Source organism: Pinus tabuliformis, chromosome Q (assembly GCF_031772625.1).
Source record: "Pinus tabuliformis cultivar Carrire ecotype Pingquan chromosome Q, CPIR1, whole genome shotgun sequence".
NCBI lineage: Eukaryota > Viridiplantae > Streptophyta > Pinopsida > Pinales > Pinaceae > Pinus > Pinus tabuliformis.
The window spans coordinates 594936568-595008656 of NC_142296.1; positions in this window are offsets into that span (position 1 = coordinate 594936568).

Sequence of the window (72089 nt, forward strand, 5' to 3'; positions counted from 1 at the left end):
ATATATATATATATATATATTTTTTTTTTTTTTTTTTTTTTTTTATTTTCTTTTGATATATATATATATTTGTTTCTTTTAATTATTAGTTTATATATATATATATATATATATATATATTATTTCTTTTAATTATTAATTTTAATATATATATATATATATTTTGTTTTTTTCCATTATTAGTTTTAATATATATATATATATATATATATATATATTTATTTTGTTTCTTTTAATTATTAGTTTTAATATATATATATATATATATATATATATATATATATATATATATATATATTTATTTATTTTAATTATTAGTTTTAATCTTTTAATGTCTTTTTTTAATTTGTTTTCTCACATATATATAAGTTATTTATTTTTAATGGGTTTTTAGGGTTAATTTATATATATTTTTAAAATTGTTTTGATATTTTTTCTTTTAATTTTTGTTATTATTATTTTATTTTTTTCAAAAAAATTTAATTTAATTGTATTTTAATTTTTATTTTTTTAACTTTTCATGTCTCTGATTTTTATTTTTAAGGTTTTTTTCCTAATTGATTTGTTTTTCTAAATTGTATGTTTTATTTTTTAACATTTTTTTTTTTAAATTAAATATTTTTTGAATCATTTTCTTTAGAAAAAAAATACTTTAAATTTCATTATCTCTGAATATAAAATTCATAAAATTTGTTATTTTTTGAATTTTTTTACTCAAATTTCTCATTAAAATATTTTATTTAATATGTCTTTTCTAGAAAAAATAAAAATAAAAAGTCTTAAAATACATATCTATTTTTAATTATATCTATATGAAAAATGTGTATTTTTTGTTGAATTTAGGCTTCTGTGATCCATATCAATATTTTTTAGAAGAGTTTTTGGCAGAAATCACATCATAATTCATTTGTCGACGCGTTTTGAACCAACTAGTGTGGTTCATCATCAGGACAAGTTGAACAACTAGACCATGACTAATGTATAAATAGAGAGAGAAAACTAGTGTGGTTCATCGTCAAGACAAGTTGAACAACTAGACCATGACTAATGTATAAATAGAGAGAAAGTTATCTAACGACTATGTTTGACTAGGAGCAGCTATATTTGATGAGGAAATGGCTATAATTAGACAAGGTAATTAAGTTAATAATTAATTAGTTAGTTTTAATTCTTTTGCGATTAAATGTATTCAACTAAGAATTAACTAATGAACTTTTTTATTTAAATCTTCAAATACTTATATTAATATTATGGTATGAAACAATAGGAAGAAATAATAAACAAGCAATAATCAAATAACCTAATTAGTTTGCTAGTTCTTCGACTTAATTCCTAGTTTAATAAAACAAAAAATTTCACTATATTTATGGACCTATAATTAGTTAATTAAATAATTATTTAGTTAGTTTTAATTCTTTTGCGATTAAATGAAATTAGTTAATTAAATAATTAATTATTTAGTTTTAATCCTTTTGCGATTAAATGAAATTAGTTAATTAAATAATTTATTAGTTAGTTTTAATCCTTTTGCGATTAAATGAAAATTGCTTGCATTCAATTAAGAATTAACTAATGGACCTTTTTAATTTAAATATTCAAAGACTTATATTAATAATATTATATGAAATAATTGGAAGAAATAATAAATGAGTAACAATCAAATAACCTAATTAGTTAGTTCTTAGACCTAATTCTTATTTTAATAATAATTTTATTTTTATTTTTTTATTTTTTTTTATTTTTATTTTTTTTAACTATATTGTGAATGTAGCAATTTCTAATAGAATATAAATAAAAGACAATGGAAAAATATAACAATTTTCAATTAATTTGTGTTTAGTATTTTTTATCGAGTGTTTAAAATTGTTATTTTTGTGACAATTATTTTATTTGTATTGAAGTATTAATTAATGATATATAAATATACAAAAAATCATAACCTCAAATATTAATTTTATTAATTTTTTTAAACTTTGCAAAATAAATTAAAATTTTCATTATAAAAAATCATTGCAAAGAAAAGAAAAAAGCACATGTTTGGAAAACCTTTAAAAAATAATCTTAGGACGAAAAACAAGAAGATGAATAAGACAAAAATGGTAAAATAATCAGCATTTAAAAAAAATTATTCACACTTAATACATTAGAAAATTTAAAGTGTCAAAAATGAGCCCTGTAAAAAAAGGGGATCGATGCAGCAATAACACTTTTCAAAATCAACATGAAAATCACCAACATTTAAAAAAAATGTTCATACTTGATACATAAGAAAATTTAAAGTGCCAAAAATATGCTAAAAAAGTGTATTATGAATGACCACTTTTCAAAATCCAGTGATTTTTTTGCTACTTTAAAAAAATGTTTAATCAATAGTTTTCTCGTTTGATCATTAACTATGTTATGGATGTTCTTGTTGCGTACATTACTGATACGTTGCTTTTATATGAGTAGATTGAGCCTGCAGAAGAGAACGAAGAAAATGTTGTAGCCAAAGAAACTGTGAATGTCAGACACGCAGTAAACACTCTCAGTTGTGTATTCGCCACTGAGAAGAAGAGTGTCGAAGAACAACCACTGAGTGAGGTCCCGAATCAACAAGAGAACACTCGATACAACATGAGAATCCAAGGGTCAACCTCCGCACAAGAGTTGACGAAGCAAAAATTGGAAGAACATTTGCTGAGGAAGATCACAACATCCATCAACTCATCCTAGAACACTCAGACATTAGAGGAAATTTCAGCCTAAAATTAGTCTCCTAAAGAAAAATAATAAAAAAATAGTTTAAATAATAAAATAAGTATTATGTGTTTTGGAGGGAAAAGAAGAAAACTATTTTTTTTAATTGTAGTTTTGGCTTATCTCCTTATTGGTTTACTCCAATATCGAGTGTAGACACTCGTTGGATGCAAAATTAATATTTGCATCCAACGAGTATCCATTATGCATACTTTTGAGAAGAACCACATTGCTAAAAAAATAAAAATACATTAAAAAAAGTATTAAACACGTTTTTTAATGTATCTTCAATTTTTAACAATGTGTGTCTTCTTAAAAGTATACATAATGTGTACTCGTTGGATGCATAATTTAATTCCACATCCAACGATTGTCTACACTTGAAATTTGAGTAAACCTACGAGGAGATAAGCCAAAAATACAATTAAAAAATAGTTGTTCTTCTTTTCCCTCCAAAATATTTACATGTACCTCTTTCTAAATTTAAAGAATTTTGATTGTTTTACATATTATGACATGGAAATTACATGAAAATTTCATGGGCACTTTTAGGCTAAAATTTCGAATGACAAGTCTGGCAATGTGGTTACAACAAAAATTAGTTTTGCGAGCATCAAAAGTAAGCCCATCATTTTGGAAGTAGAAGATAAAGTAACTTAATCAGACACTTCAACAATGTCTCTAGCAATGGATTACAACATATTTGATGAGATGAATAAAGCTTGCGCGAATGTTTCACTCTTTGAGCTAACAAAGATCGAGATCCAACATGAACTATTTGTTTGTGTATTCGAGCATTTTGCTTTAGGTAATGGTGCTTCTTCATAGAAGCTTTGTAGTACGTCCTATGGTTCCCTCGAATATCTACTTAATGCTTGAACGTTAGATGCAAACACACTCTGCTCTCCATTTCTTTTAACGTTCAAAATTTTTAATTATAATGTGCAAAATTGCTTAGTTGATTCTGATTCATCTGTAAACATAATGCCTTTATTAGTAGCAAATAAAATAAATGAAAAATGGGATAAAAAAATATGCACAAATCATTAAGCTAAACAAGACTCTTGTCCATGCAATTGGTAAACTCAGAATTTTTCTTATCCGCTTATCATCTGACCAATGAGTTCACCAATTTATAAATATAGTAATTGTGGACATTCCAAAAGAATATAGTGTATTGTTGAGCAGAGACTGGTCTAATAAGTTATAGGGGTATTTTTCTATGGACTGGCCACATTTGTGCATTTTGTACAAGGGAAGAAACAATCAAATCCGGGTGAGCTTAGAGCAATACATGTAACACACGGTCACTACCTTAAAAGGAAAAAAATGAGCCAATGGATTTCGTAAATCTTATCTTTGGAAATTTCTTCCTTGAAAGTGATCTGGGGTATTATCTTGCTCAGTCATGCCCAGTCGAACCTGACACACAGTTGGAACTCCTTCCTAGTCCAACTTGAAAAAATGATATTTGTATAGTTAGTAGTAGTAGTAGTAATAGTAGTACTATTGGAGTACATAATCCTTGTGCATATGATGCTTGGACACTATATCTTGATGGTTCTAAGACGTAGGAGGGATCTGGAGCTGGTTTTGTTTTAATAGACCCCCGACAAAGAAAACATCTGATCTCTAGCCGCATGGAATTTGAGTGCATGAGTAACACCATAGAATATGAAGCACTCTTCTTGGGTTTGCAAAGTGCCATTCCCCTCAATATTGTAGTCCTCAAAGGAGTAGGTGACTTAGAAATTGGCGTACGATAGGTACGTAATACTATACATTGTGTGTCACATCATATAAAAGGGTATCAACAATAGGTATGGCATTCAATTTCGCATTTTCAAGCTTTCAATATTATTTTTGTTCCTAGAATGCGTAACACAACTATGGATGCATTCACAAATGTTGTTGCTAGGTTGTCACTGCCTAGGGATGGTTTTTCTATAGACATTCTTTATAAACTATCGGTCCCTCTCAAGATAACTAGCTTATGTGTTTTTAATGATGACCAACAAATACTATCCTTTATGGTGAATGCTAATGTATTCAACGATGCAACTATCAATGAAGACGAGCATGAGAAAGCATTGTAGGATTCATCCTGTGCAAATAAGGAAAACCCATGCCAAGAGAAGTGGTATCACTTGAGAAGTTGTATGACCTACAAAATTGCTTCTAAGGGCTAGTGAACACAAAAAAACATAGCTCAACTTTGTCGAACGAGCAAATAAATATTGGAACAAAGAAACATCCAAAATTTGTCAATCTCGGTACTTTATGTACACCACATAAGTGGCAAGATTTCATTTGCCTATTCAAGAAATACCGAGATATTTTCGCGTCAATGTATGACAAGCTCAAAACCTATGACACACGAATAATCCAACATGTTGTTCCAATCAAAGAAGGGGCCAAGTCGTTCCAACACCCAATGCTTGAATTTTTGATTCAAAAGGGGTTGAGGAAGTCGTTGAATGCTCAAATCATATATAAAGTATGACATTCTACCTAGGTATCAAATATGGTCCCAATAAGAAAGAAGTACGGGGAAATTCACTTGTGTTTAGATTTATGCAGCTTCAATCGCATTGCGGACAAGGATAACTGCCTTGTGCCATCTATGGAGTAGATATTACAGACAGTGTCAAGCTCAAAGATGTTTCTTTGTTAGACAGATATTCAGGTTACAACCAAGTTCTGGTCTCAATGTGTAACAGACTTTAAACTACATTGAACATGAAGTGGTGCATGTTCACATTTAGAAGAATGACATTTGGGTTGGTTAATGTCGGTGCGACATTTAAATGCACCATGGACATCGTATTCCATGGACTCATAAGGAAAAGCGTAGTGGTTTATCTTGACAATGCGTTGTTTGCCAAGAATAGATTTGACCACTTGTGCCATTTGAAGAAAATTTTCGAGTCATGTCGCAAATATGGGATATCCCTTAATCCCAAAAAGTGCTTTTTTGTAGTGTCCAAGGGTAATCGCTTGGGACATATTATCTTAAAGACTGGGATTAGAATAGACTTGGAAAGGCTCAAAGCCATCACATAGATTCCCTTCCTAGTGAACAAGAAATCTATGCAGTCCTTCTTGGGAAACATCAATTTCCTCTACAAGTTTATCTTCGATTATGCTCAAATTGTTAAACCCATACAGGAGATGGTGACGAAGGACGTGATATACAAATGGGATAAGAGGGAAAAGTACGTGTTCTCTCATATTAAGCAAGTCATCGCATAGGTAGCTGCTTTATATAACCCATATTTTAGCAAAGATTTTCTACTCTAGACCTTCACTTATGATACTTCTCTTGCCGTAGTGCTTACTCAAAAGGATGATCATAATAATGAGCAACCAATATCTTTCATGAGTGCAAGCCTTCAAGGACCCTAACTAAACTATCTCGCCATTGCTAAGCAAGCATACACAATTTATAAAGTAGTAAAGAGCTTATGTTCCTATCTCTTAAAGAACCATTGCATTATCTTTGTGCTGAGCAGTTAGATCACTTTATTAATTTTCACTTATTCTTTTTATTTTACTTTTATTACTTTATATTTTTTATTACCTTTTCTATTGAGTAAATATTATATTTTATTATTGATATTAATCTTACTATTTTATTATTATTTGTGTGATACCTTATGACAACATTTCATCTCATAAATCATTACAAAATCTCTTGTTGCTAAATTGTGCAACCTAAAACTAATAAACAAGTACCAGATAAATTAAACAATATATATATATATATATATATATATATACCCAAGCCAACCTTGGGAAAAAAGCTATCTAATAAAACCTATAAATCATCTACTTACCTTTTTTTAGCAATCTACTTACTTTTTAGCAACCTCAAACTTTATTGATAACATTGTAGAAAAATTACATTTCATTATTTATGCCGAATAAATGAATTGTTTATGATATGCAACATATCTAAATCTTTATCTTTGCTAGGATGTTAAAAATATATATATTAATAACATTCTCATTTATGTTATATTATATTTTCTCTTACAAAATGATATTGAATTTCAATGATTTGTATAATAAATTTAATTATTTAATAATTTCATTGAACTCTGATAATTGTAAGTAACTCTCACACGTCTCCTATATTTCCAAGAATCCATTTTCTCTAAATTAGATAACCTGAAGCAATGTAAAATATTTCATAATCAACATATAGGTTATCGGTTTTGTAATATTTGCTGAAACTGCAAGAGAAATGAGTATCACTTGTCCTACACATCTAGCCGGTGATGCCATTAAAGGAAAACACTTTCGTGCGTGGTTTTTATGTGACAGTAAATGTAGAGGTGGACAATATTAATATATACTAGCACAACCATATTTACCAAGGTAAAGATGGTTGATATACGTCTATAGATGTTTCATTCCAATGTGGTTGATATACGCCAATAAACTTATATCAACCACATTAATAATTATTATGGGTATTTAGGATTATTAATAATTATATAAATAACTATATAGAATTATTAATAACTACTCCAATATATTAACAACCAGATTATTTATATATATTACTGTATAAATATTATGTTAATATTATTATAATAGTTATATAAACTCCTAATATATATTAATTAATAATAAGAATAGCTCATAATAATATTAGATTATCATTATATTATCTAAAAAAATCTAATAAAAAAATAATAACAATTATATTGTAATATTATTGTAATAAGAAATATAATAATAATAATAATAATTGATTATCATATAATAATAACATTATAATAATATTATATTCATTGTTTCATTCAAAATCATTCGAAAAATATTTTGAAAAAAAGATAAGGCAAGTTTATCGGAAATGAAAATATAAAAGAAATGGAGAAATATATCGGATTTTACAAAGGAAAACAAAGGAACAAGTCTTAAAACATTAACAACAGATCTGATAATATATATGCCATATTTTATAATGACAGCGGGTCTGAAACAATGTAAACCGCTTATATTACATGTATACGATTCCGCCGATTGCGATATGGGTGGGACGGACCCAAAATAATATATACAATGTCTTTAAAAGTTTGGCGGGTCCGCTATATTGAAAGCATTTTATACGCATTCATATGGGTTCCACCGATCGTGATTTGCGATGACGGACCCGAAACAATATGTATTATTGTTTTATAATTGTGGCGGGTCTGTAAGACAACATATATATATATATATATATATATATATATATATATATATATATATATATATATATATATATGAAAGCGCCAATTGCGATGAGCGATTGGGTTCCGGACCCGATAGTTCATACGTTATATTTTATATGACTCAGTGCATCCGTCTTATAATAATAATATATTCATTGTTTCATTTAAAATCATTTGAAAAATATTTTGAAAGAAAGATAAGGCAAGTATATCGGAAATGAAAATATAAAAGAAATGGAGAAATATATCAGATTTTGCAAAGGAAAACAAAGGAACCAGTCTTAAAACATTAACACCGAACCCGATAATATATATGCTATATTTTATAATGACGGCAAGTCTGAAACAATGTAAACCACTTATATTACATGTATAGGACTCCGCCGATTGCAATATGGGTGGGCCGGACCCGAGATAATATATACAACGTCTTTAAAAGTTCAGCTGGTCCGTTGTATTGAAAGCTCATTATATGCATACATATGGGTTCCGTCGATCGCAATTTGCGATGACGGACCCAAAATGATAAAATTGTTTTATAAGTGCGACAAGTCCGTAAGACAACATATTATATATATATATATATATATATATATATATATATATATATATATATATATATATATATATATATATGAAAGTGTCAATTGCGATGAGCGATCGAGTTTCGGACCCGATAGTTCATATGCTATATTTGATATGACTCAGTGCGTTCGTCTTATCGCGTAGATCAACGAAAGGGATGAATTGGCAGGAAGTATACCTTGGGAATTGTGTTGAGCCCGTATTGGAAGCGGAAAAGCATGTTTTATTATATATTTTCTTTATAAAAGATATTTGCATAATTCCAAATATTTTCATAGTTATTGTGGCTGCGTGGATAAGTTAAGATTTACATGGGTGTTAAGGCTTAAAGGCCTATATGTAATGCTTCTGATAGTATAAAAGCCCCAATAAACTTATATGGCTCCAATTTATTGTAAGTCCATGGTTGAAAGGCTCAAGGCTTAAAGAAATACTTCTGATAGGCTTAGTGGGCCATAACCCACAGGCCTCAAGATCGATATTTTTTTAAGGAAAGGGATTTTGGGTAACCCCCATGATCTCTTTCATCAATAACCTAAGATAAGCAAAAGGGACTAATATTAGAAACCCGATGAACTAATAAACCCAATGCTTTAATATTATAAACCCAAGGAATTATTGAACCCAGCGGATAAATATTAAAAACCTAAGGGATCAAGAAGTGCAAGAGATTGATATTACAAATACAAGAGATTAACAAAGATGACCATGATTGATATTATAAAACCCAAGTTAATAATAAACCCAAAGGATTAATACTAAAATCCAAAGGGATTATGAACCTAAGGAAATAATATTAAACCCAAAAGACTAATATTATAAACCCAACATTGGTAAACCCTAATATAAATATTAGAAAGACTAAAATAAACATGGTTTATTTTCATGGTGAGAGAATCCTTGTCACGATGTGACATTCAGCCATGGTTGTCTATCATTGACAACTGTTGACAACGATCGATATTATATACCCATGGTTGTCTATCATTGACAATTGTTGACCATGATCAATATTATAAACCTAAGGGAATAATAAACCCACGAGATTGATATTATAAACCTAAAGGATTAATAAACAAAGGGAAAATACTAAAACCCCAAAGGTTTATGAACTGAAAGAAATAATATTAAACCCATGGTACTAATATTAAATGTGGACAATATTATGTGACAGTAAATGTACATGTGGATAATATTAGTATATAAAATGAATATATCATTGAATAGGTGCACGACGAAATTATGTGGCCTTTTGCAAGTGTAAACAAATCGACGTGGGGCGTCACCAACCTACCTTCCTTTGTCTTTATTATTCGCCTTTCTTCTGCCATTGAATTTGGCCGGCTAGTTTTATTGTTTAAGACCACCACCACATTGCAATTAAAACATTTTATTTTCCTCCTCCATGCTATAAATTGCATCTGTAAGGCATTCTTCCACGCCTTCGTCCCAGATTTGCGCTTGGCTTTTGCGTGTCATTGAAACTCGTATTGCGTTCGTTTTAATTTCGAATATGTCAAATGTCCTTGATCTCTACGCAAGGCTAACTGTCTGAAATTTAATTTATAAAAGTTGAGCAGTACAAGCCATTGAGGCAGTGCAGTACTGCACATGGGAGACAGCATGCAGAAATCTGATCAAGGCAACGACAAGCACCACGTTCATCTGCATCATTTGAGAATTCCACATTCATTGTACTTTCCTCCTCGTAATCACTACGATGGACATGGCACCTCAAATGTCACGCCCCCAAGCTGGCGGTAGTCTTTCAACTGCTCTTAGCGAGGTGCGGTACCACCGAACACTTCCTTTTCACCAATACTTATGTTCGTGGACTACGACTACCACTTACTCCTACTTAGTTTGTGTTTCGCAACCAAGTATTATTAGGTTATCCTTTATACCAATGAACACCCATACACATTCATTATCAACAGGAATTATAAATGATGAACACAATTGCACAGTATAAAGGGAGGGGCAACTCCCTGAACAATGAGTCTTCCCGAATCAATATATTATACAATAGTTTACAATGCTTTACAAGTATACTTGGAAACCCCAAGTTTCATACTTAGCCAAATTTACAATCCAAGGCAAAACTCGGTTGCCTAGCTCGTCGGCGTCTCCGCACGGTCACCGCACGACTTACCAATGCTTCGTTCACCTTGTCACATAATCGTGTTGTTTGCCCAACTCGGGCACACCTCCAAGTCGCCACACACGGGCACCTCTACCCGAGACACACCTCAATTCTCAATCTCAACACTTCAACAAGTCACCGTGCACACTTGCACGCCGGGCGGGTGCTCACTCAAGTCGCCAAGACACCTGTGCCAAGTCGTCACACAAACCGGGCGCCACACACCCATGCATGCCCTTACCCAACCACTGGACACTCCTGCCCACACGCTTCACCCATAACCGAGTCAAACGCATCTTCCTCGTGCAGCCCTGCCCAAGAACGGGCGTATTACTCCATCTACACCTTCTCCTTAGACTTGCACACCAAAACCTGTGCCTTTACTCCATTGAGCGAAGAGTGAATGATGTTGAGCAATATGAGATTGCCAAATGCCATCCATGCACTTACAACTTATACCAAGCATAGGGTGAAGTTTGGCTGCCCAACCGACTCGCCCAACACTCCACACGCCATCGCAAAGTCTCCAAATATCATCTCGGCCCCTCCTACGCATGCTCTCAACCTCCGTCGGCTTCACACATCGTTGGTCGGCCTCCATGACTGTATCTCCATGCCACAACGCATATATACATGCTCACCCATCCTTATATGCACCTAACTCCTCATCTCATATGTGATCTCAGCTCGCACTTTCAAACCACAGTCGCACTTCATCCAAAACGCGCGCCCAAGGGATGAACCACTCATCACACGAAACAGGAGAACGCGGGTCGTTACATCCTCCTCCACCTGAAATCGTTGTCATCCTCAACAACATACCATCTTGGTAGTCATCCACCAAAATTAAAATATTCGAACAGTCTTATCCATGATATCAACTCCTCCACATACTACAAACATCCCTGCAACATATGTACAACCACCATCTCCATCATGCCTCATCCCTCGGTAGGCTGCCTGTCAAGATACTCCACCTGATACAAACACATCTCTACACATTGGTACCCCTCATGACTCAAGCTAGTCGGGTGATTAGTCCAACCATACGCCCAAATCATAAGAATGCACATCCTTATGCCTCCATCAGTCTTTTCCCGACTTCTGCTACATCTCAAACTCATCAAGAATTTGTCTAATTCCCATGCTCAGGTCCATGGAATCTCCATCCCATCTGCAACATGTCCAAGCCATGGCCTTGTTGCAAAAGAGTGTACAACCTCTCCACTAGCTCATATATCTCCATGTCACAATAGCATCTGCATAACATCCTTTGCTTCGGCAATCCCCATAGAATGTCCATGAACGACACCTCTACACATGCTCCTGCATAATGTCCCTGCATCGTTGTCATGCTCCATGTCTCCAACCTGATGTCCATGAATGTATTTGTCCATGATGTCCAACCCATGTAGACTCCATCCCAACATCTGGCCATCTGCATCCAAGTCTGCAATCTGTCATAAAGAAGCCTCGTCCCAAGGCCTCTTGCAAAGTTGGTGTAGCCCCTCCCAAACAAGGTCTCTACACCAACCCTTCTCCAAGGTTGTCTATAGAGAAAGGAGGGCCAGGAAGTTTCCTCCCTGACTCTCATCCACCAATGTATCAGATTGATGTTGTGTCCTCAAGTATCTGTGCACAGCCTCAATCTCCTCACATGTACACCCAAGCTCACCTAGCTCGACTTTCGTCAATTGAAAGTCATATATGCCCATAGCATACCCGCAAAAATCCACTATGCCAGCAGGATCTCTACCTCCATAATCCTCATTAACCAATGCCTCTGAAGTAGTACTCGGACTCCCTTCTTTTGCAACTCCATTATGAAGATCATTAATAGAACATGTCTCTGTCAAGTGCCTCAAGGTTCGTGAGATTTGCTTCTCACTTGCTTCATTCTTCCTCGCTCTTGCAACAAATTCAATCAGCTTCCCTTCCTTCATTGTTTGAGTCATACTCCCAAGTCCTCTTTTCTCCACATCCTCATGCTTCACATTCAGATCTTTGGGACACAAAGTCATAGAATTCATCCTTGGCCTATACCCCAAGCAACTCCTTCTATTCATCAGAACCATCATGGTTCTTCCCTCAGCTATGATCAAGAGAATTTCCTGCTCCACCATTGGTATGGCTTGTGCAAGTATCATGAAATCTTGCCCCAGCACCATAGAATGATCATCCATGTCCATGATCCTCAAGTCCAAATTTCCAAACCACGATCCCACTCTCACCTGAGTGTTTTCCATCACACCAATAACAGCTTTCATGGTAGAGTTGACTGCTTTGAAAGCACTCCATTCCCTCTCCATTTCAGCTTTATTCCAAAAAGAATTTGCTGCTTTCCTACTTAAGAAGCTATGAGTAGCCCCCGTATCCACCAAGGCTGCAAATCTCCTGCCCTTCACGGTCACATGCATAAAACTCAGCTTCAAGGCATCACCTCCTTCTGTCTTCTTTATCTTGTGTCTCACATCAGCAACCTTCTTCAAGAATTCGGCCTAAGAAGTGTCAATTGGCTTGTGCTCCAACTTGACATCCCTCCTAAGGTACTTCACTTCCTTGCTTGGCTCTTCTAAGCAACTCGATCCTGGCCTAGCTTGATTCCCTTCACGCTTGTCCTCCATCGCATTCTGCTCAAGTGCACCAACCAAGTGTCCATTGACTACTTCCATAGAACTAAGCTTCCGAACATCCTCTGGATTGTTTGAGTAGTGAGTTCCCAGCCTGTCAATGTAGTCGAGCTCTTCCTGCTCAATTACAACGATCTTCTTACCAAGAAGCTTCTTCTTTATCTCTTCCTCAATTCGCTTGATTTCGGCTTCAACAATGGCACTTTTCTTCCTTAATAGGGCTCTCTCATCCAAGAGCTCTTGAAGACTGCGACAACTTTGTTCCTTGAGTTCAACATCTGTCGTACTTCTGCATTGGCTTTTGAGTTCTTTAAGTTCCCTCCTTAGTTCCGAACAACTTTCCTGAATCTTCATGTTCTCAGCCTTCATCGAAACCCAGTTAGAACTCCATCGACCCATTTGTTCCAACACTTTGTATGGGAAGACTTCACCTGCATCATGGTTAGATTCACCTGCCATAGGTTCATCCACCATCTTTTCCTTTTAGTCTTCTCCAAGTTTCCTGCAAACATGGACCAACTCTTCTTCCACTTGTATGTGAAATTAGCTTCCTTCACCTGCAAGTACTTGTCACGAGCAACCCTGCTCAATCACCAACTGTCAAGTGTATGTACACCTGCTTCACCCAGCTTCCTACAAGACTTCTCCAAGTCTTCAGACTAGCTCTGATACCACCTGTCACGCCCCCAAGCTGGCGGTAGTCTTTCAAACGCTCTTAGCGAGGTGCGGCACCATCAAACACTTTCTTTTCACCAATACTTATGTTCGTGGACTACGCCTACCACTTACTCCTACTTAGTTTGTGTTTTGAAGCCAAGTATTATTAGGTTATCCTTTATATCAATGAACACCCATACACATTCATTATCAACAGCAATTATAAATGATGAACACAATTTCACAGTATAAAGGGAGGGGTAACTCCCTGAACAATGAGTCAACCCGAATCAATATATTATACAACAATTTACAATGCTTTACAAGTATACTTGGAAACCCCAAGTTTCATACTTAGCCAAATTTACAATCCACGGAAAAAACTCAGTTGCCTAGCTTGTCGGCATCTCCCAACGGTCGCCGCACGACTTGCCAACGCTTCGTTCACCTCGTCGCACAATCGTGTTGTTTTCCCAAATCGGGCGCGCCTCCAAGTCGCCACACACGGGCACCTCTACCCGAGACACACCTCCATTCTCAATCTCAACACTTCACCAAGTCATCGTGCACACTTGCACGCCGGGCGGGTGCTCACTCGAGTCGCCAAGACACCTGCGCCAAGTCGTCGCACAAACTGGGCGCCACACACCCGTGCATGCCCTTACCCAACCATTGGGCGCTCCTGCCCATGCCCTTCACCCATAACCGAGTCAAACGCGTCTTCCTCATGAAGCCCTGCCCAAGAACGGGCGCATTACTCCATCTGCGCCTTCTCCTTAGACTTGCGCACCAAGACCTGCGCCTTTACTCCCTTGAGTGAAGAGTGAATGATGTTGAGCGATGTGAGATTTCCAAATTCCATCCACGCACTTGCAACTTATACCAAGCGTAGGGCGAAGTCTGGTTGCCCAGCCGACTCACCCAACACTCCACACGCCATCACAAAGTCTCCAAATATCATGTCGGCCCCTCCTACGTATGCTCTCAACCTTCGTCGTCTTCACACATCATTGGTCGGCCTCCATGACTATATCTCCATGCCACAACGCATATATACATGCCCGCCTATCCTTATATGTGCCTAACTCCTCATCGCATATCTGATCTCAGCCCGCACTTTCAAACCGCAGTCGCACTTCGTCCAAAACGCGCGCCCGAGAGATGAACTGCTCATCGCACGAACTGGGAGAATGGAAGTCATTACATCAAAGGAGGAGGCGTATGATTCTCACAACAACATTTCCAAGGGATGCGTATCCAAGGCAAGGAAAGGAGAACAAGCACAACTACAACTAGGATAATTGTTTAGAGACTCAGCTCACTATAAAGGGGATGTGTAAGTTTATATGTTAGTTTATCAATTTTTAAAATAAATTAAAAATTAGATTCTAAACAGAAAAATAATGTATATCACTTTATTAAAGAAAATTAAAAATTATGTTCAAAGAAGAAAAATAATATAAATTATAACAATAAAAAATAAATAAAAGTAAAAAATATATAAGATGTTTAAATTTTATATTTTTCAAAAATATTTTCACAAAAATGTAAATAAACTATTTGATGATTAATGTTAACTAAGTGGATGTCAACTTCATATATGTTTATGTATAGAAAAAGAATTGTTAAAATAAAACATTTTAATGTTGTATATAAAGAAATATTCAATGTGTGCTAAAAAACCATTTTAATTTGTGTGCTAAAATGTCTCGATATACATACAATATAAAATATTTTAATGTAAATTAAGTATATATTATATATCATTTTTAAAAAGTTGTTATATATCATGAAAAAACTAGGTTTTTATGGTTAAAACGTTTATTTTGTCTTATATATACTTTATTTAGCATTTAAAAATGCAATTTAAAGAATGAAAAATAACAAATTGTATTTTGCACTCTAAAAAAGTTTGCACGTGAAGAAATTTCATATTTCTCTCGGCTCATGTTAGATCTGTACTTAAGATGGATCTATGCTAGTATTAGTTGGTAATACAGGCAATGCATATAAACCATTGTCTCTTCCAAAAACTCCTCAAGGAAGCCCAAGAGGAATTTAGATTTGAGCAAAAGGCCACCATAAAAATTCCTTGTCATGTCTCTGATTTTGAGTGTGTGGAGGATCTTTGAGCCGAGAGACTCATTCTACAACCCAGTATTAGAGATGTGTAAGTTGTGTAGGTTTATCCATCCTCTGTTCTCTTTAAAATAAAAATAAATAAACAAATTATGTTCAAAATAGAAAAATAATGCCGACTATAATAAAAAAGATGGACATGTTGTAATAAAAAAAAAAGTGTCTCTAATATATTTAAATCTTATACTTTTCAAAAATCTTTCAACAAGAGATTTAAATAAACTATTTGAAAATCTATGTTAACTAATTTATGTCGATATCAACTTCATATATATCTATATTTCGAAAAAAATGTTAAAATAAAATATTTTAATGTTGTGTATAAAGAAATATTCAATGTGGGGTATCACTAAAATGTTTTAATACGAATTCATATTGGCATATACTTACAAATATATTAATTATAAAAAATCATATTAATCTGGATGTACATGTTATGTCAAATATTTTAATGTTAATTATGTATATACTATATATCATTTAAAAAAATTATGTATATATCAATATATATATATATATATATATATATATATATATATATATATATATATATATATATATATATATATATATATATATATATATATATATATATATATATATATATATATATATATATATATATATAAAACATTTAAAAATACAATTTAAATAATGAAATTTTGCACTTTAAAGAAGTTTATACGTGAATAAATTTGATTATACTCGGCTCATGTTAGATCTGTACTTAAGATAGATCTATGCTGGTATTAATGAAGAACACCCCAGTATCACAGTGACAACAACTTCTTTTTACGGTAATAATCATAGTTACCAACTTCAAATTCGAATTAAAATTAGAATTTAATTAAGAATAGAAAAAAATATATCACTTAAAATTCAATACCGAAAAAATTTAGAAATATACTTATTACAATAATTTTCCTCAAAATAAATTCTACTGAACAAAAATTATGAAATTTCTGACTTAAGTTTTTCTCGTTTTAATTCGAGAAAACTAAAAATTATAAATTACATATAAAACATGTATTATTACTTTATTTTACAAATCCGCATTGTACAACGTATTCTATATTAGTGTATACATCAAAAGTTGGTGATTGTTACAAATTTCATTAAAGTCTTGCTAACAAATTTCATGTACAAATTCTTATTAGTCCCTGCCTTTAGGCATGGACTATAGTAATCGGAAACGAAGAATATAGCATTATTTGAGCTGCTTTTTTCCCTGCTCATTAGCTATAAAAAAAGTTTTGAGAGAGATGTTGATTTTTCATGTTATTTGGCCTCTTCCCAAAAAGTTGAAGCTAGAGGCCAAAAGCCAAAGCTAATCTGAAGTGAAAACAATAGGTTATATTTTTGTTTGTTTCATATTTTCAAATTTTTAGTCCCTACAACCTAAACTAATGTTAGCATTATTGGAGAGCATTAAATGTTATCTCAACATTTAGGAACACCCTGGTATATACCAACTTATAAGAACAGCAGGGACCTGCTGCAACACATGGCTATTTCACCCCACATCTGGCGATTTCACCCCTCATCTATATTGCATGCGAGTGCATGTTTGTCCAGTGGAAAAGGCAGGTTTCGGTGTGACAGTGAATCACAGGCAGTGCACATAGCCTGCAAAAAACACAGCTTACAACAACCCTGGGGCACATTAAGGTCAGTTCACCAAATTGACATAGCGAATCGACATAGTCACAATGTTGTTGTTGGCGAGCTGCAAGTTTCCCTACGAGTTTCCCTATTTGCAGCCTCCATCATAACTTCCAACTGTCCAGGCAGAAGCGTAACTTGCATCTGTCTAGGTAGAAGAGGAGGTTTCTATCGCCTTTTTTACTGAAGACATGTCTGGTAGCATGCTGAATTACATTTCAGAATGGCATGGCTCCCCTTCCATCCATATATGCCTGGGTTTATTCAGTTAAAGATCTCTTGATTTATTGAGCTACTTGATTTATGGAACTGCCAGCCTTGCCATACTCGCAACAATATTTCATAGGCAAATAAAGGAAGGAAATACTTACTAGCGCAGAAGGCCATGAGGTTGAACCGCAAGGAAAATCTTTAAGGCTACTCAATCCTGATGTCAAGGCACAACTTCTTCCTCATTCATTGGGATTAGGTAGTATGCTCCTTTTTCTTCCTTGCTCTACTTATCCTCACTTTGCCTTTGTTCATGTAAGCGGAGTGTGTATAGAGATCTTCTTTGTAGAGAGCATAATGGATTCAGGGTGGTATTTACTGCTGTCTCCGATCCCTTCTGCCATTTTTTCACTTTTGTTTCCTGTCCCTGTAGCTTCGAACCTTAATGCATGTCTCTCTTTTTCCCGAGGGAAACTTGTTTCATTGAGGATCGGTCCAAGTGGAAGCCCACCTCCGTTGCCTGACTAGCGTTCATAGGAGAACCTATCTCATATATAATATGGTGTCTTCGTTCCACATCTTTCTATATTAGGAAAAATACATAAGCAAGGTTTGGTAGTGTTCGGTAGCAAGGTTTGGTTCTCTCTATCACGTCTACTAGAGACGAGACGAATGACTGGTTCCTGGGATTCTGAAAACGAGACGAATGAATAGTTCTGGTCCCTGTATAACAGGATAACTCACAAGGGTGATCAGGTACCGACCTACAAGCACATTCATGTCATTCAAGGAAGCTCAGAGAAAAGTACCGCCCTCATCAGTTTTTTCATTATTTTCATGTTAAACAATAGCAATAGCATGGTCTCCCCAGTACTCATTTTCTTCATATTCTTCTTGATGATGTCTCTTCCTTTGAATGTGCAGGGGTTCCTTTAAACCTATATTTGAATTCTCCATCCCATTCGCTTCAGGCAAGTGTTCGAATGAGCTACACAATCTTTATGTGGGCCGCAGGCTTCTTCCTGCCACTAGTTGATTATAATGTTGTAGCCATTGTTGTTGCTCATTAATGGAGACAAAGAGGGAACTTCTTGAAGCAAATCTCTGCACATCCCTGCCATAAAACAAAGCAAAATAAGTGTGCATCCAAAATGTATGAAAGAAATTAAATCTAGCCATATTAGGCACATAATCATACATTACCTTGCAGTGGCTCCAACGTTCAGACCTACCGATGAAGCTACCAAACCAGAACACAACTGCACACTATCAAAATCCTTAGCGCGTGCACAACTTTAACAGAGCGTATCAATGTGCACAAAAATGGATTATTCATGGTGGCTTGTTGTTCTACCCCATAAGTGTAATGATTCGAATGCCCGCCCCTTCCTCAACTTGCCCGACTTCCTCATTCTGATTGTTACATCAACGCATGTAATACATGTAGGTGGGTCCATAGTAGTTGAGTGCACGTGGGTCCTCCGAATGGTCACCATGGGTGCCAAGTGATATTCATTTTTCTCTTGGGCATGGTTTAAGCACTGCATGCTACGATATGGAGGAGGTGAGGCATGTGGTGCTCATGGGAGGGCCCACATGGTCCATGGACGTCTTTTTATTTTTATTTTTTTAAAGCACTTTACAGACCTTCCTCACGGAACTGTAATAGTGTTGCTGGTTTGCATTTTCGTATCATCCTTTGCCTGGTCATGGGGACCACTAGGATGGCTGATTCCTAGTGAAACCTTTCCCCTGGAAACAAGGTCTGCTGAATAGAGTGTGACTGTCTGTGTGAATCTCCTGTTCACTCTTGTGATTGCACAGCCCTTCTTGTCAATGCTTTTCCATTTAAAATACAACATCTTTTTGTTATTTTCCTGTTGGGTGTTGGTTATGTCTGTATTTGTGTTGTTTCTTCTTACGGAGATGAAGAATATCCCAATTGAAGAGATGATGGATAGAGTCTGGAAGAAACATTGGCTATGGAAGAGATTTGTCACAGATGCTCACCTCATTGACGATGATGACGAATATTTTTATTCCAAGAAAGAAAATGGTAAAGGCGATGCCAAAGCCTATGATAATTCCCAGTTGTGATCTTTCTGAATCCCATTTCATCGCAGCGAGAATCATAGATCCATCCACCCACACCACACAGTTAACCGTCAGGTCACCTCTGGCGCAGCTTCATAGGCATGTAACAAAATTTTAATTACTGCTTATTACTTGCAATATTAATGTAAAGTAATTAGTTACAGTCTCACACTCCACGTATCACATGTATTGTATCTTTTTGATGATTTCATCTATCATCCTCTTTAAATTTTTCCTAAAATTTTAGGCTGAATTGGCACTTAAAGAGTAGTTGATACTTAGACTACTATTGGACTTAAATTCCTACCAGTGAAGTTATAAAATCTGGACATAGTTTTTTCCTCTTTCCTGTTCCAATGGAAACTGTATGAAATGTTTTCTACTAGTTTTCCAATTATTGGCTTACCCAATTCAAATGATTGTATGGTGCCAACCGCAGGAAATGGCACTGGAATGATGTGTGGACTTGGCAGAGGAATGGAATAACCAAGGCCAGGATTTATAACTACACTTTCTGATGGGCACAATGTTGTTACCATTTAGCTATAACTTAAGCAGATAATACCTTTAAAGTTAAAGTGGAATCTGTAAGTGTTGCTCTCTTTGATATCTCTAGAACTTGCCTTCCATTTCTGTAGGTTGAAGTTTAATATTGTAGGCAGACTTGTGATGATTCACAATTGTTGTTTTGTATGCTTGGGTTTATAGACTAGTCAAGAGCAGTGGCAGATGCTTATGCAAAAGCTTCCACTTCAGGCCAGCCAGAATAATGGTCAGATAGCCTCTTCATTCAATGGCGTGAACACTGCCTACTCTAATCAAATGGTTTCTTCAACAAATCAGAGTTTTTCTAGTCAACATCATCTTTAGAAGCCTCAGCTGCAGCAAGGGCATAGTAACCAGTAGTATCCTCAACCTCAAAGTCAAAACCATAATCAAGCCTATGTGCATGTAGTTCGCCAACTGCACTAGCAGCACCACCAACAACATCAACAGCAGCAACAACAACAGAACCGGTATCTTCAATCACAACAGCAATTTCCTGCAAGCAGTTCTCAGTTATCTCCATTGATAGAGTCACAACCATATCCTTTTTCAACTACGTATTAAGCATTACTCCTCGAATATTTATCATGTTATAGATTATAATTTATGCCCCATCTTGCATATCTGAGGCTATCTGAAATGCATTTCTATTTGTTGCATGTATATGAATGGGTCCCAGACGTGAAGTACTACAATCGATTGTAGTGCAGGGAATAGGCCACAAAGCCAAAATCAATATCTATCTACTATTACATAAACAACCTCTTGTACTCCAGTCAATGTTTTGGCATTGACTAGGAAAGGCATGTACAAATTTATATAAACAAAGTCAAGGATTCACTGAATATCTTGGACATATTATAAGACTAGACCAAGGTAGGAGATATATTTGCCAAAATGAATTCGGTGTGGAAGACAAGGATTCTATGGGTATTGGTTAGCCGATAATAGAATAGCAGCTAAATAAGAACAAATCATGGTTGCTGGTAATTTCCAAACAACTCAAAAGAGAAATATTTGTTTGATACCATAGAACCGCAAGCTTGAGATTAAAAAAAAATAAAAAATTTATGTGTTTGACACAAGTCAGTTGTGATTATGCGGCGAAACATAACCGATTTGACCCAACTTCTACAACATTCAGTAGCCATATTTTATCAACAAGTTACTGAAATGCATAATTTCATGAATGGTCCAGTATTTATATTTAATGGGAATTAGGTTCCTATGTGGGTATTGAAAAAACACAGATGAAAATTATCTGAACTCTCACATCAGTTTGAAAACCATTCCAATCAAAATGCAGAATGCTACAACTAGAAGTTACCCTTCTAAGTCCAATAAAAGTTGGCAAATGTTTTCTTGCAAACAAAATATTAAACTGCAATGAAAAGAAAACTGTAAAGTTTAAACATTCTATGATCCTTACTCAAAACCATTATTTTGTAAAGCAGATGCTATCTACCACATATGCTTTTGAACAGTGCTCCCATCCCAATACATATGCAGTAAGGAAATGCTTGTTCAGATCTATGCTGCAAGTGTAGTATACATTGCCCTTCTTTTTTAATTCAACTTTTTTTCACCCCTTACTTTTCCTGTTAACTTTAAAACTTACCTTCTAAACATTGGCTTTTTACTTCTTTTCATTTAATTTCTATTTGGTTTCCCATCCACTTTATTTTCTTTTCTACTTTATTACTCAACCTCTTATTTTTAGGTTTCAATAATGAGCCTTTCTTTTTCTATAACTTGAATGTTTTTTTTAAACAGATTTCTAATCTTTAGCTAACCCTTTAACCCTCATATTCACACTTTTACCTATGAAACCCATAAATCTAAGCTGATATTTCCATTTATTTGATTGTACCTGTTCCTCTGCATATTTTGATATTTTTAACTGTATTGTATCGACACACAAGTTTATTCCTAGTTTTATGATGATGGATGATGGGTTACACCTGAAACATTAGTGTTCATGATTACACACTATTTCTTCCTTAAAATCTATTCATGTTATACTGTATAGTATAAATGTGAAGTACACTTGATAAATATCAAATGTAGTCTATCTTATTACAGGGATGGTGGATTAAATGTGGAGAAATACTAAGCTAATGTACCAAATAACTGTCAAACACAACCTTTGTTATTAGAATGACTGTAGTTTAGATGGGAACTTGGACAGTAATTTTTTCACATTGTAGTAATCTCTCGATTTTTATAAGATCTTATTTCAAAAGTTCCATGGACACTTTCTTCTGCTAAGATTTGTCTTTATATGAAGTTTTTTCATGTTAGCATTTCAAACCTCTGCAAAAATGATTTTGGCTTTGGCGTATTGTCTTTTGATAAATATGGAGTCTCTTTATTCTTTGTAAGACTAATTTCTCCATATTTTAATATTGACTTTCCATTTTGTTTTCCAATACTGGATTCTTCTTTGCAGTTAAGGAGGTTTCTCTTGTAGAACAAGGTCTTGGCGCAAAACAATGCATTTCTCAGCTGGAACAGGTAAGGCACAACTATGTAATTGAACATAATAAAGGAAGCCAATATTGATATTAATTTCCTAATTGATTCAAGAGAGGAAGCTTCTTGTGATTATGTATGTCATGGAATCCTTTATTCATGTACGATGGCATACATTTCCAGTTTTGGCTAATCAATATCCACTTTTACATTATTTAGGCAACATGAGTTTTCTTAGTGGAAGTTTCCAATGGCAAGGCCATCTAAGTTGCAAATACTATATATTCTGAAGTCTGTCTATGCTTAATCATTATCGAAGTAGTTCCTAGGATTATCTGACAATGCTTTTTTGGGTTGTGCTTGATGATCTGCTTTGTCTATCTCAAAATTCAAGGTTTAAGATGCTTTAAATATTGCAGGCAGTGGGGATCTTTGATGAGTATTCACATGCACACTTCATTGTGTTTCATGCAGGAATCTGGTGTTACATTGATATTGTCCTTCATTTTGGAGTTTGCATATCCTGTGCTGGGATAGGAGCATCTTCAGGGATACTGCCTATGTCAGCCAAACTTACTCTATTGCAGGGGAAGAACAGTGTGCAGTTTGGTTCTGGTTTGGTAGCTTCATCAGTAGGTCTCAACGTTGGAGCCACTGCAAGGTAATGTATCATTATGTGCCTAATATGGCTAGATTTAATTTCTTTCATACATTCTGGATGCACACTTATTTTTGCTTTGTTTTGTGGCAGGGATGTGCAGATATTTGCTTTAGGAAGGTCCCTCTCTGTCTCCATTGATGAGCAATAACAACGGTTGCAACATTATAATCGACTGGTGGCAGGAAGAAGCCTGTAGCCATCTGCAATTGATCCAGATCTCACAGAGGAAAAGACCCTAGCTTCTTCCCTGGTACTCTATTACTAATGGAAAGACTTTCTCTTTGGACTAATGCGAGGAAGGAACTAGTCTCGAATTTCTTACCATAGCTTTGTGTTTCATCTTTATTTTTTTTTGAAGTAGATTATATTGGACATGGTTCTTGAAAGGAGAAATGTCTGCTTTAGGTTTGCATTCTTTTGAACTTTTGAAAATGATCCTCAAGATTTTTTCCTGTTTGCTTTGTGGTTCCTGTTTCTTATGTGTCAGTGGATTCTCAAATTGAGACACTATGCACCATCTCTGCCTATCATTTTGGTGGGGAAAAATTAGGTGGGGATAGGCTCATCCCCAATTAACTATCTTTAGTTGGACTGTTTTCTTAAATTGAGTTCTAATTTGTTTCCTGGTTTTCTCTGACGATTCATTTTATATGGCTACAGATTTATGAGAAGAAAAACAGTTTTTTGTTGATCATCCCGGAGTAGCCCCAATCTCCACAGCTCAAGTGTGTTCTTTCTTCAGGAACCTGTGATTTCAATAAAGTATCTTATAAGTATAAGTTATCAATAACTAATGTTTATGTTCACAAGTCTCAAAAACAATACAACAATATTCATAGGCACAAAACTGTTACAACAATAATTATCAATGCATTATAGCTCAGTCACTTGCAGGGACTTGAACCTAAGCTTGGAAGATAACAACCATTCCACCCAACTATCCAAGATAACCCCAATTGACTATCTCTCATTTTACATAAATGTTCCTCATGTTTTCATCCCTGGCAAGCTTATGTTCCTCATGTTTTCATCCCTGGTAAGCTTGTCTTGTTATTGCATCAACTTTGTTCAAGTTTGCCAGTAAGAAAAGTGAGTTACATGGGTTCTAGCATTATTTTTTCCTATGTAGAATATGGCCATGTTGATTTTTTTGTGCATATATCATTCATTATACTATTGTCATACTTTATCCAATTACTTCCCTATAAGTTTTGATATTCTAGGAGCCTAGTGAGAACAATCACATTGGCATTTGACTATAGGATTTACATTTTCTGTACCTTATTATTTCCGAGGAATAACTTACACCAATATACATCTCTGTCTTGGCAGGGTGAAGATTTGAAGAAGCAAATCGGGGCTGCAGCATACATTGAATGTAGTTCTGAAACACAACAGGTATGCCCATGGAGAGAGATTTTGTAGGTATATCAAGGGGAAAATGCATTAATTTTAAATGACAAATACATATAAACTTGCAACATCATTACAAAGAATGGGAATAGTGGTATTTTTCCTAAGCTAATTGACCTCATATGTCTCAAATCTTGAGGTACTAAGTTGGTCAGAGGGGAAGTTATAGTTTCTTTTGTAGAACTTTTTTGATAGTTCATTTAGTGGGAATCACAACCTTCTTGGCATAGATTAGACAAACCAAATAGTTGTGTCAATCTAACAGTACCAAAAAGAACTCAAATCATGCTCTGTGTTTGTTGTGGGCCTAGTGGGTTATCTTTATGTGCATGTAATCATTATCTACAGGCCTATTTTGAAATCAAGCCCTAGGATTGTATTGAAGTGCATGCAACTACTCGCTAAATGCAATGTAGAAAATTGCTATTCTCTCCCTTTCTGTTACAGATTAACTTGGGCTGTTTAGTTGAATGCCATTTTCTATGGCTGTCTCAAAGTTGTTCCTTTCCTGTAATATAATTACATGTGCCTTGCTATTTGTATTAAATTCTCACTGACAACCTTTTTATCAGTTTCCGTCCATTCGAGTACACTCCTAGATCAGATTGACATTGGTTTCTATTTTCAAATCTTCTGAAGATATTCTAGTTTTACCTTTATTGCATAATGTTAAGGATATTTTTGATGTCGTAATTAAGGTGGTTCTTCAACCACCAAAGCAAAAGAAACGCAGAAAGAAGCAAAGAACATGCTTTATTCTTTAAGGGCTTTATCTATCTTTGGCATCTGCAGAACTTTAAAGTGCATTATTTAATCAAAGTTTGGCATAATATTTCCCACGCACTTATGATTTGTTACTCTATGTTCAATATATTGAATTTATTGTAAAGCTAGATGCTCTGGCAAAAGGTCCTAGTTTTTTTCATTTTATATCATTGCCTGCTGTGGTAATGGAGGACTATTTTGAAATGTAATGAAAGTTGGGTTTACATGCATAGGATACTATGATGAGAGCGGTCAAATATTATTTTGACCATGTAAGGTCTCAATTGTAGTTGAAGTCATACTGGTAAGAATCATGTTCAAGGCATGGAGGTGATGTGCTCTTTGCCCTATTAGAAAGACATGTAATTTTTTATTACTGAGTTTATCTGTATTGTCTTAATGTGCAAGATTTACTTTAGAATGAAAGGCACGAGTGCCCAAAATGTTTGTTTATTTTTTAAACAAGTGCTCCTAGATTTGCATGTATTCATCTAAAATACAACACACAATTTCAAAATATTAGCCAACTGAAAGCTTAAAAGGTAAGATTTTACAACACAAAAATTCAAAATGTTAGCCAACTGATGCTTGTGTTCATTGACACCGTAAAATACATTTTACTGCTTTTATCTAAGCCTTCATAGTTTCTGTGAATTTTTTTTATAGTTTTAAAATTATATATTATTAAAAAAAGGGATGGAAAGTGTTACCCTACAAGTTGATGGGGAAGATGACCAGGGAGCAGAAGAATAAGTCTAAATAAAAACTTGCTATAACCAGTCTCCTTGGTATAAAGACATAGCCCATTTGCTCATTGCAAGCCTTTTCCCACAAGGGATTTACAAATGCCAGAGAATCTCTTTGAAGCTCCAGGCTGCTACGTATTGCTCTGTAGGGATTGAGCACGCTATGGGGACTGAGCTTCACTGGTATTGCCATGATGACTTTCCCATGTTGTATGCCATTAGACATACAATTTTTCAAGCACCATATATTCCCGGAGAGCATTCGCAGGTGTGCAAGCTGTTATAATTTCATCTAGTACAAGTGCAATCTAGTGCCATGGGCTCTACCCAATACATTGAAGGTTTTATTTATACATTTTTTGCTTTGAGTCACATTTAAGTCCTTTGCATATATTTTGATTTGTTTTCACATAACTCTGGGTGAAAAGAAATCTCTCTGTGCACTCCTACTGGCTCCGTCATGCCAAGGCAGAAAAGAATCCTACCCCACTCAATGCAAGGACTTGCTGCCTCGCAACTTCCCTTGTTTAATAAATAAATCAACCAACGTTATCATTTATCAGCAGTAAATATGCAGTTTCCTGAATCACTAAGGGGTTTCTTTAAGAGTAAATGCTTAAATGAGTTTCTTAAGGGTAAATGGAACTTTATAATTTTGTTTACAAAACAACGTCAATTTTCCTATAATCCATGAACCGAATATTACTGTGCATTATATTGAACATTAGATCCATGTATTAATTTCTATAATCCATGAACCGAATATTACTGTCATTCTATTGGACATTAGATCCATGTATTAATTCACGAATCATATCGAACCATCAAATTTTTAATTTCTTTTTGGCAATACAATCAAATTCGGTAACTATGGTAACAATGTTGATGCTCAACTCAATTTTCAGGCCATTCTTATAAGCGCCTTGGAGGAATTTCCAAGATTCAAGATTCTCTTTAGGAGCTTGGTTCTAGTTTAAACTTTGTTCTAATTGCTTGTATTTTTCAATTACTTGTCATAAACGCAACCTAACAAAACTAATTGCTTGGCATAAAATGGTCTGCGTGCACTAGTAGTTCGATGCGTGTTTAGATATATATAAATATCGGAAGCATCTATGGAAGTTTTGGGTGGGAGTGTACAATTTTATATGTGAGCTACCTTCGAGATATATGAAATATTAATAATAACTCACTTAGTGGGAAACTAGTTTATTGTATTGCCATTTGAAATCTTATATTTAAGCATGAGAATAGCGGTATACCTCTCTAATGTGTTTTTTGCATACATAAAAAAGTGATAACTCAAAGAATGACATTATTAACTTGGAAGAATACATGATGGGGTCCTCATATTATTTTAGGATTTTGTTATATACATATTTACAACATCGAACTTAATTTGCTAATTCTTGGAAATGGACATGGGTAAATTTAATTTTTGACATCACCCATATAATGTTTTGGGAATCCTCAATCGTGTTAAGGATTCCCTCTACAATATAATGAAGACATCATCTTGAGTTTAACCATTGCTTTTATTTCTATAATATTTAATTATCTCCTTGATCTATGTATATCTCTAGAATTTTTTAATTATCATTATAGATCCATCATAAATCCATCTTAAATCCAGATCTATCAAGTGCTTAGAGGGATCAAATATCTCAAGGTGAAAATCTATTTTTCAGTGAAAACTTGAGGAAAGATTTGCACCTCCAAAGATTTGATCCCTCTTGGCACTTGATAGATCCAGATTTAAGATGGATGTATGTTGGTTTATATATATCTCTATATAAAGTGGCACAACAAAAAATTACAAAGGATTCTTCATACCTTTAAATAGACTATATTACATAAGAATACTAGTGGCAAAACCATGGCTTATCAAAACCTAGTGCCCCAAAACCATCAACGGTAATTTGACTCCATGAACTAGAATTTACCTCTACGACCATAAACATTACCTAATATTTTATCTTATGAATATAGCATAAATCCATCTTAACTTCAAATCTATCATAATATATTTCATGTAAGCATCACTCGAGCTCGAACTGCAATAAGTAGCTCAAGTTCCATTTCTTCCTCGTCTATTTCCATGTAGTTGTTTTTTTACTTTTGTAGCAACACTAGATGGAATTGAACAATTTAGATTTCTTAAACAAAGTTTATTATGATTGTGTACATCATCATTTGTTGTAAACAAGTGTATTTCCTTATCGAATGAATACATTGTGGAAGGATCCTTGTAAGTATTTGTATGAGTCATAAGTCATTTTTAGTCTTCCATGGTTGCTATTGTATCTCTTACATTCATCAACAAATGACAAAATTGTGTTTGTTGATTGTTTTGTCCATCTTGTCGAAACACAATATCAAGCATCACAACCTTTATGAAAGAGTTCCATAATTCTATTCTAACATCATCACATGCATATATAGTTTTATCAATAATGGGTGGAAATTGTCCCAAATCACTGACTAATATAATAGACTTCCCACCAAAAGGAATGTTACCATTTTCTAGGAAAGCTTGTTGAAGTATTGAATCAATGTTTTAAAATGATTTCTTCAAATGAAACTCATTTCACCTATCATAATATATTTCACATGCCTCATATCTTCTTGTAATGTAATTAGACATGATCCTTGTAGAGGTTTTATGCCTTTTAATGGTAACTGAAGTGCATAATGAATTGTTGTTGTAGATATGTTGAAAGTTGAAACCCATGTAGGAGCTAAAAGAAGTAATGGACTCTTCTCAAGAAAGGACATGGTTTAAAGTGCATTTTTAATAGTTGTAATCGAATAAGACTGTCAGTGGATCAACCCCTGAAATGTAATGTTTAAGAATAATATTAAATGTTTTTCTCTGTTGAACCCTAAGAATTTGGAACAAATAAGACTTTCCATGCTGGTTAGTGTGAATGGAAGTCAACTTTCACTTTTTAGATATGAAATTAATAACATGATTGGAAGTTACTACATCAACAAAATTTGTGTTCCAATTATGCTCACGATCATGATATTTGTGTCCCAACATATCATTCTCATTGTAATTTATATATTTCTTCTTATATAATACGTAAATGATCTCCCACTCATTCTCCCTAGAATCTGCAGGTGGATTTTGAACTTCTTCTTCTTCATCGGATTCAATAGGATCAATTGGAGGCATTGTATTACAATCAACATGCCATGGTTGACATCGTATATTCTCCCAATTGTGCACAATCTCATCATATGTTTAACAAACATCTCTTCAAAAATGACAAAGGGACTTGTATAATACCAACTCATACCAACAAAATTCAACAAACTTAATTCATATGTTCGATTGGGAAATGAGCAAAATTGAGGGAACACACATACAATAGTTGCATTCTTTCACAGTAACCAATTTTCCCCACGCTGAATTTTGTCATATGACCATGATTTTTCCATATCTATCAATGCAAGGTGGTCAATGTGGGCAGGTCGTTTGGTATATGCATCAATAAGTGAATTTTCATTGTTAGCATTGTATGTCTCAACTCGTACTTGTTTGAAAACCTTCATACTAACATTTATGACCTAAAATCAAGGACTACATTCAAAAAGAGGGAGTTCCAGAAGTAAATGACTCGTCTCTTGTGCACCTACATCTCTATCAACAATGGTTTCACACAACAAAATCTAGTATGCATGTGTTGTTAGTTCATCTAGATTTTGAATAAAAGAGGGATACATCAACATATCATGAAATGCTTTTGATCCTTTTTCAGACTTCACTGCATATTTAGCTATGTAATTAATAATGAAATTCTTCGAAAGAACAAGTTGTCAATCTATGTTGGACCTCCACATCATCAAAGTTTCATGATTTTGTGTATTCAATCTATCATCATTTTGTCTTGGTTCATACTTCTTTACTCCATTTTCATTAACATAAAGTTTTGACTCATCACATAGATCCCATAGGGATTTATATCAACATACCAATCTTCCTACCTTCTTTCAAAGGTGTAACTCCCTCCTCCCACATCTACCTAAGTAACCGGCCAACTAGGGTAAACATGTGACTCAAGACTAGTATGATTGGATTCAACTTCCTAAGTGACCTTAAGGAACTGGAATCGATCAAAACACATCATAGATACCTTCCACATCACCAACAGGACTCCGAACCATCCCAACCTTCCTGGTAACCAACCCCTAGGTCCAACTGAGATTGTAGACCACTTGACCACTAGACGCTCCCATGATATGGGTTTAATAGCGTCGAGGAGTCTCTAGACGCTCTCGTGTCAAGTCATGCTACCATCTAGGGGCTATTTTACTCAATTTTATGCCATCGTCCCCATGATTTGAGCCATTTTTTCAGGCACAAAGCCTAAGTCACTTCCTAGAATTGAATGCCACCTTCAGAACAAAGAGATAACAAGGAAATGGTGATGAAAATAAAAATACTTGAACAAGCACTTAATTGGACCCCTACTAGCCACGACAAGAATTTCATCAAAAAAATATCATAAATATGTAATCTACAAGTGTAAACAACATATTTAAGCATAGAGGCCTCATACTTATCCGAGAATTTCTTAGAAGCATTGTTCCCTTATAACATTTTCTACAATATCATCTATTAGGTCATAGATACATTTTTCATTCATTTACAAGTAAAAACATAATGAGATCCATACATAGCCACTGTCATAAAACATATACATAACCAACATAATAGCAACATAAATATCAAGGAAATCATTGCTATATGATCCACATATAAATCAATATAATACTCATAGAAATACAAGGAGAAATAACCTCATATTGATGATGCAAAATGTAAACCCGAGATGGGACTACCACATTCCACCCGACCATAGAATGTTTGACCCAAATGTCTCTTCAGTAATTCACCCCTATGCCATATTCCAAGAATGAATGTGGGACTCAAACCAAAAGGACAAATGAGGGCATCCTGAGGGTAAACCACCTCTGCACCCTCATTAATAGAGACCAGGCTTTACCGTAATCCATCCCAGATCACTAGGCCAATACAATGAACATGTAATAATAGGATTTACCATGATCTCCACCAAATCACTAGGCCAAACAAGCATGGATGCCACTGTATTTCTCCACCTACACCATGAAGAATTTTCCTGTTTCCAAGTCTCTCAAGATTTACTGCAATCGACACCGGATCAATAGGCCCTAAATCGAGAGCCACTTTTGAGGATTTACCGCATATCCCAACTCAGGATTACTAGGCCCAACAGAGAGCAATCCACCTCTTGGATTTACCTTATATCCCACTAATTACCAACAAGGATTCCTAAGCCCACCAAGGCAACAAAAAATCCGTCTTTACTGCAACCCATAGTCTGGTTTAGGGGTTACTAGGTCATGTGTTCTATCATTTTGAGATCCATCTCACTTAGCTTTGAATCCATTTAGAAATCCAACTCAACGAAAACATGATAACTCCATCACACCATGGCTATCTAGAAATGCAAAGGCTAGGCTAAAAACTCTATCACACCTGGAAAAATCTCGTTCCATAACAACAAAAGAACCACATGCAATACCATGCATTCCACATCTAGCAAGGAAAACACACATGCAAATCAAAACATGCAAAGAATACTTTTGTAGCTGCATGATCTTTCTCTTCATTTCTTGCTCCTCTCTTCCTCTTGCCTTCTTTACCCTTCTTGATCCAATGCCAAAGTTAGCGAGAAAACTCGATTTGTGCAAGAGTGAAAGAGAGAGAGATAATAATGAGAGAGCTCCAAAATTGAACTGACAAAAGGTACCAATTGATCCTCCAAAGCCTTTTTATTATTTAGGCCTATATTTTCTCCATTTTGCCTTATTTTCCTTCAATTTCCTTCTCACATGCAACATGTGACCTTTCACCTTACTTTTCTCCTATTTTCATAAATAAATATGGAAAAAAATGCCATTTTTCCTTTCCAAAGCCTTAGCCATTGTATTTGGAATTTCCTCATCTATAATAAACTAAATGAACACCCACTAGGAGGTTTTTCCCAACATTCAACTTGGAATAAGTGTCCCATCAGCCATGGTTATTATTTTTTCCTTTATTAACTTTTATTACATTGAATTTTCACGAGAGCTATTACAAAACCCTCCTCCTTGGGGGACACTGTCCTCAATGTGGAACCACACCTATACCTTAGTAAAACTATTGAAAAATAGACATACTTCCCATGGATATTTATAACATAGCTCGATGCATTATTTACAATGATCACCCTGCTGAGAAGCAAACCAACATGACAACGTACAACATGACAACTATAATGGCATGATGCCCATATATCTTATTCAAGATTTATAACATATCTCATGGCAGTATTTACATCCATATACATATGGACATATACCAAAACATCCTCAAACATGTACCAAAGACATATACCAAAACACCATACCAAAACTGCTTTGCCTCAACTGGAAAACAATGAAGGATACATAGCCCACATCTGATCTGCCATATCCCATGTAGCTTCATTGGGCTGAAACTGCTTCCATTGCATTTTAACCTACATGATTGCTTGGTTCCAAAGCATGAAAAAGTTTTTCTGCAATATACACTGAGGCACTGGCTAGAATTATCCATCTAGTTCCACCTGCAATATAGACCATTCAATCACATGATCAACATCTTTAACATACTTCTTAAGCAATGACACATGGAAAACATCATGGACTTTCATTGTCGGGTGCAATGCAATTCGATAGGCTACTGGCCTAATCCTTTCAATAATACTGAAGGGTCTACAAACCATGGTGCTAGCTTGGCACATGATCCAATATATAAGGAGCTCTTCTTTGATTTGATGTGCAACTACACATGCTCCCCAACTTGGAACTCCTTGAGTAACATGTTCTGATCTGCGTATCTTTTCTTCCTATCTTGTGTTGCCTTTAGATTTTTCTTTATAACCTGCATTTCTTATTCCATGTCTACCAACATTTATGGCCTAATCAACACCTCGTTCACTGGATCGCTCCCACTAATGGGATTATTACAACTCCGCCCATACAATGTCTCCAACAAACTAAGTATCTTCAAATATTCCTGATACCCATTGTTGTAAGAAAACTCTACTAGTGCAATATAATCTTCCTACTTTCACTGTTGATGCATCATGTACATCCTCAACATGTCCTCCACTATCATGTTGACCCTCTCATTCTGTCCATCTGTCTGTAGATGATAAGTTGTACTGAAGGCCAACTTTGTGCCCAAACCTACAAACAACTCCTTCCAAAACTTGGAAATGAACTTTGCATCCATGTCTGACACAATCTTATTTGGAACTCCATGCAATTTTACCACATCTCTGATGAATGCCTCTGATACATCGCTAGCTTAGAATGTATACTTCACTAGAATGAAGTGCACAACCTTTTTCAACTTGTCCACAATAACCATGATGGAATCATGTTGTCTCACTGTCCTCGGAAAACCTATGGTAAATTCCATGGAAATGACCTCCCATTTCCATTCTGGAATATAAATCGCTTGTAATATTCCACCTAGATGCTTACACTCTTCCTTTACACGTTGAAAATTGAAACACCTAGCCACAAACTCTACTAGATCCTTCTTCAGATTCAGCCAATAATAAAATTTCTTCACTGCGGTCAATATATTTTGGTAGCCTGGGTGAACTGAATCTGGTTTTGCATGAAACTTCCTCAAGGTCACCTTCTTTATCTCACTAATATCTGCAAATATATCACTTCCCTAAATCTAACCAATCCATTTGCTGTAAGACAATAGTCCACATCCTATTCACCTGCACCTATACCGCTACCTATACCACTACATGTATCTACAACTATACTACTACCTATACCTATACTTGTACTTGTACTCTGTTGCAACTTGTGCACAATCTCCATATACCTGACATCCTGTTGACCTGCCTACAAGATCCTATCCTATAAGTCTCTCCCATAGGAGCTCATAGCTACTAACTGATTTACCTATACCTGCTTGCTAAGAGCATCTTCCACCATGTTCTCCTTTCCTTTGATATACCTGATCTTGAAGTCAAACTCACTAATCGTGGCCAACCATCTAGCCTGTCGGTCGTTTAGATTTGATTGGTAAAACAAATACCTCAACCCAATGTGGTGACTCATTAGCACAAACCTCATGTTAGGAAGATAGCGCCTCCACATCTTCAATGCATGGATGATCGCTTCTAACTCAAGATCATGTGTTAGGTGGTTCTGCTCATGATCATTTAGTTTTCATGGCTCATAGCCTACCACATATCCATCCTGCATAATGACTCCACCAATTCCTCTTTTGCAAGCATTTATACATACTAAAAAATATGTAACACTCGTGCATGTGTCAAAAATTTCTTAAGCTTCTCAAAACTGGCCTCACACACCTATCTCCATTCAAACTTTTTACCTTTCCTCTGCAATGATGTAATAGGATAACAAATCTATGAGAAGTTCCCAATGAACCTCCTGTAATATCCTGCCAACCCCATGAAATATCTCACCTCATCCACATTCCTGGGAGTTACCCACTCCATGATGGCCCTTATCTTTTCTGGATCCACTGCTATGCCCTCCTTGGAAACAACATGTCCCAACTAGTGTACCTCAATCTGAAAGAAACTACACTTGTTGAGCTTAGCCTACAACTAATTCTTTCTCAAAAACCTCAAGACTGCTGCTAAATGTTTGACATTCTCTTTGGATTTTTTAGAATATACCAATATGTCATCAATGAAATTAATAAAAAACTTATCCAAATACGGACGCAACACACTATTCATCAAGCACATAAATTTAGCTAGAGAATTAGTCAAACCGAATGGAACTACATCAAAAACATAATGCCCATACCTGGTTCGGAAAGTTGTCTTGTAAATGTCCTCCTGTTTGATGCTTACTTGGTGGTATCTGGATCTTAGATCAATCTTCGAGAACACTTCTTCTCCCTTCAACTCATCGAACAAATTGTCAAACCTCGATAACAGATACTTGTTCTTGATAGTCACTTTGTTCAACTTCCTATAGTCAATGCACAATCTGAGAGTGCCATCTTTCTTCTTCACAAACAATATTGGTGCGCCCCAAGGTGATACACTTGGCCTAATGTATCCCTTGTCCAATATTTCCTTCAATTGCAACTTCAACTCTACCAACTCAGGTGTTCTCATCTTGCAAGGTGATTTTGATGTTGAAGATGCCCCTGGCACTAACTCAATAAAAAAGGTCTACTTCCCTATGATGTGGAAACTCTGAAATCTCTTCAGGTAATACATCCTGAAATTGTTGTAGAGCTGGGTACCTACTCAAAACATCTGCATCCTCAACTTTCTTACCTTTGTCCCTAGAAATGTGCATTGCAAATAAAACACAACCTTTTTTGCGACTATGTTTTTCTTGCATAGTTGTCACCGTCCTAATTGATGTGTCTTTCTTCTTTCCCTGTAAGACCCTTGGTTCCCCATTGTCATCAACACATTCAATGGATTTTTTATAACAATCCATCTTGGTCCTATGAAGGTACAACCAATCCAAGCCCAACAACATATTTGATGATCCCAATAGTAATACATTCAAATGTATTACAATAGGCATACCATTCAAATCAAATTCACAAGATCTTACCCAATGATGAACTCGATTCTTTGAACCTGTAGCCAACTGCACTAACCAAGATTTTGCATGCACTTATTTATTAAAACCACACTTTCCAACCAAGTAAGGACTAACATAACTATAATTAAATCCAAGGTCAATAAAAATAGAAATAACTTGCTCACAAAACTTACCGTCCATCTCAATGGTAGTTGTCTGTTGGTCTTCATATTTTTTATCCAATGCTGCATAGATACGAGGAACACTCTGACCAACATCCCCAACAGTCCGTGCCTCGTATGCACTATATATATAAGGCCTATCACCCTGATTATGTGGAAAATCTCTCTTAAGGTTCTCCTTACCACATGTCCAACACTCCAACTGTCTAATACTATCACCTCTATGTTGTTGCTGTGATCCATGTCCTTGTCTAGATACGTTGAACTTCTTTTGTGGTGCCACGTTTTCTTTCTCTTCTATTTTTTAAGGCCTTGCTCTTTTCGGCTGCCATTTATGTTTACCTCTATCTTTCCCTTTCCATCATTGCTTATATTCATTCTTACTCTTTGATTCTGCATAAAAATGCTTCAATTTCCCAATAACTTCCTCAAGTGACTGAGGCTCATCATACTCAATCTAATCTCTAAATGCTAATGGCAAACCAATGACAAATTTCTAAAATTTAGCCTTCTCATATTTAAGATATGGTATATACCTCAATAGTGTGAGGAACTTAGTCATGTACTCTTCATCTATCATTGATCCCATCTTTAGCTCATATAATTCTTTGGCCTTACTATCATAGTACCTTTCTGACAAGTATCGCTTCCTAAAAAGGCCTCTTGAACTCGTGCCAAGTCAAGTCATTTGTCCTGATGTCTCTAACCTGCTTCACATCTTCCCACCAGATGTGTAACATCCTTGGTGAAAATTCCATGTAATAAAAGTGAATAAGTGCAAAATAATAACCACAGATGATAGGACACTTATTCCAAGTTTAATGTTAGGAAAAATCTTAGTGATGGGGATCACTTGTGATTGTTATGGCTAAGGAAATTGGAAAAGGTAATGGCTAAGGCTTTGGAAAGGAAAAATGGCATTTTTGGCACAATTATTTATGAAAATAATGGAAATTAGAAGAAAAGGGAGGTGAAAGGTCACGAGTTGCATGTGAGGAGGAAATTGAAGGACAATAATGGGAAATGAAAAAAATAGAGGCCTCATTCATAAATAGGCTTCAAAGGATCAGTTGGTAACCTTTTGTCAGTTCAATTTTGGAGATCTCTCATTATTCTCTCTCTCTCTCTCTCTCTCTCTCTCTCTCTCTCTCTCAGAGTTAGAGTTTTCTTGGGGGCACTCTTGGTGGATGTGGCATACTTGGATTTTTGGAGAAAGAATGCAAAGGAAGAGCAGGAAAGCGCAAGAAGGCATCAAGATTAGTAGCTACATCATATTTTCTTGCAAGTACCGAGTCGCATGTATGTTTCCTTCACTAGTTTTGGCAGGCATGGCACATGCATGTGGTTTCTTGGTTTTGATCTGTCATTGGCATGGAGGATTTCTTAGATTGACAGTGGATTCCCTAGCCTTTCCATTTCCTGGATAGCCATGGTAATTGTGGGTTTATTTTCATTGTTTTTTTTTGGTTGGTTCTCATGTTTCCTTAGCTCTAGTTGAGTTATTAATTTATGGAAACCTTGGTTGGACAAACACTCTGGAAGCCTTGTAACAACTTGGTTTGAGTTACTAATCCTAGAAGCCTTGGTCGAAGAAACGCTCTAGAAGCCAGACGGCAAATGTAGGTTGAGTTACTAGTCCTGGAAGCCTTGGTTGGAATGAACGCTCTAGAAGCCATGGAAGGCTTGGATGGAGATCAATCTGATGATGCTTTTGTGATGTGTGACCATGAGGTGGAATCATTGTTTTATGGGTTGAGGTGGATGGCCTCTGAAAGCCCTGGATGAGTTTTTATTGATGTGTTCTATAAGATCCCACATTCATGCTTGGAATATGGCACCGGGGTAAATGGTTGAAGATAGATTTGGCTCGGCTATTGATGATCCTCATAAATGGGCAACTATATGGGCTCATTTTACCTCCTAACCTAGTCAAATCAACCATTCTCTTAGTTTATTATGTGATTTTCTGATTATATTTATGCTTATGGAGTGAGTTGAGTTAGTTATGATGCCATGTGGTCTAACATGTGTTTAATGCAGATTATTGTTGAATTTCGAGGTCAAAGTCAAAGATCTAGTGGACAAATGGTAGCAATAGCTCCAAGTGGACAAAGGAGAGGACTTATAGGAGGGAATCTCCCACATTTATTACTCCTCACCTCAAATTCCCCTTCATTAAGCTCAGAGTACAAGCAACCAAATCATGCACTAGAAGGCAGCCGAGCAAGTGGAGGATGACTGATGATTATCTCAAGTTTTGGGAGCCATGCCTCCCTGATTTTAAGGAAGTTGTTGGTAGCTTGATTTGTATAAGTAGAGAGGCATAGGGCCTCACTAGGGTCATATTTTTTTTTATGTAAACTCTGATCAACTTCGAGCTTATTATTTTGTGACAATTTCATGTAATCTTGCTATTGTTTTGGAAATAAAGATGGAATCCTTTTTGAGTCAGCACTGAGTTACTTTAGAGGGCTGAAGATCTTGGGTTAGGGCCCAATCCAAGAATCCAAGCTCCTCTTTACTTCTATTTGTATGTTTTATTTCAGTTTGTAGATTAGGTTACTATTAGATGTATTTCTTTTATGGTTGAGAATAGGTTGCTTTTGATGATTCAATAGTTTGCACCCATTTGTGCTCTCTATAGCAGGTTAAGTAGTGATAAAAATAAGATTCAAAAGGCTAGAAATAGTGCCTTGGCCTCTCTTCCTCCCTTTGGGACCATGATTTGAGGCAAAGACCCTCTTTCTGCCCCAAAAACACATATTTTCCTCATTCATAGGACTTCTAGTGTTTGCAACTTTTTAGTAGGTTAATATTCCAACTTTGCTTTGCCTCAGATCTCCTTCATCATGCTCACTTATTTATTTGCAATAGTCTTCTTTCATGCTTTCCCGTCTTGCAGCATTACTCAGCATTTCCTTTTGTAGATCATAGTTTGGACTACTTTGATGAAAACTTTGTTTTTCTAGATGCACTTATTTCATTACTTGCTTGATCTTATTGGTTGATTGTTAGTTCTTTTGCAGAAGATCTCTTCTAGTAGTAGGCTAGCCTATCATCCATCCCATCCTCCATCTGATCCATGCCCTATAGGTCACCCAAGTCTCACCTCAATTCTGCCTTAGTTTCCTGCATTTTCCACAGAACTTCTTCCGCTCTCTTTGAGAAAATCCAATCATCTTTCTCTCTCCTGGTGGTTCATGGTAGCCCATAGGTGCTCTAACACCTCATTCCAACCTTCATCCACCTCTTTCAACCACTCTCACACCCTCAAAATAGTAAAAACTACGCTCGGCCTCCTGTAGATTTTCCTCCTGTAGATTCACTGTGTCCTCCTGTAGATTTTCCTGTAGGCTTCCTTTTGAAGGTCGAGTGTGGGAAAAGCCTCAAGAAGGCCACCTGAGAACCATCCACACCATCCTACATCCTCTCAAGTCTCAAAACCACCCTTCAACACCACCTATTCGTTGCCACATTCACACACAATAAATTACATGCATGTCAATTCACCTAAAAATACATAAAAATCCAAAATTATGTTTTTTGCTTATTTACTTCCAGGAATAGAATAGTTAGATTTCGTTTACTTCCTTGAATAGGTAGTGGCATTAATTTCATGATTTTCATAGTGCTTTTTGCAAAAGTAGAATTAGTTGGTTAATTAGGGTTCACTAATTTTTCTTTACATTTCAGTCTTTCTCCTTTCTGCAGTTAGAATAGCGTCTATCTTTCTTTCCTTTCATCACATATAGATCTTCTTCTAGAATCCACAAAAGTTAGCTCAAGCTCCTAGTGATCTTGCGCCATCTGACCAAGTGACAACCTGCAGTGAGAACTAGTACTTGTGCATACAACATCGACGCTTCCAAGTTTGTCACGAACTACCGGGTTGATAAGAGTAAAATAGGCAGCCCAGGAGTTGCAGGATTATTGCTACAATACTAGTGCTCACCACTTTTTAGCGCCGTTGCCGGGGAAGCATCAGTGTATTCTGTGATTACTGCTTTCTTCTATTTTCTATTGCAACATACTGCTAATAGTTTATTTCAGCAAAAGTAGATTGGTCATTTCCCTTCTTTCAAGTTCTGCATTTCCTTGCTTTCCTCTTCAATTATGCAAATTTCATTTCAGCAAAAGTAGACTAGTCCTTTCTTTTCCTTCAATTCCACATTTTCTTGCTTTCCTTTTCAATTCTACAAATTTCATTTCAGCAAGTTCATTTCAGTTCGTTGCAATTTGTTTTGTTCAATAAATTTCAGTTTTGCAGGTACTATCAGTGTGGAGAAAAAAGAAACAAAAACCAACCAAAAAGATTTCCTTTCATGCCTCATAGGAATACAGATAACTCAGGAAAAAGTTTGCCTAACACCCCCACTGCTTCACACAACCAACCTTCTCTCTTATTCGGTGGCTGCAATCAAGAAGAACCCTCAGGTGAAAATCCATACATATTTGAAGAACCTATAGGGGAAGAAGAAGAAGAAAACATTCCTCTGGAGCCAATGGCTAAAAACAAAAATGCGGGGGGCAGTACCTTTTCTTCCAACTCATCCATTAAAGGTGAAATTGGAAACATATTGGAAGACTTCAAGAGTGAGATGCTGCAGATTCTTGCCATGCAAATGGATACCTTATATATCAAAATAAAGAAAGAGGAAGAAGAGAGGGCTTTGGCTATTTTTTACCTTAGATGCACTAGAAGGCATCCTAGGAATGAATGCCCATTGAACTCTATAGAGGTTTGTTCAATCTGTGAAGAAAATCATTCTACAGACAAATGCCCGTCCTTGCCTGGACTTAAAGTTGTATACTAAGAGGCTGAAGAAGCCACTGAACAGATCTATTACATAAACCAAATGAGCCCACGTGGACCTAGACCATATCAGTAGGGGATGCAAGGGACATCTCAGGCATACTACAACCCAAACCAAGTCACATCCATACCTTCTTGGGGCCCCCTTGCTCATCCTTCTTGGTCCACACCTCCTCCTTGGTCCTTCACATCTCCATATCATGCCTAACCAGCCACCCATTCATTTCAACCCTATGCTCAGTGGCAACCTCAGCGGAATGCATCTCATCAGGGGTGGAGGCCCCAACACATCTCTCTTCCTGCTCTCTACCTCCACCACCTACCCAACCACAACCCCATCCATCCATCTCAAATATACACTCCCACTCGACTACCTGTACCACCATTTCCAAAGCCACACATTGAAGTAGCTAAACCCAATTACAATGCTGAGGTACAACACTTCCAAACAACTCCTCTTGAGCTCAATGGTATTCACCATAGCTCAAGAAGAGTATTGTAGAAAAGAGATTATATTGATAACATTGAAGGACCACATCCAAAAGAAGAATATTCAAAAGAGAAGATCAAAGAACCATGGGCTGCACTTGATGAAGAGAAGACATCAAAATCAGAGATTAACTGAGTTCCTTCATGGTTACCATCAAATCCTCCATGTATTGAAGAGAAAAATCAACAAAAAGGGGAAGATGTGAAGGTCATCGTAGAATAATACATGAAGAATGATCCAGATAAGCAAAAGGACCAAGGACATCACAACTATATTGAAATATGGTTCTAGACAGTCACTAAGTTACAACATCACTCTCTTCCTCAACTATGCTTGATCCTTTCAAAGTCAAATCATTTGGTCTCTGAAATCCAGGTACATGTCAAAGCATACATTTCAAGCCTCCACATAATTTTGTTATCATCTTGATGTGCACATGGATCCATTGGAAGTATTATTATACTTGAAAGTGATTTTGTTTTACAAGTAGGGTAGGGTAGGAGAAAAAAATGAAAAATAGGAGAAAAAATAAAAATTGAAGGTGAAAACCTCCTTAGTGGTGCCTCATACTGGCTCATCGATTGAAAACCTCCATGAGGTGGTCAATGGGTTGGAAAGAATAAAAGAGAGAGAAAAAATACCCTACGTGAAAATCTCCTTTGAGGCGCCTAGGCAGACCTGCTCGAAGTGATAACTTACTTTGAACTAGATCCTGAAGAGCTGAGGGTAGGAAATCTATTGGCAGTAATCGAAAGTCCTCACACCGAGAATACGAGTGGAAATGACCTCTCTCTCCTTGGGTCTTCTTCAACACCTTCGATTTACTTCTCCAGGTTCTTTTGAAGTTTACGAAACTGTCCTCAGACAGGCGGCCTAGCGGCTTCAATATTAATTCAGAGATCAAAATTACAATGCCTTGCAGATTACAATATGATATCAAAGAAGCACTCTGTTCCAACCTATGGGCTTCTCTGGTTTGATCTCTCTTTTATAACCTCCTAAAGGAATCTAATCTAATCTAAGATATGACACAAAGTGGAAATAATTGAGGGTCCTGTCGGCATTTTCTTTATCCGACGGTGTCTACTCAACCTTTCCAGTACAATAATTCTACCAATATCCTTTCGGACTTCAGTCAAAATCATAATCATCATCATCATCATCAGAAGACACTTCTCTTTCAATGGCTTTTTGTTCAAGCATGTTGAGGTATTCGTATTCCATCATCTTTGAGTACTCTTTGTCCCAATTGATATCATGTGAGTCTTGTGCATCTGCATATGTGTCTTGAAAAGTAGATTCTTCAACTTTACCTTTTCCTTTGGCATCTGTTGATACTGTTTCTTTTTCGTTTGGAGATGCTTTTGACGTTTGTCCTTGGTCCTGATTTACTTTTACTTTGTGGAGGTTTTGTTGTTGTGGGGTGAACATCACTTCTTTCTTTTCCCAATTGTTTAGAAAAGGTACTGGGCTGATATCAATATCTAGAAAAGAATCTTTAAAGACTTTTCTGAACGTGGGAGAAGGCTGAATTGCCAACTCAATACCATCTAGAAGCTCCCACTTAAAGATCTGAAACATGTTAGTGGAAGTCTCGATTGCATGTTGGACCCATAATCTACAGTTTTCATTAATGTATGCTTTTGATTGCCATCCCAATTCAAAAATCATTGAAGTACAGATTTTGTTTGACAACAGTAGACTGATAATATGAACTACATTGTTGTTCCAATTTCCTGAAACAATGTTGATTGTGATTAATTATGTTTGGTTAATCACAAATCTTAAACTTTCGATTCTCCTCGTAGTTCATCCAATTGCTGTAAAACCTGTCGATTCTTTGTTAATTTCAAATTTCCAAATTCTTTAAACCAGAGAGCTAGATGTTTGATCATTTCTATATTATTACTGGTCTTATTTTCTCTCGATATCTCATGACAGAATACTTGCACAAAAGGATTTGGAGAAATACTTTCTCTTAATCTTAGACTTTGGTAATCCCAAGGGGATGAGAAATTCCTTAGATATTGCAGAGTTCTCTCGATGCACTGAGACGTTCTAATAGATGGATCTTCCCTACAAAATCCTTCTTTAATCCCCCAATCAGAAAAATTTTCAAAAATTTCATATTGGGGAAAAGTGTCATTGGGTGCATAGTTTTCATCAAATCTTTGTAGAAAAGAAGCTTCAAGTTCCTAGAAAATATCAAGAATTTTTAATGACAAATATATTTTTCTAATTCTCCTTTGATGGGAATAGCTTCTAAATCCAAAATTTGAGCTCTTGTGTATATTCTTAGACTGAAGTCTATTCCACCTATCAACTGATAGTAATTCAATGCTTTGAGGATCCAAATCATATTTTCAGTGAGTTGACTAGACCATAGATCTGATAAACTTTTAAAATAAATCTTTACCTTCATGTTGGGCAAAGGGTATACCTTTACCAAATCAGCGTCTAGGCCTAATGATATGCCAATGTTTTTAGACTGCCATGCTTGGCATCTTCGAATCCACTGATTCCTCCTCAAACGCAGACCCACAACTTTCTTGATTTCTTCTGTTAAATGATTCACATGGCTTTCAAGAATTTTGAATCTATCTACAAATGTGCTAAAATTATCATCTTGGGGTCCTTTTCCTAGTATTATAAAGAAATTTCCTGGTGATGTGACAAAAACCTTGTTCATATCTCTAGTTAAAGAGTCTGCTAAAAAATTAGAATTGTTTGGTATCCATTCAACATCAAAATCAAATTGTTGAAACCAAATCTGCCATGAGAGCAACCTTCCTCTAGCAAGTTGTCTTGAAATCTTGGCAGACAAGAAATACTTGAAGTTCATCGAATCAGTCCTTATAAGAAACTTTACTGGTGCCAGATATAGTTCAAATTTCTGTATCCCATTAAAAATTGCTAAAGTTTCCTTTTCAGCAATAAAATAATTCTTTTGACTGGGAGAGAATTCACCTGAGGCATATGTGCAAAGTTTTTCTTCTTCATTCTCCTGTTTCTCAAAAAGAACAGCTGCCCAAAAACCATCAGAAGCATCATTTTGTAAAATCAGAAGTCTGTCTCCTAGTGGTTGTAATTTGGGAGCTTCTGACATTCTGATTTAAGCTCTTTAACAGCTGCAATGGCTTCTGCTGACCATCCTTCTCTAAGATGTTTTCTGATTGGTGTTGTTTTCTCAGACAACCTGGGAATATACCTGTGCACATAATTTAAGACACCTAAAAATCATTGAATTGTTTTAATGTCTTTTAGTTCATCTGGAAACTGAGACAATTTAGTAAGAACATGGGGCTGCATTTGGATTTGTCCATTAGCTACGTTGGTCCCCAAAAAGTCTATAATGTCTTGAAACAAAACTATTTTCCTTTTAGAAAGTACTATGCCATGATTTTGGACTTCAGTTAGAAAAATATCTAGATGTTTTAAATGGGTTTCAAGATCTGGACTATGTACAAGTATATCATCTATATATGTTACAATGAAATCATATTTTCCAAAAATAAAATCCATTCTTCTTTGGAAGAATGCAGGGGAATTTTTTAGACCGAAGGGTACCACCTTCCATTGATAAAAACCTGTAGGGCATGTGAAGGCAGTTTTATGCCTATCTTCTTCTTGGATCTGTATTTGATAATATCTAGACTTCATGTCAAACTTGCTGAATACTTTATTGTTTTGAATTTTTTGCGTAATGGTTTCTAGATTTGGCAAAGGGTAATGAAAACCCTGAATGACAACATCCAGAGATTCATAGTTAATTACCGTTATGGGCTTACCTATGACTATTTTTGAATGGTATCTAACCAGAAACACTGAATAAGAACAATGAGACACGTTAGGTTCAATAAGATTAATACCTAACAATTCCTCTATCTGTCTCTTAATTTCTTGCTCATCTGTTGGGGTGCATGGAATTAATTTTCCCTTGACTCCATTATCATGTAGAGTCACTATCTCTTGCTTGGGGCATTCTACTGTCTAGAATTGTTGAGGATTATTTGAATAGCTTTTTAGCAATCTGTCATGGATAGAAATCTGCTCAGTGGCCCAATTTGGGTCAATACATGCCTTTTGTCTGTTTTTTGACTCTACTCTTTATTCATACAATTGCAAAAGTCCTTGCCAATTATTGGAGTCTTTATGTGGTTTTCTTGCTCTAGCTCTCTTTTGACTATTCTCTCTTCGAGCCTCTGAATTAGCTATGGATAATCGAGGTACAGCAATAACCTTCTTCTTTAAATTAATTATCATCTTATCTTCGTTGATAGTGACTAGGAGCACAGAGTTAATGAAAGGCATTCAAAGCATTAAACTTACACATGGATCAAAGTGCTAGATAGTAGAGATTTTGACTATATTCCCCCCAACTTTCAAATATATGTTATCAACATAACGCGTCAATTGAAAAGATCCTCCTATTGTTTCAGATACAAGAATATTTTGAAGTGGCTTCCAAAGAGATTTAAACAAAGATCGACGAGCCAGATTATTTGATCCTCCAGTATCTATGAATGCATCAACATTTATCCATTCATTTACGACTTGCACTTGTACTGCGATATAAATGAGACTATTTGTTTTAATGATCTTTTTTAATAGAGCTTGCTCTTCAACTGTATTGTTTTCTGAAATTTTTAAGCTTGTAGAAGCAGAAAAATTCTTTTGATATGGACAAAAAGAATTTAATTCATGCAATACTTAATTGGTTGCTTACCTGTTTGTTGTGGGATTTCTGAACCAGTATCATCTTCTAAAACATCTGTGGTGTTTTTAGTTTCTTCTGTTTGACTTTCATTTGACTGATCACTATAATGCGATTCTTCAGAAAAATCATCATCAGAACAATAGTTACACACATCCATTTTTTGTACACTAGCTTCGATATTACCTTCATCTTCTGAAGCTTCTGTTAAAATATATACATAAGAAACTTCATCTTCTGAATCGACTACAGACTAGTTGTCCTTGAATTCCTCAATCTCAAAACAAGCTTTTAGTTTAGAAGAGGAACTATTAGGACATTTGCATGTGAAATGGCCTTCTTGTTTGCAAATGAAACAACAATTGTTGTTTCTTGGTTTCTTTCTCTTTTTCAAAAATTTGAATTTTATGAAAGGCTTCCTTGGATTGGAGACTCTCTTGGGTCTAAATTTTCCATACCTTTTTGTTTTCTTCTTCTTCTTAAAAGGTGTCCAGGGTAGCATTGTTTTGCAGACATCTGAACTGGGTGTAATGTCACGTGCTTTCTTTTTCCAGCACAAATACTTAACCTTCTTTGTACACCTGAAAGGAAGATCGACCCAATATATTTGATCTATTTTCTTATTCTGTACATCTAGATCCTTCATAATAAGATCTCCTAAATTGCCTGGAAGTTTGGACAAAAATGATATTTTTTGAGCAGTATCATTAGAGAGATTTTCCTTAAAGACTTTTGCCATGAAATATTTGCCAAATTGATCAAGGTATTTTAAATATTTTAGTTCCATACGACTTAAGTCTATTATCAGCTGTTTTTTCTCATCTACTGGCTCTGGAACAAACTGTGTTTTCAACAAAAGTTCTAAAGTGGCTAGTCCTACTTCCATGACTGCTCTTCTTTCTTCATCTGATGGTCCCATCCACCAATCATATACAATGTCGGTCATTCTTTTCTTGGCTAGGACCATTATAGAAACATTATCTAATTTTGTGGTGACCTGCATCTAATACAGAGCACCAGTCCATATCCGGATTGATTCTCCTGGATTGGATGAATTGTCTAGATCTAAAATATACCCACTAGAATTTGCAGCATACAAATCTTCTTCTACACGCAGGTATTTAGAGACTTCTTTCAACACATGAGCTTTATTTTGGTTATTTATAGAAGGTAATATAAAGGAAGGGAATTTAGAAGCTTCTTGATCAAGAGTCATAATCTCTTTCTTTGAAGCAAATTGTTTTTCTGCTTTGTATGCTTCTTCCTTTACTCTGGTCAACTTTCCAGAGATTTTCGAAGTTGACTCTTCTACACTAGTGGCAGTAATTGCTTCTTCTGTGTCTTCTTCCTCTTCTTCTTTGTCCCAATAATTGGGAGTGCTCATGTCAATTCTAAATTTAGGAATTTCTTTGGCCTTTTTCTTTTGTCTTCTTCTCTTCCTCTCTTCTTTTTCGGCTTTCTCAGACTATTGCTCTTCATAGAGCAGCTTAAGATTTGCATTAATCAAATCTGATTGTCGACCCAAATCATCAAGAACATCTTCGGCATGTGCACACCAAGTGGTAAGATAATTTCCTATCTGATAGACCTGGTCAAGATCAGTAGGATTCTGGGAGTTATGTTCTAAGAATGGTGCACAATCAGCTCTTGTGGGTGGTTGTCTTGATTGAGATGGGGAAGTGCAAAACTTAGTTTTTGGTGGCCAATTCCCCCTTTGACATATCTGTGGTTGGCATACTAGAATTCTTCTACAGGTGAGATATTAGATACATATGTCTAGAACATCTTATTTACAGCAAGAAATGGCTTTTCTTCAGGAATATACAATTGATATGATGGAATAGATACAATGGTTTCTTTTGACGGATGACTATATACATTTCGTGAAATAGACTTGCGACTGTTGGTCAATGGTTGCTCAGACTCTGAAATGGTTGGTAAAACATGCTTTTGTGGCATAAATATTGGTCTGGGTATGGATGATCTATCAGGTAGTATGCGGACATGACCATCACTTATAGACATTCTTTTAATTTTACTCCTTGGAGTATCTGCCAATGATTTATACTGAATGTACCAGTCACTGGGAAGGGCTTCTTTGTCATAATGAACACCTTCCACCTGAGCATTGCTGACTCCTATAGTTACACAATCTTTTAACATTGGTTGCTTTAGTTTAGGATGTACAGTGTTTGTGAGTTGGAATGATGTTTGAACCAACACAGAGAGATATTCACTATCTTCGACCATCTCAAGGCCTTGGGCCCCAACTAAGATTTTCCAGCAATCTTTTAAATGAACATCAGATAGACTGATGTCATAATTTGGGTAGATGGTACCATACTGACAGCCAGAAGACAAATTTCCTAATATGGTTCCAATTCGGGCATGGTCATAGTTATGGTGTTGAGTGTCAAAGACCTCAGTTATACATGGAGTATTAAGTCCATGGTGAAATAGTGGTGCTAAACATATTCTTATCCCTCCAAAATGCAAATAAGAATTTTTTTTCTCTTGAACATACTTTTTGAATTTTTTTATTTCATCTTCAGAAAATAAACTCAGACCTACTATCTGTACAGAAGGACCATAAATATTAATTTTCAATTCAACTTCTTTCAACTAGTTTTTTCTTGATAGACTAAACATAGAGGGAACCTGATAAATTTCTTTTGAACTCAAAACAGGTGGGTTCCAGCTTTCGGGATCTTCAACCCTTTCATGTTCAATATGATAACTTTCTATTGAGTGAGAATCAACTTTAGAAATAGTGTGTCTATCTATGTTAGAGAATGATCTTAAGAAGTTCGACATGATTTTAGTATAAACTAGACCAGAGATTGACTAAAGCAGCTTTTATCTAATCAACAATTGTATAACAAAAGCTTTTTGAAGGCTTCCTGGTTGGCTTTAGACTCTATCTGTAGCTTATATACTTAGGACCGAAATGGGGCTCTGATACCAAAATAAGGGCAAAGTCGAAGTGATAACTTACTTTGAACCAGATCTTGAAGAGCCAAGAGTAGTTGAAAACCTCATTGAGGCTGCTAGTAGGCCTAGAAAAAGAGAAAAGATAAAAGTCCTTACTCCATGCATGCAAGTACTCTCCAACATCTACAAGAAATAAGAACAAGTTGGTACCAAAAGGAAAATTGGTCAAGCCTAGTCAAAAGAAGTCAAATTTTGACTTTCTCCTACTTCGCTCAAATGCTCCAATAAGGCCAAGGCCGTGCCAATCCATCACCATCATCTACTTTCACTATCCACCCATCATTATCGAGCTTCTACCACTCATTTTCCTTGCTATGCTAAAAAAGCTACAGGATGCTCTGTTTTCCTATAGGATATAAAAATACATAGAGCAGAAATTTGTTTTTTCCCTAACATGAAAACCGTGCATCCATTTAAAAAACTATTTCATGAGGAGTTGCATATGGATGATGGTAGCATGCTCAAGCAATTTCAGCAAATTCCAGTGCACGATTACCAAGAAATTGGCCTCCACCACCTTCAACAATTTTTTCATTTTCTCAACATCTGTGCATCAATTTAAAAAACTATTTCATGGGGAGATGCATATGGATGATAGTAACATGTCCAATAAATTTTATAAAATTCCAGTGCATGGTTTCCGAGAAATCGACCTCCTTCAGCCATTTTTTGTTTTTCTCGAGATCCGTGCATCCATTGACCAAAATTTTTCTATGGGGAGGTGAATAATGATGATGGAAACATGCTCAGAAATTTTTAGGTCAATCCAGTCTACCGTTTGGGAGATATGGACAAAACAAGTCATTGTCCTGCAAACCCACAGCAGCTGATTCCATAAAATTCCAACACCAGCAGCAAGGGAAAACACATCTGAAGGATGAAAAGGCACATGCAGCTCAGCTCCAGAAAAATAAGAACCTGCAAAAACACACAACAACACAGCATGCATAAAGGGAAATGAAGGCATGCAGCAGAGAAAGCCACAACACCTCACAGCAAATACACTCGGATCACAAGTAAGTAACTAAGTCACTCCTCTGTTTGCATTGGTGTAATTAGAAGTCATGCAAAAGCAATGAGATGGTTGAGGTTGAACGAGGGAAAGGTGGCCAGTTAACTTGGCCACCTTCAGTTAGTTGACTCCACTTAACCGAGATGTCACCCACACGTGCGCACAGTCAACTCCAGCAAAGGATGCCAAGGACAGGTAGTGGGAGGAAGAGTTAACTCCGATGCAATAATGAGGGATGATTACGAGGAAGGACCATGATGACCAAGTAGGTGGGGACCAACGGTCCTAATTTGGGCAACTTACACCTTGCCAGCTTAGCACTCATAACCGAAAACAGCCATAAAGGGTAATAAGTACTCCTCCCCGAGCATTCTCACCACCTTTTCCTTCATTCTCTCCTCATAACTCAGCTACAACAGTCTCCTTGTGCCCCCACAGCCTTGTAACCACCATCCTCCATCGATCTCTCCCATATTCTTGCTCTCAGCATTTTCTACAGGAGCACCTACAGGTTCTACAGGAGCACCTACAGGAAATCTACAGGAGGGACAATAGGCTTCTACAGGAGGGGCAGTGAGTCGTTTTGAACAGAGAAAACATGACTTTTAGCACGATTTTTTATTTAAAGAGGTAGGGTTCATGCATGCCCCTTGTTGAATATCAATATATGAAAGAAGTGGTCTTAATTTGAGGAGGAAATAAGCCTTTAGGAGAGAGAAAATACATTAAAAAAAAATGTTGCTTATTTAAAAAAAATAATAAAATAAAAAAACAATCTCCTATATTTCTCTATTTCACTAAAATCCTTGTCTCCACCTCCATATTTGTTTTTCTCAAAAGAAGTATAGGCAATATGACAGGGGGGTTTATGAGAAAAGAGCCCACTAACTCCACTAGACTCCATGCACATTCTCAAGTTTCCCATTACCATTGAAGATTCACCATCTTCCAAGGTGAAAGAATATCCTTCCAAGACACTTATAACCTGTGAAAGGGGGACTCGAAGATCTTCTACATGGAAGGGAAAGGCAGTACTACAGGACCTAAAACCAAACTTACAAGAGGGTTAAACAGTCCTACAGGAGACACTATCTAAACTACAGGAGACCCAAAAGCTTGAGGGAAGGATGGGATATAGCCAGAGGTAAAGGAGGAAGCAAGATAGTTACAAGAACCTGAACCCCAACCTAGTCCTGCCTCATATTACAATATACTTGAGGGAGGTAGGATCATCCCACTGGAATTTGCAATTCCACTGCTTTTTAAATTGGAGAAAGAAAGAGTGAAGAACACATAGGTGGATGCAAATAGCCAATTCCAAAGGAGTTGAGGATATCAGCCATATGGAAAAAAAAAATCAAAGAAATGAGAAGAGAGTTGAGTGCTCTCAGAGACAGGGAAGAAATTAGAAGAAGCCACCTTGAAACTGAAAATGAATTGTTAAGGAGGCAGCTGCAAGAGAAAAAGACTCATCTGGCATGCATGGCTAGCTTATCCGTGAAGGCATTGCAATGTAGAACACTAGAAAAATCCTATGGCCTATATCTCAAGGACCAATAGTTACAATTCCAAATAAAGACTAGCACAAAGAGGCATAATTCCCTTCCAAGATTACAGTCAATTTATGGATCTGTGTGACCAAAGCACATCAGAGGATAAGGCAAAGATGGCAGAATTCTACCTACATAACATGGCCCTCACAGACATGAATGTGTGGGACCCCAATGCCAAGCTAGGGGACATGCAACTAGTGGCCATGTCCTCATGGATGAACCATGAAGAGTTAAGGGTAGCAGAAATAAAAAGATTGATGATGAAAGAGCAGAATGAGCCATTAATGATCAGAGCTGAGCCATCAGATCCCATGGCACTCATCAGCACACACAACCTGCTTTCCAATAATCCTCAGATTGTCCCTAGATATCTAAGTGATCAAGCACAATCCATTGAACACTTTGAGGATATGCAAAGGCTACTTGGGGATGACTGTGTGCATGCATGCATGAGGAGATGGAACACCTTACCACACAGTCTGCAGACCAGGGAATATCATTTCCCCATGAGGCTGAAGGAGGCAGTAAGCAGGGTGCCAATGTACAAGCGCTCCGTGCAGAGGCTGAAGGTCAACTGGATTGGCCTCAAACTGAGTCCCCCACTGATGCTAGGCATGTTGGAAGGTAGAGGAGAAGAAGAAGAGGAGGAGCAGTGGGAAGAGATAGAAAGGAAGGCAGGATTCTATGACAAAGAAGAGCAGACCACATCAGAAGCTTGGGATGCTAGGGAGGCCACCAAGGCCATAAAAGATGAGGAGATGGACTAAGTTGCTCAGAAGATGAGTGTTATAGCTCCAAATCTCACCCTTGTTATTTTTTATGCTCCATTTATGGCCTAGGGCAACCCCTCCTTCCAGACCTAGTCCAAATACTTAAAAAACAATGTTTTACTCCCTATACGCGACATTGACCTGAGCTAAACACATGTGTATGCAAGTTTGTGTATACCCAACCTGCATATATGTCTTAAAACACTTAAAAAAATTAAATATCCTTAATTTCGGGTGGAGATCACAAGTTTTACCTGTTGATTACCTATTAGTGCATGTGGCCCAACTGTTCCCAATGAATTCCCAACTAAAAAACTACTTTGGGAGAAGTACAAAAAGGCTTCAACGGGAAGGCCTATGGGAGGAGAGAATAGAGAGAAAAATCACTCTACTGAGATTATCTCTGATCAAGTCTGAAGATCCTTGTGCTTCAAGCACTCCGCCCATTACAGGAAACCCTTGTTTCCTTGAGTTTTGATGCTATTTCACTAGTTGAGATATCTTTGTATGAGTCATGGAAGGAGCCTTTTGAAGACTTAGGATTGGATGGATTTGGAGGACGGTTTCGCTTGGAACCAACGAGAGGAAGATTCAGGTGATATCACTCATTGCTTTATTTTAGTTATCTGCAATAAAGAAACATTTGTCTTGTTCTCGAAATCAATCTTCTTCATGCATATGATGTTAATGTTATGGTTTACGTATGAATAATTGTTTCAATTGTATAACTAACTACCTTTCAATATGTTATGAAGTTGATTTCTATATGATACTTGGTCCATATATTGTGATGCTTCTTTGAATTGGTTGTTTTACAGGTCTAAGGATCGAAAGGAACTCCAAGAGGGTTTGGACCCTGGCTAGATCTACATGAACGAAGGACGCCCAGGTGCACCTTTGTTCGCGTAGTTTGCTTATTTAAGTATCATGGCTATGTGGAATGCTTGTCTTTTACCATAGATAACCCCCGCTCTGCTAGGGTGTTAACCCAAAACCCTAGGGGATTTTGTCCCTCAATAGAATTGGCGACTCCATTGGGGACAACAGTATTGTTGTTCCTAGTTTGGGTTAATTTAAGCCAATTAGGGCTCAACCTTTGATTTTCTTGCTGTAATTGAGTTGTCTGTTCTTATAGGAACTCAGAATTTAAGTCTGAGTAGTTTTTCCAAACCCCTTTTTTGCTTTTTCTTGTGAACTATTATATACACAGTTTTGTCAGGTTACAAAAGCATATGTACGCAAGTTTCCCCACATGAAACCACATATACGCATGTTTCTTTGGGTTGAATCGTGTATACAGGCAATTGTGCATTAACACAGTAGTGTATACCCTAATTTACCAAGATTTTTGCAAATATTTCTTGTTCAGAAAATTTGTTTGCTAGTCTAAGTGTTTCCTGAGCAATCAAGTTTAGTTGTCAGTCTGTGTTTTTACAACAGGTTTCCGGTTTCGAATTCTCTCCAGTTGTGGAAATTTTTGGCCTTGATTTGTTTTGTTGCAAGTGTCATCATTTGTGTTTGAGAACATGAGGTTTCTCTCTGAGAATATTGGTTGTTATGGTCTTCCAGGGCAGAAATATTGGTTTCAATCTTTGTGACAAACTTTATCTTTGTGATCTTCTTGCTTTGTGTCAAACTGCATCTTGTGGCCATTTGCTTTTCTTTCTTTTTGAAAGTTGTGTTTCTTGATCTTTTGATCATTATCACCAAGTTCTTTTTGCTACTTTTTGTTCATTAAGAGATATTGAAACACCTATTTTGTTGAGTTTTTGCCCATTTTGAGTTGATAACTTGCAAAGTGTTTTTGTTGCCTATTCTTCGGTCTCAAAGTTTTCAATAGTATTTGGAGAACTTTTGAAAAATTGTTTTTTCTTTTTTCTTTTGAAGAAAACTTCTTGAAAACTTGGTCTTTGCTTTCTTTTGCCTCATTTTGATTTGGTTTCTTTTTGCGAGTGAAAGTGCATTTTTGTTTGTCTTCAGATTTGCTTTTAATGTTTGGATGAAAATGAGCATTAGCAACTTATATTCTATCCAAACATCTTAAGTGGCTAACTAGAAGCGATAAACAAGTTACTTTCATTATTTGTTTTAGAGTAGTCTTAAGTTTTTGCATCAACATATACTCATTGCATTAGGATAGTTTGTGCATCTTTTAGGGCATTCATAGTTTTGCTAATTTTTGTGAGTGTGATGCTTGTTAAAAGAAAAGAAAAGAAAAGATTATTGCTTTTTTAGAAGTTCCTTAGAACCTGGTAGAAATTTCTTTCATCAAAGAATGAAACGAGTGCAGTTTCATATAGTTTGTTTTTTATTAATTTATTTTGCGTTAAAAAACACCACAAGTTTCATTTTCACTTATCCCTTGACTTAAGAACACCCCATTTAAAAAAAAGAGTTAATTAAAATATACTAGAACTTTTTTATATTATCAATTTAGACACACCAAGACATTTTAAGATATTTTAGCACCTTGGATTAGGTGTGTGGAGAGAAAACTCTCCAAGGTCACTTTAAACTGTCGAACATAGAAGTCTGAATAACAAGTGCAAATCCAATAGTGTTAGGGAGACCAAGAAAACTCCAGATCTGGGAGTTAAGAATGAGGGGTTTTGAAGATAAGGAAGAGAGATACCCCCTCTCCTACTTGTCGGATCTTACCTCAAGACTGTTCTGCCTAGCTTCTGACATGAGTTGGTAACCTTAGTTGCTAATCCTAGGGATATACATAGGTGGTTGCGGAGGGCAATCCCATGGCACTTAAGGTCAATGTTGTATCACTCTCAGCAGTACTTCTGGAGGGCACCCTTGCGAAGCTTTGGGGGCTTGCACCAGCACAGCTTGTTGTTAGGAGGTCAACATAACTTTCTCTGTTACTTTCGCTGGTAGGACTGGGCCATCATTATCCTAGACTATCTTCGGAAGGCCCCTTACTTCACTTTCATGTATTTTGGTGTCCGGTCCTTATCACTCAAAGTGGAAATACTTGAAAGTTGTTTGACTGGTTGACATCTTTAGGGACTTTTTAGTGTGTTCTCTATGCTCTTAGTTGGCCTAGCTTTAATTTTTCTTGAGTCTTTAATTAGATCTTAATAAAAAATTCAAAGTGGCTGACCGATTGCGTAGATGGTCTCGAAGACTTCGTGGTCTTTCACCACCAAGTTTAGAGCCTTCTCCTAGAAGGCACAAAGGTAATACTGCCAGTGGGTTTCATCCCGTGGTAGCTGACGCATCAGGGATTGATCCTCCCCCCGAGGGCATTACTGTTTAGGATAGGCCTGGTACTTTCACAGAAGTAGAGAGGAACACCCCAGTTCTTTCTCGAGTTCTCTTTCAATCAAAAGATAACGTTGAGGTAGAAGAACTCCCAGAGTCGTTAGCGGCACTGAATTCTCCTCTACATTCTAATCATCCAAATGTATTACAATATGTTGGGACTCTGATGCATAAACCGTCAAGTCCAGCTCATATTACGCACTTACCTTCGATGACCACCACTAGAAGCATGGCTTTTACCACAAGTGCTACAACCATGCAGACTCCAACATTAGTACCAGGGGGAGGAACTATTTCCATCCCCTCTGCATCTTTATTTGGGTCTTTTGCTAGCACATCCTTAGTTGGGTCTACCTCCATTCCTTCTATGAGTGGAAATTGTCAAGCCAATGCATCTAGTTCTGGATTTTTCCCATTTGGCACCCATTCACAGGGTATTTCGTCAGTTCCATTTAGTGCCTTCACGTCCATGATGGGTCGATTGGCTTCATATCAGGGTTTTCCTTTTGGAAGTGGTCATATACCACATTCCAACCCGATGATAGGATCTATGCCTTTTTCTTCTACAGGTCAAGGCAGTAATCCCTTTCAAGGTTGGACTAATCCTGCAGTTAGTGACATCGGAACTTGGAAACCATTTTCTGGCCAGCAAGGGAATAGGCTGTACTCCGCAGTTAGTTCATTTCAAAGTATTCCTCCCTTAGCTTTTGCTTGGATCCTTATCAGGGATTATTGACTCCTTATAATGCTTTAGGAGGAAGCTTCGCTGATTATGGATGTTTTTCAACCGGCGTTGGTCAAAATCTGAGTTTTACTGGATCACAAGGTTCGCCTTTTGGTTCAAATGGTTCTACTGGTTACTTCGGGTAGCCTGGTGCCTTCCAAAATCTAGGCCAATCTTTTCAGAACTTTGGGAACTCCACGCAGTCTGGGTGGGTCCCCAAGGTCCTCCTAGGCTTCCTTTTCTGGCAACGTTGAATTTTCCAAATCTCACGAAATTGACAAATGATCCAATCAGATACAATCTGGCCTAGCCTCCAGTCCCAACCGAACTCCCATCGGACATTCCAAAGTTCGAGGGGAAGGGCAGTGAAGACCCAGGCGACCATGTAACCACATTCAATTTGTGGTGATCATCAAACTCCCTCATCGATGACTCGGTTAGGTTGAGAATTTTTCAACGCACCTTAACTGGCAATGCGGCTAAGTGGTATATAGAGTTTCCAGGGGTTAGATTTACATTGTTTACCGATTTGGCTAACATTTTCCTAAATCATTTCCAATTGCCCATCCGTTATGATGCCAGAATTGAACTTCTGGCCAATTTCCATCAGGATATGACAACTCACATTTCTGATCATATTCAGGAATGGAGACAAAGAAAGAGGCTCATTAAAGCCGAAATTACACCTGAATACCGTCTCAAATGGTTTTTGAAATCCTTACAACCTGAGATCTCTAAGGATGTCTCTTTGTCCGGAGTCTATTCTGAAGGGCAAGCTATTTTTCGGGCCGAGTAGTTAGAATTGATTTACTCTCAGTCTGGGATTCTTCAGAAAATCTTGCCTGATGCTCCTAGGACTAAGTTTGATATATCCAAGTCGAAGCTAGGTTCCCATGCGGATGGTATTGTTGGATCCATAGATACCAATGCAGTGAACCTATTGAGCCAATTACAGGAGTTGTCTTTACAAACTGCTCCAACCAATTAGGTCACATCGTCTAACCCTTCACCTTGTCAACCCTCTTCTGTTAATGCCATCCAATCTTCCAATCCCAAAGGAAATCAAAATCCCAATGGGAAGAAGAAAGGACAAGGTAAGAAAATAGTCAAGATGGGAAGGTTGACGCAAATAAACCTAGCAATAATGCTAGTGGGGCTGGAAATGAGTCTAGAAAGAAAGTCAAGTTTCCATGCAAGCTATGTAGTGGAGACCATTTAACTCATCTCTGCCCAAAAATTCGAGATGCTCAATGCTTGTTACGGTAGCAAGGGACTTCTAGCTCTCAAGTTGTGTTAACCAACCCTTTTCCCCAAGGGCAGCAGATGCTTGCTGGCGCGAATTCAAATCCTGGTACCTCTGGAGGGGGCAACCAGGAAGGGGATAAATCATCAAATGTTTTCATGATGGGTTCTAACACTAATGTGGCCACACGGTCACATGATTATGGTGAAAGTGAAACTTCCAAGGATAAATTAGTTCTTGAAACCATTAACCCACTTCATATTGAGCGACCCTCTATTGAGACTATACCTCAAATACCGAAAGGTTCTGTTAAACGCGCGACTATCAACCTTAATGTTAGGGCAGCCCAAAATTACTCCATTGTTGAGGATGTGGCTTAGAGTCCATGTGCTATGTCCACTTTAGAGGTGCTACAATCATGTCCTACTCAAAGAAATGCCTTGCTTTTGGCAATGGGGGTAGTGGATCCAAATAATTCTTTAGCTCTCACTTTTGATATGCATAATGTCAAAAGGAGACTTCCTCATCATATGGTTTTCCAGATAAAGTCTACTTACTGGAAAACTAATATCTTTCGGACGGTTATAGATGAAGGATCTTCCACGTGTGTCATGTCTATGTCATGTTGGAAGGCCATTGGATCACCTTCGGTTGTTCCTTCACCTACCCTCTTGATAACGTTTGATGGTCATTCTCATAGGCCATATGGGATTATCCCGATCTTTCCTAATATCGAATTAGAAGTCATCGATGCTAACCTAGATTACAATCTCCTCTTAGGAAAGAACTGGATATAAAAAATGAATGTCATTGTTTCGACTCTGTTTCATGTCATTTACTTTCCTCATGAGGGGAAAATTGTTATGGTTGATCAATTGGATTATTCTCCAATCGATCCTCGAGCAACTTCAAACTCTACTATTCCCTCAGTGGATAACCCCCATCCACCTACTGAGAATCTAGGAATTGGGATGTACTCTTCATTGATGGGTACTTTTGATCTTCCCCATCCTATAGCTAGAATAGATACAATTTCATGCTCCAAGGAACCTTTACAGAAGGATTTTGTTCAAACTCTCTATTTTTCAGATCGTGAGACTTTTCCTTTATCTGTGACCACATTAGATGAAGAGAAGGTGGGTGGAATAGAATCTCCTATGTCTGCAGCAAAGCCTAGATGTGAATCTATCGATAACTTTGCAGACAATCATCCTACTCCTTCCTCAGAGAAAGAGTTAGATGGTGATGTGGCTCATACTCGAACCCTTGATTCCACTTCTGTGTTGGATTGCTTGGATATTGTTTTTCCATCCGACGAAGTGATATTTGAAGCAATGACGGCTGTAGATTGACCTTTGGAAGATTTACATCATCGTTCATATTTCCGTCCTCCTTTGCATGAAGTCGAGTCTAGGTCCTCCAATTTGTCTACTAGCGATGTTTGTACGGTTCCTTTGGCTCCAACACAGTTTTCTGCCAAAGGTAATATATTGATTGGTTCAATGACTGTACCTATAAACATCCCTAGGAGCAAGTTGGCAGAACCCCTTGATCGAATCTACCTTAAGAAGTACTTTGCTTAAGTAGCAGCTAGGCAATGGCTTCTTTGTACATTTTGTATTTTTGTGCATATCTCATCGGGATTTTTTTGATATCAACACTTTTTGGTCTACTTGGCAGGTGTTGATGGATGACTTGGTCTATTATGGATTTGCCAATGGTACTAGTCGGCACACTCGGAACCTTGCTTCCATAGCTTGGGTGATCTACTATCCAACTGATCAGTTGATGGTGTCAAGGGGAGTATGCATTAGTCCCACATCAATAATATGGCTGAGTATACTACCATCATTAATTTACTATACGAAGCTATTTCTTATGGAATCGATTCATTAGTAGCCTATCCTGATTCACAACTGATAGTGTCAGAATTGAATAACATTTAGCGGGTAAGGGATCCATGTTTATATCGCCAGTATTTAAGGGTGAGATTGTTGCAAATATCATTTACTTACATTGATTATTTTCACATTCCAAGATCCCATAATTGGTTAGCAGATTCTATCACTAATCAAGCTTTAGATTGGCACATCATTCATTCATCAGAATAAAATCAAGCATCAAAAAGTCGAAACTGTATATATATATCGTAAAATATCTCGAGTGTACATAAGTGTGTCCAAGTAATATACAAAAATTGGGACTCAAATGCCCATAATCATGTCCAGTACATTTAATGCCCCAGATCAGGATGAGCGGCTAAGTGTGTGACTACTGCTTTGGCCACATGGCTAAGATTCTGAAGCCAGTCTCATGGCATTCCAACCACGTGACACTGCATGTCTATAGGGAGATCCTCTACAGCCTCCATCGGTACTCAGTGAGTTAGTTTCACCAAGTGCCGATGAATTGTGTGTAGGAGTCACTCTGTATCGGTAGTTGCCTCTTTGACATCTCGACTGCGACGATCATGCCATGGGAATCCATCTGGTCATACTAGCCCAATATCTGGAACATGATCATCATATCAGTCATTTGAATCCTATCAAAAATATTTTTCAAGTTACTTTTTATATTTAAAAAATCATAAAAATCATAAAAAAAATAAAATAAAAAACATTTGATACCTATATCACCCCATGTCGTGGCTGGTGGTAAATCTAGATCAGGATCTCCTCAGAAGTCCAAGCTGGCATAGGGGTAATCATCCACTATGATGATCTACTTCTCCCACCAGGAGAAAAAGTCATCGTCAAAAGTTGTCTGCGATATGTCCCCACCTCCTAGTTGTGTCATCAAATCATCCCACCTGCCCATTCGTGGATCTCGCGGGCTACTGATTGGAACTGGTACTCTAGGGCATAGCGCTGGGACCCTCTAGAAAAAGAAGGAGCACAGAATGGTCCCATACCCAAAGTTTTTGGTCTGGCCCTTTTTGATAGATGATAGCTGGCTCTTCATGTTTGTGAGAAGAGGAATACACCAATCAAATACTATGGTGAGACAGTCTACCACCAAGCTCATGGCAAGCCGTGAAGCCTGGTGTAACGAAGATGATCCATTCACTCTAGCTATAGTGAATAGGATGATCCTCAATGATAAACTCTCCACGCGATTGATTGTAATTTGGATTCCAATATTTTCTAGATGACCCGGGCAATATATATGCACATAGTCCTCGATAGAGAGACTACCTCGTGATTGGCCCATGGAATGTACTACCTCTCCCCTTCGGGAAAGACCTGTGATGAAATATATATCCTCAATATCTATCTTCATCAGCATTTGATCAATCATGAATGAGTCATCCTCGATGCTCTAGTAGTGAATGAGCATCTCAAGCAAGCAAGTGTTTGCCTTCATATTTGGAATTTTGAAGAACTTTAGCAAACCACATCCTCTTAAGGCATCCAAGGCCTGTGGATCATTCATAACCTCATCATCCACTGTGGCATGCTCTCTTTCCCTCCAAGTGACTGGCATCCTGAGGGAAAAAAAAGTTTGGACCGTTAGTTTTTTGTTTTGAAGTTTTAACGGCGTATACGTGGGTCTATTTCATACACAATCACGTCTAGGGCCTACGTATACGCAGGTTGCATATAGCCAACCCGCGTATATGCCGCGACAATTTTTTTGACATAAATTCAACGGTGAAACTTGAATTAAAATTTTTAAAACCAATCACAAATGAATGCAAGATAAGTTTAAGGGTTACCTGGTGATTTTGGGAAGATTTGAACGGTCGAATTCGGCAAATGGAAAATCTTGCTTCTTTTTCTCCACTCCTTGTGCTCTCAACTCAAACGATAACAATGGTGAGTCAAAAAACTATTTTATAAGCTTTGAAAATGTCAAATTTTTTCAAAACTTGATTTTGTTTTGTCTCATGTAACTTTTAACTTGGGAGCTTGGAATGTCGAGAATGGTTTGTTTTTCAGGACATTTTGGATGCCTTTTCGATAGTTTCGATTCGGTGCCATGACTGCAGACTCATCATGGCAGGTATCGTTTTCTCACTAGCATATAGGTTAAGGAAGCCATTTTTCCGTTGCATTATCCACACTAGCCTCCATTTATCGATACACTAACCATAGGGTCGATCCCATCGTCTTATGGTTCATAAACCATCTTCCCTCACCAATTTTTTAAACCATGGCACGATGGTAGAGCCATCCTTTTCATGGGCATCGTAGTTAGCACCTCACTGACATTTTTTGCCCATGTTGCTTCGATATGAGTAGGCTCGAGAGTCCTCTATAGTCCTACCATGACTTATGCGATGACGACTCATTCCTCTTTGCTTCTTTGCTTCATTCTGCCCTTATACCCTAGAGGCTCCTTCGTGTTGAGTTGTACTATTGCATTGCATTTTGACCATTTGCACCTTTTGGCCTTGAGTCGGCTTCACTTGGACTCATGTTTAAGCCACTTTTTGACCATTTCATCTACAAAATCAAACATGAAATCCCTTAGCTTCTGCAACTCGACACCTTATGACCCGTGGAAGGAACATACCTTTGAGTGTCTTTGGCTAGTTTTTATCTTCCTACATTGAGCATAGGATTGTTCCAATCCTAGGAACTAGATCATCTGTTTCACCAACACTCGTTCTTTCCACTGTACTATATCATTCTTTTATTCTTTTTCCAACTTAAAGAAAAAGACAAAAAAATTATATATTCCAAAAAAGAGTGGGAATAGGACAATATTTTCACTTATTGTTGGCGGCTAGAGTCAATCGTATTGCCCTTGAACAAAGCACTCTAAACAAAGTCTCATCCATTTGGGCGGGATTTTGTTTGACTTAGGTACACATTAACCTTGTTATTGAGTCAGTTCTCCCCCGATTGGTTATCTCTTCCAATCATATGGAGAGTTCGTTCGTGCCTCCTGCATGACTAACTTATACAGGGTCATCATATGCTGCCACATAGTCATCATTGAGTCGTGCTTTTGTTCAAGGGAAGTTAGCTTGAGTCGACCTCTCTGTGGTGTATCTTGATTTGTTTTTTAGTCGACCATCCCTAGTTGTCAGTGTCTTGTCTATCATCACATCAGTTATATTGGTCCCTTACTCATGCCAGTTTGAGAAGGTCTCCATTGACTTCTTGCTAGCGGGTCTTGTCTTTATCGATGACGACATCTTGCTTTGAGGATAGGCTTAGAGCCATACCCTGGCCCTATTTTCATTATTGATAGGTCACCTTGTACTCAACATCGATTAGTATCATGGGTCTTTAACTGAGTGGTTTCCTTTGTGTTTGACATCAACTTACACTATTACACATTGGGATTCGTGCAGTACCTTGGTTTCCATTTGACCCTATTGGTGGATACCTCACCTCTGTGTCAGCTTTCATTATTGGTTTTTTTAGAGGGTTTTTATCATGCACTAGCCACATCTTGTGTACGTCAGAAACGTGCTTCGGTCGGGTTACTACATCTTCTTCGTCCAATTCCTTCTCATTATTGGCCTACAAGTTACACTCGCGCTAGATTGATGAAGGATGCCTTAATGCCTTCCTTCTAGCAGATATTTCCCCATCGACTATGACTCATCGCTCTGGGGCAAAGGTCTAGAGTCCATTTGGTAGTACCTTGGGGTTTGCAGTCATCAGTGGTAGATCCTTTACTATCGACAATGGCAAACCATCATTGTCTCCTGATTGACATATTCTTACAGGTGTTCGACTCCAGCTCATCTATTCGTACTTGTTAGATTGTACTGGGTACCTTGACTCTCATTATCATTATCGGTGAGTAGTCTCGCATTTGTTAATGGTATACATCAATGACCAGTAATAAAATGATTTCTCACATGGTCAACTTCAGATCATTTATTCCCATTGTGTATAAATGTCTCAGACCTAGTCCAAATACTTAAAAAACAGTGTTTTACTCCCTATACACGACATTGCCCTAAGTTAAATGCATGTGTATGCAGATCTGTGTATATCCAACCTGTGTATATTTCTTAAAACACTTAAGAAAATTAAATCTTCTTAATTTCAGGTGGAGATCACGCGTTTTACCTGTTTATTACCTATTAGTGCCCATGGCCCAACTGTTCCCAATGAATTCCCAACTAAAAAAATACTTTGGGAGAAGTATAAAAAGACATCAATGGGAGGGCCTAAGGGAGGAGAGAAGAGAGAGAAAAATCACTCTGCTGAGATTATCTCTAATCAGGTCTAAAGATCGTTGTGCTTCCAGCACTCCCCCCATTACAGGAAACCCTTGTTTCCTTGAGCTTTGATGTTATTTCACTAGTTGAGATATCTTTGTATGAGTCATGGAAGAAGCCTTTTGGAGACTTGGGATTGGACGAATCCGGAAGATGGTTCCGCTTGGAGCCAACAAGAGGAAGATTCAAGTGATATCATTCCTTTCTTTATTTTAGTTATCTGCAATAAAGAAACATTTGTCTTGTTCCCGAAATCAATCTTCTTCAAGCATATGATGTTAATGTTATGGTTTACATATCAATAATTGTTTCAATTGTATAATTAACTACCTTTCAATATGTCATGAAGTTGATTTCTATATGATACTTGGTCCATATATTGCTATGCTTCTTTGAATTGGTTGTTTTGCAGGTCTAAGGATCGAAAGGAACTCCAAGAGGGTTTCGACCCTGGCTGGATCTACCCAAATGAAGGACCCCCAGGTGCACCTCTCTTCATGTAGTTTTCTTATTTAAGTATCATGGCTATGTGGAATGCTTGTTTTTTACTGCAGATAACCCCCGCTTTGCTAGGGTGTTGACCCAAAACCCTAGGGGACATTGTCCCTCAATAATGAGCAACACCTTCAGTAGGGGCGTGATGATGACCCTCATAAACGGGTAATTATATGTGCTCATTTTACCTCCTAACCTAGTCAGATCAACCATTCTCTTAGCTTATTGTATGATTTTCTGATTATATTTATGCTTATGGAGTGACTTGAGTTAGTTATGATGCCATGTGGTCTAACATGTGTTTAATGCAGATTATTGTTGAATTTCAAGGTCAAAGTCAAAGATCCAGTGGAAAAATGGTAGTAATAACTCGAAGTGGACAAAGGATAGGACTTATAGGATGGTATCCCCCTCATTTATTACTCCTCACTTTGAATTCCCCTTCATTCAGCTCGTAGTACAAGTTGTCGAATCATGCACTAGAAGGAAGCTTAGCAAGTGGAGGATGACTGATGATTATCTCGAGTTTTAGGAGCCAACCCTCCTTGATTTTAAGGAATTTGTTGGTAGGTTCATTTGTATAAATAGAGAGGCCTAGGGCCTCACTAAGGTTGGATTTTTGTTGGATTTTTTCTTATGTAAACTCTGCTCAACTTTGAGCTTATTATTTTGTGACAGTTTCATGTAATCTTGCTATTGTTTTGGAAATAAAGATGGAATCCTTTTTGAGTTAGCACTGAGTTACCTCAGAGGGATAAATATCTTGGGTTAGGGCCCAATCCAAGCATCCAAGCTCCTCTTTACTTGTATTTGTATTTTTTATTTCAGGTTGTAGGTTAGGTTGCTGTTAGATGCATTTCTTTTATGGTTGAGAATAGGTTGCTTTTGATGATTCAGTAATTTTCTTCCATTTGTGCTCTCTATAATAGGTTAAGTAGTGATAAAAAGAAGATTTAAAAGGTTAGCAACAGTGACTTGGTCTCTCTTCCTCCTTTTGGGACCATGATTTGAGGCAAAGACCCTCTTGTTGCCCCAAAAACACAGATTTTCCTCATTCATAGGACTTCTAGTGTTTGCAGCTTTCTAGTAGGTTAATAATCCAGCTTTTCTTTGATTCAGATATCTTTCATCATGCTCACTTTATTTTCAATAGTCTTATTTCATGCTTTCCTGCCTTGCAGAATTTCTCAACATTTCCTTTCGTAGATCATAGTTTGGACTATTTTGATGCAAAACTTTGTTTTTCAAGATGCACTTATTTCATTACTTACTTGATATTATTGGTTTATTGTCAGTTCCTTTGCAGCAGATCTCTTCTAGTAGTAGGCTAGCCTATCATCCATCCCATCCTCCATCTGATGCAAGCCCTACAGGTCGCCAAAGTTGCACCTCAATTCTGCCTTCGTTTCCTGCATTTTCCATAGAACTTCTTCCTCTCTCCTTGAGCAAATCCAATCATCTTTCTCTCTCCTAGTGGTTCATGGTAGACCATAGGTGCCATAACACCTCATTCCAACCTTCACCCTCAAAGCATTGAAAACTGCTCTCGGCCTCCTCCTGTAGGCCTCCTGTAGAACGTTGTTTTTCCTCCTGTAGATTTTCCTGTAGGCTTCCTTTTGAAGGCCGAGTGTGGGAAAGGCCTCCAGAAGGCCACTTGAGACCTCCTAGGACCCATCCACACCATCCTACATCCTCTCAAGTCTCAAAACCACTCTTCAACACCACCTATTCATTGCCACATTCACACACAATAAATTACATGCATGTCAATTCACATAAAAATACATAAAAATCCAAAAATATGTTTTTGCTTATTTACTTCCAGGAATAGCATAGTTAGATGCTGTTTAATTCCTTGAATAGGTAATGGAATTCCTTTCATGGTTTCCATAGCACTTTGTGCAAAAGTAGAAATAGTTGGTTAATTAGGGTTCACTAGTTTTTCTTTACATTTTAGTCTTTCTCCTTTCTACAGTTAGAATAGCATCTATATTTCTTTCCTTTCATCACATATAGAGCTTCTTCTGGAATCCATAGAAGTTGGCTCGAGCTCCTAGTAATCTTGCGCCGACTGACCAAGTGATAGCCTGTAGTGAGAACTAGTACTTGTGCATACAGCACCGATGCTTCCAAGTTTGTTATGAACTACGGGGTTGATAAGAGTAAAGTAGGCAGCCCAGGAGTTGCAGCATTATTGCTGCAATATTGGTGCTCACCAGCTATTCTATTGTTAGGTGGAACATGGAAGTCCCATTCGAGGTTTGGATTCTCCATAATTAATGAAAGTTTATTTATCCTTATATTTCTATGATCATTTTGATGGATTGTATGTGGTCCATGTGGTTGTATGTTCATGGGTATTTTTGCTGCTATTATGTTGGTTATGTACGTGTTTTAGGACAACATCCATGTGTGGCTCTCATCATGTTTTTACTTGTAATTGAATGATCAATGTATGTATGACCTAATGGATGGAATGGAAATTGTTGTGTTGAGGCATCAATGGTTAGTGATTATCAGCTAATTATGAGACCCTTATGCTCATAACTGTTAGTTACACCTATAGATTACACATTTGCAATATGTTTGATGAAATACCTATCATGGCTAGTAGGGGTCCAGTCAAGGTCTTGAACAAGTATTTTATTTAGTACTATCATTTCCATGTTATTTTACTGATATGAAGAGATGGTTCAATTATGGGTAGTGACCTAGGTTGTGAACCCTAAAAAAGTGGCTCAAATCCTGGAGTCGCTCACATAGCACTGAGATTTTTGGTCTCTGGTCGCTGGTAAGCAAGCCTGTAAAAGAGACTTTGGGTTGTTGGTTGCACTCATGGATATAGCATGGGAGTGAATGAGCCTTAAATTATACAAAAGCTCAGCGGTACCCCAAGGCAAGTTGCATAAAGTATTGGATTGGTTCTTGAGGGTCATGTAGCTGATGATTAATTTATGTATGGTGTGTTTCTGTCGATTCCACTTCCTTAACGTGACTTAAGAGGTTGAATCATATCATAGTGGCCTCTCTTAGCATGTTTACCCCTACTGGCTAGTTTCTTGGGTAGATGTGGGAGGAAGGTGTTATAGAGTGGTATCAGAGCATGGTTCACCCCTCGGACTGGATGGGTTATATGTTGGTCATGCACGCATGTCAGTTGCATGTGTGTCTCTCACACTTGCATTCCATTTGCATTTGCATGATGTTGATCATGGTTGTAGTGATGCCCTCATGTGGAATTTGAGATGTTATTGTGGAATGAATCATTGTGACTATATGATTGGTTACATGTTGATTTATGTCGCATACATGTATTGTTGTAGTATGCTTGGTTCCATTGTTGCATGTTTGGTTACATTCTTGTATTCTTGGTTGCGTGTACCATTCTTCCAGGTTTGATTTCAAGTATTGTTCATTCATGCTTGGTCATATGTGTTTATGCATATGTGTGGATCCTTATGCATCTCTTATGCATGCTCATGGTTGCGTGTGGTCAAGTGTTTAGTGACGTAATGATGGTGGTTGTCATGCATGAGGTCGTGGTGTGTGTTGTTATTGAGGTCATACATTGATGACTGGACTCTATCTAAAATGATAGTTGCATGGTCATATGCTTATGTTTTATGTTTCTATATGTTGCCATGATTATGTTATACATGTATCACGCTAATTTTTTTATCTTGAAGACAAGTTATCCTCCCCAAGCTATACTAAGGTACGCTGGTTTATTGTGATTTGATTTCGCTGACATAATACACCTTACAGGAAGAAATATCAAATGGCTAGCAAGATGGTTGACTACAAAGACTCTCCCTATGAATCTGAAGAGCAATATGGTGTTGGTAACCCTTCTGCTTTGACAGTTACACTAAGAAGCTTAAAGGAAGAAATAAGGATTTTTAAGGTAGATAATGACAGAATCATATAGGCTCGAGTGAAACAAGCAGAGGTAAATGTAGTAATACTTTAGAGTTTGTCAGATTTGCAGCGACAGGGACCATGTCAGATCAGCTATGACCAGGAGGATAGAGCAACAAGGCCAACAGCAAAGGAAAGGTCAGGACGAGTATGGGTTAAATACAAGAGTTTTCCTACAAGTTGATGGTATAAGGTAGCATCAACTTCAGGAGAAGTACAAGAGACTCAAAGTTTGACTCCAGACTGAAAGGGAGAAGGGGCTCGCTTACAGTCTTCCATGTGAAAATGACGAAGAATATCACAAGCATACTTGGACTGGGAAAGGGAAATACCCTCCTTGGATTGCAAGACTTGAAGACCGAGAAAATAGTGTAAGTGTCCTAAGTCTGTCATTTCAAATTTCTTTTTTAGGCTGGACTTCACATGGTTTATAAGGTTGGGATCACTACCAGTAAGAATAAGATCGTCAACATAAAGAACAAGGATGATAAGAGAGTTGCCCACTTTCTTGGTGTAGACAGTATTGTCAGAATAACACCTAGAAAAGCCAGATTCTAAAAGAAGGCTATCCATTTTGGCATACCAAGCCCGAGGAGCTTGCTTGAGACCATAAAGAGATTTCTTAAGTCGACATACAAGGCTGGAGTCTGTTTGGATGAAGCCAATGGGTTGTTCCATATAGATTTCTTCATGCAAGTCCCCATGCAAGAAGGCAGATTTAACATCCATCTGATGGACTTCCCATTTTAAAGAGGCAGCAAGGGAAAGAACAAGGCGGATAGAGTTCATTTTGGCAACAGGGGAGAAGGTTTCAGTGTAGTCAATGCCTTCAACCTGTGAAAAGCCCTTAGCAACAAGACGAGCTTTATGTTTATCAACTTTCCCATCTAGTCCATACTTGGTTCTGTAAACCCATTTACATCTAACAAGTTTGCGTCCCTTTGGTAGAGGAACAAGATCCCATGTATCATTTGCCAACAATGAATGATATTCTTCATTCATAGCTGCTTCCAAATGTGGATGGCCTGAAGCTTCTGCAAAAGTGTCAGGATCATGATTTACTGGAGCTTGAGCCAGTAAAGAAGAGGCTCTTTCAAACTGAGAACGTGTACGTCGCTGATCTGTAGGATCACCGACAAGATCACCTGCTGCATCCTGAGTAGCACGGACCCATCTTGGAAGTTGAGGATCCTGAGAAGGTGGGGGAGGATTGTCATCCTCACTTTCATCATCTGAAGAAGAAATGTTTTCAAAAGTAGAAGAGATAGGAAGAGGTGGCACATCCGCCGGACTAGGCTTGCAGGCCGATTTATTTTCATCAAATTTTACATCTCTTCTAATGATAACATTTTTGGACTTAAATGGAATAAGTCTATAAACTTTTACATCTTCAGAATATCCAACAAAAGTACATTTCTCACTCTTAGGTTCTAAAGCTTTATGCTTTTCATCTGGAATATGGGCCCATGCTTCACTTCCAAAAACACGAAAGTGACTTACATCTGGTTTAATGGAACTCCAAGCTTCTTCTGGAGTGATATTCTTTAGAACCTTAGTAGGAGTGCGATTGATTATATAATTTGCACAATTAATTGCTTCGGCCCAGAAAATAAGACTGAGTCCTTTAGATTGCAGCATACAATTAGCCATTTCCTTTAAGGTGCGATTTTTCCTTTCAGCTACACCATTTTGTTGTGGAGTGTATGGAACAGTATGTTGCATTTGAATTCCATTTTCGGTGCAAAAGTTGATGAATGTGTTTTTAACATATTCTCCACCATTATCAGTTCTTAGCTTAAGAATTTGATGTCCAGATTGTTTTTCAACAAAGGCTTTGAAGGCCAAAAATGTGTTAAATACTTCGCTCTTGAGTTTTAAGAAGTATACCCAAGTGCGTCTGGAGAAATCATCAATGAAAGTTAAGAAATACTTGCAGCCAGAGAATGAAGCAACAGGAAGTGGACCACATAAATCACTGTGCACAAGCTGTAAAGGGGCTGAGGCATGCCAAGAGGCACGTTTTTCAAAATTGTCCCGATGATGTTTTTCGAGTACACATCCGGAACAAACACCATCTCTGCAAGATACCATAGGAAGACCTGTCACCATATTTTCTTTACATAGATGCTGAAGGGAGCGATAGTTTAAGTTACCAAATCGCTCATGACAAAGTTTGCTCACTTCATCATTATGAGCAACAAATACTGAGGGAAGATTTGATGACCCAAAGTTGTGAAACTTATACAACCTTGTGGAATCATTAGCAATACCAGTAGCTAGAATCTGTTTAGGATCTCTCAGATCCTTGATTACAACATCATGAGGTGAAAATTCAACAATTTTACCTTCACCTGAATGAGTTATCTGATATACAGATAGAAGGTTGCAGGATAAGGTTGGAACACATAATACATCATTAAACTGACCATTGTCTAGATGAACAGTTCCAGTCCCTACAACATTAAGAGATCTATCATCACCAACATATATATTTTTGGTGTTACAATCATTTAAAGAAGAAAACATGGCTTTGTTTTTGGCCATGTGATAAGAGGCTCCAGAATCAATGAGCCACTCATGAGAATGAGAAGAAGAAGATACATTTAATGCATAACCAGACTGAGATGATTGACAACGACATGCAGAAAGTGCCATTCCTGAAGATGAAGTTGAAGTTGAAGTTGAAGAATGCTCCACATGGATGTTATGTTTCTTCATTGCGGCTTCCAAGGCTTCCATCTTCTTAAAGCATTTAGATTCTAAGTGGCCATCTCGATTACAAAAGTTACAATGTCTATCAGTCTTCTTCCATTTGTTTTTATTGGTCTTATCATTTTGCTGAAATGATCTTTCATTTTGAGGCTGAGTTTGCTTAGGACCTTTGTTTGGTTTAGGACCATTATTTTTAGGATATGACTTCTTAGGATTCTTTGAATTTGGTTGCTGCTGGGCGGCTAACACTTTCTTGGAAGAGTTTCCAAGATTAAGAAGACCAAGGTGTAAGAGTTTTTCTTGTTCTCTTATTAAAGAATCACAAAAAGAGTCAAAGGAAGGGGCCTTGTAGTCTTTTCCTTGACAAATGAAAGCTTCCCTTGTAGAATGGAAGGTGGAAACAAATACAGAGTAGGCTGGTCCCAACTTAGTAAGGATGGAATAAATAAGGTTACTATCTTCTTTCTTAACCTTAACACCTTCCAAGAGATATCTAAGGGTCTTGAATTTGGACAAGAAGTCTTCAATGCAAGAAAAATTATTAGGATCCAATGTAAGCAACTCATTTTCAAGTTGATGGGCTCTAATTTCATTTTTAATCCCAAAAACTTTAGTGATTTGTTCCAATGCTTCATGAGGAGTTTCAAGTTCTGCAATATGGAATCTAAGATCAGGAGAAATAGACATCCCTATCAAACCAC